The sequence below is a fragment of the Sparus aurata genome, chromosome 3 (assembly GCF_900880675.1).
Source record: "Sparus aurata chromosome 3, fSpaAur1.1, whole genome shotgun sequence".
NCBI lineage: Eukaryota > Metazoa > Chordata > Actinopteri > Spariformes > Sparidae > Sparus > Sparus aurata.
In genome coordinates, this window is record NC_044189.1 from 3,264,524 (window position 1) to 3,325,471 (window position 60,948).

A 60,948-nucleotide genomic window follows, 5' to 3' on the forward strand; every position below is an offset into this window, starting at 1 on the left:
TCAAAATGTGAATATAAACTCTAAATTACTACAATACAAATGGATAAGCAGACAGTATATAACCCCAAGTAAGCTGCACCTTTTTAATCTAAATATCCCAGATACTTGCATTAAATGTAAGCAACAAAAAGGTTCTTTATTACATTGCATGTGGGAATGTCCTCTGATACTCTCATTTTGGGAAAAAGTGTGGAACCTGGCCAGTCAAATCACTGAAAAAGAAGTACCTCTTGTACCAAAGTTATGTTTACTGAATATTTTCCCCGGACAACTTTGTGACCTCCAAAAATGAAAAATCCTTACTCAATATCTGCTTTCTGGAAGCTAAAAGATGTATAGCCTGTTCATGGAAAAGGGATAAACCTTGTACTACTTTGCAATGGTTAACAGGGATGTCTTTCTACTTGGCTTTGGAAAAGATAAGCTACACCGCGAAAAATAAGCTTGACAAGTTTTTGAATGTCTGGACGGTTTTCTGTAATTTCCTTGAGAAAAAGGATATCGAAGTAGATGGCTGGAATGATGAGCTGAACTGAAGATTTATTTATCTTTTTATTTTATCTGGGTTGGACTCTCTGGTACAACACTAAAGTGGTTTAAATCTTATCTAAATGAGAGAGATTACTTTGTGTCTATTGGTGACTACACATCTGAACGGATGAAAATGACAAGCGGAGTACCCCAGGGCTCCATTCTGGGGCCTCTACTATTCAACATTTACATGCTCCCTCTTGCTCAAATAATGGAAAACAATGACATTTGCTACCATAGTTATGCAGATGACACACAAATTTACATAACCATCTAACCAGGGGAATATAATCCCATACATACCCTGAGTAGATGCATTGAACAAATCAATGATTGGATGTGTCAGAGTTTTCTTCAGTTAAACAAAGATCAGACTGAAATAAATGTTTTTGGATCCAAGGAAGAACGACTTAAAGTCTCTGCTCAGCTTCAGTCTGTAATGTTGAAAACTACAGACCAAGCCAGAAACCTTGGTGTGACTATGGACTCAGACATGAATTTCAGCAGCCATATTAAGACAGTTACAAAGTCAGCCTACTATCACCTTAAGAATATATCCAGGATAAGAGGGCTTATGTCTCGGCAGGATTTGGAGAAACTTGTTCACGCATTTATCTTCAGCAGACTCGACTACTGTAATGGTGTCCTTACAGGACTCCCTAAAAACTCCTTCAGACAGCTGCAGCTGATTCAGAACGCTGCTGCTCGAGTCCTAACAAGAACCAAAAAAGTAGATCACATCACTCCAGTTCTTAGATCTTTACACTGGCTTCCTGTCTATCAAAGAATAGATTTCAAAGACCTGTTGTTGGTTTATAAAACATTGAATGGTTTCGGGCCAAAATACATTTCTGATCTGCTGCCGCGTTATGAACCATCCAGACCTCTGAGATCATCAGGTACTAGTCTGCTTTCAGTCCCCAGAGTCAGAAGTAAACATGGAGAAGCAGCTTTCAGTTACTATGCGCCACATATTTGGAACAAACTCCCTGAAAATTGCAGGTCTGCTCCAACACTCACCTCTTTTAAATCAAGACTTAAAACATTTCTTTTTGCCACTGCTTTAAACTGAAGCAATTCAAGTCTTTGAACTGCATTATTACTCTGACTCTACAGTCTTGTTTCTTCTAAAGCTTCTCTATTTTAGCCTACCTGTTTTGATGCTTGTCTCTTAATGTTTTTACTGGTCTTAAAATGCTATTTTTATTTATTTTTATTATTATTATTATTTTTATTTTTTTATTTATTTTTTTATTTTTTTAATGCAATTTTTAATGTCTTTTAAATGAAATGTTTATGTCTTTTAATGTAATTTGTGTGTGCCTGTAAAGCACTTTGAGTTGCCTTGTGTCTGAATTGTGCTATACAAATAAACTTGCCTTGCCTTGCCTTATCTTGATTTAGTTTACACATTTAGACCTTTACATACATATATGTATGTCCGTGTGTGTGTATGTATGTGTGTATATGTGTGTATGTGTGTATGTGTATATGTATGTGTGTGTGTGTATATGTGTATGTCAGTATGTATGTATGTATGTGTGTATGTGTATGCAGCGCCGTCGTATAGGGGGGAAAGGTGATGACAATTCTAAGGGCCCACAGCCCGCTATAGGGCCCACACACAGCCCCCAGTAGCCTCTATGACAAAATGGTTATGCATACACTGAACTAATATATATTCATACGAATGAATCCGAATTAAAACAAAGCCACAAGTCATACAATATTCTAATTTTAATCATTTCAATAACCCCCTTAGCCCCTTCTTAAAAAATGGTTTGGTCCACACCGCGGTTCGTTCTTCCCATGGTTCTTCCTCATCGGAATTAAGTGAGCGCGAGCAAACTCCAGCAGGGTTAGGATGCCCACCAAAAAGCACAAGTCCGGACACCAGAAGAGAGTTGAGAAGGAGGCCAGGAGTAGGAGCAGTAGAGCAGGGGCCCAGGACATCAACAACTTATTTTCTAAGAATGGTGAGAGTAAAACTACCGAGGGCGGCTGAAACAATTAGTCTACTTGTTCATTAATTTAATGTCTGTAACATTACCTTTGACGGGGCGCAGGCTGGAGCCTACGTTAGCTGTCATCTGGCCGCGCTACACTCTGGACAAGTCGCCAGTTCATTGTAGAGCAACGGTTCCTAGAGTAGCTATAACTGAGCGTGACTAATTTAGGGGCTACTACAGTCACTGTGTGTTTCACACATATCACTGTTGGACAGTGCTCCAGTATGCGCCCATTCAGAGGCTGCATTGAATTGTAATATGACGCATTCAAGTTCTACTCAGTAATTATGAGCATCTGACGAAGGTCAGTTACGTTATCATGATGTGTTCAATGTGGTCTTGTAAAATGTGTTATTAGTGGGACATTTGAATAGCCTAAATACAAAAAAGTTAAATGTTCAAAGATTCGTTTGTTTTCATAGCAGTATAAAGTAAAAGACACCATAATAGCTGACAACAACAAAGTAAACAAGACTATTTAGAATTCTGGACAGTTTACACTGACTTTTGAATGGTCTAAAAATATTTTTTGCCTGGGAAAGTGAAGCTGTCCACCTAGAGCTATGGTACTAAGAAGCCCATTTAGATTTTGTCCAAGAATAGGTTAGTTCTGCATCAGTTTTTCCATTAAAAATAACATATAATGTTTACAATATATATAATGGAACAATAAACCTTTATGCCCTGCTGCTCCAGAATCAGCAGTAGCTGCTTCATCTGAGTTTGACCCCACAGCAGACGCTCAGCCCAGCAGTCCAGTGATGCCTTTGATGGTGAGTGAGTGATGTACACACTGGTTGGCTGTTTTGGTTTATTAGTGACCATACCTATTTGTTGAGTGGTTAATTGAAAATGTATTTGCAATCAGAGGTGTAATAACGTGTTGCAAATCAGTGAAATGAGAATAAGACAACTAATAATACATCATTTACATAATCATACTCTGACTTGTTAAGTCGTTAATCGTAAAAAAGGAAACAAATTGGGTGTATTACACCAGGCACCGTCAAGAATACTGAAAAACAAGAAAATTGAAGGTGGCAATGAATGGGGTAGAGGGGCCCACACCGATATTCTTTCAGGGGGCCCAGAATTCCTAGCAACTGCCCTGTGTGTATGTATATGTATATATGGATGTACGCATTTATGTTTTTTTTCCCTTCTTCCAATTATTTATGTATTATTTTATTTTCATCATCATTATCATTGTCATTATTATTATTGCTGTTGTTGTTTTCTTGTATGTGCCTTCTTGTTCTGTGTTGTTCATTGTAAATTAACAAAATGTTCAATAAACATATGTTTAAAGAAAAAAAAAAAAGTAATGAAACAAGCCATGAATATTTGAACAGAAATGCCATAATCTGCTATGAGATGCAACATACTAGAAAGCATTTCACCAAAACTTTAAAATGCTTAACTTGAAAGTTTTAGTCAGCAATAGTGAATGGTCAGGAGTGACTTGGATAACTTCACCATCAATATCTAGAGGGCAGAAATGCCCTTCTTGAGATTTAAAGGCCTCAGACAGCAATGACAAATGGTCAGCAATCACTTAAATATCAATTAATTGGACATATGATGAATTCTATTCAACACATTGTAGACCTGGATTAGTTGTCCGATTTTAGACCTAATTCATGTAGTGTAGCTAGTCATAGAACAGGCAGATTTTTACATGCATCATGATGTATGAGAACTTACCAAGCAAAGGGGAGTAGATTTTAAAAAAAAGGTTTTGTGTTACATATTACCAAATAGCCTTATTGGATAGGGGAATTTAGGAGTACTGGCCCATCTCTAAAAGCCTGTTACCTGTCTACCTGAGCTAAATCGAGACGCAGCTGCTGTCATAGAATTACAGCAATGTCCCTCATTCTTTGAGTTGAGGTAAAGAATAACACACTCCCCACAAACAGTTCCTTGTTACAAGTATGCTAGATGAGGAAAATCAAGAGTAGATGCTATTTAAGAGTTTACAGGAAAAAAGTTCTCCTGGCACAGATAGACACTGGTACAATAAAGACAATGCTTCAGTATGGAGAGGCACTTTGGAAAATCTGAACCCAGAAGAAATGATGGATTGATGTGAACATAAAGGGATCAAGGTGGGAGACTGTGAACCTGATATTTGGGCAGTAGTGCAGGAAATGGTTTGGCAAAAGACACAACATGATGTGATGTGGACAGCTACAGTTCAAACTAAGGACACAGGAAATAAAATATTTCATTTGGTACTGAATCCTAATGCAAGTTATTTATTGAGAAATAAATCATCTGTTTCTCTGAATACCCATCTGTAGGTTTATCCTTAGATGCATTTGCCAAACTCATGGGGAGGGTCCAGGTTGACATAACTGAAGCATTTCCATAGAGAGCCACTTTGCATCAGCAGCACCATGCTCCAGTGCTCTGGGAGAGTTTATAGTCCTGAGAGTTGAACACTGGATGACTGACAGCTGTCCTTCATGACAACAGAAGACACAGAAATCCTCCTCATCAAAAACATGACTTTGATCTGCGTCCTCATCTGGACTCTCCTCTGCTGCTGCTTCACAGGTAAAGTCCAGAGAATCAAACTCCTCTCCTCTATCAACATCCGTCCCTCTGAAATGAAGCCCACAAAACCATGACGCTGCTTTATGTTTTTGTCTCTGTGTCCTCAGAGTCCAGAGGTCAGATCACAGTGACTCAGCCTGCAGCAGTGAGCTCTGCTCTGGGAGGCTCCGTCACCATCAACTGTCGGACCAGTCAGGATGTTTATAATGATTACTTTTTAGCCTGGTACCAACAGAGAGATGGAGAAACTCCTGAACTTCTCATTTACGCTGCTAGCACTCAAGAATCAGGGATTCCAGATCGTTTTACAGGCAGTGGATCAAACTCTGCCTTCACTCTGACCATCAGTGGAGTTCAGGCTGAAGATGCAGCAGTTTACTACTGTCAGAGTTATCATGAAATCAACAGCCAAGATGTGTTCACACAGTGAAAAACAGTCGTACAAAAACCTCCCTCAGTCAGACTGAACAGAAACTGAACTGACTGCTGCAGCTGGAAGCTACTGCAGAGACTGATACACTTCACTGAGGACACACACACACACACACACACACACACAACACACTCATCTCTCTCTCACACACACATGCCGGTAGTTGGCTAAAAGGCAAGATACACAAACCGCAGTAGCTTTTTTTGGGATTAAAAGTTGATCAAAAAATCCAGATGTATGCAGATGACATCCTGCTACATATCACAAAATCCTCCATGTGTTATTACAGACTGATGATGAAACAGATCATCAGGTGATATGTGCTGACTGAGTCTTCACAAAAACTCATTGGTCCATCAATTCTGCAGGGAGATTTTATAATAAAGGAACATCTGTCCTGAGCAGCAGCAGATAATTCCTCCACAAAATAAGAGGGCCAGGCATCCCAAAAACACAGGCAGTACTTCACTCAAGCAGGCTCACTAACCAAGCAGGAATGAAACAAGCCATGAATATTTGAACAGAAATGCCATAATCTACTATGTGATGAAACATAGTAGAAAGCATGACACCAAAAACTTTAAAACGCTTAACTAATTGGTTTTAGTCAGCAATAGTGAATGATCAGGAGTAACCTGAATTACTTCACCATCAATGGCTAGAGGACAGAAATACCCTGCTTGAGATTTAAAGGCCCCCACACAGCAATGGCAAATGGTCAGCAATGACTGGAATAGCAATAAATTGAAAAATATGACAAATTCTCATCAAAATGCTGTGGGTCTGGATTAGTTGTCCAATTTTAGACCTATTTAATGTAGTATAACTGATTGTAGAAGAGCAGATTTTTACATGCATCATGATGTATGAGAATTTACCAAGCAAAGATGAGTAGATTAAAACCACTTTAGAAATACTGGCCCATCTCTAAAAGCCTGTTACCCATCTGGCTGAGGTGAATCAGGACCCAGCTGGTATAGATTGACTGCAATGTTCCTCATCACTGTTGAGGTAAAGAAAAACAAACTTCCCACAAATAGCTCCTTGTTGCAAGCACACTAGATGAGGAAAATCAAGAGCAAAGGCTATTTCAGAATGTACAGGAAAATAGTTCTGCTGGCACAGGTAGACACTGGTACAATAAAGAGAAAGTTTCAGATGGAAAAATGCACCTTAGAAACTCTGAACCATGAAGAAATTATGGATCAATGTGAACATGGGGGAATTGGGATAAAAGCAGCTTAAGGCAGGTGAATGTTCATGAATGTTAAGTAAAGCCTATCCTTCGATTGAAAAGATATAATGGACACACTGTATTCTTCCTTTAATGTGGTTTTTAAGAATTGTAATTTATTTCTCTGAATACCATCCGTAAGTTTGTTCCTGGATGTATCAGAGAAAACTCATGGGGAGGGTCCAGGTTGACAGAACTGAAGCATTTCCATAGAGAGCCACTTTGCATCAGCAGCACCATGCTCCAGTGCTCTGGGAGAGTTTATAGTCCTGAGAGTTGAACACTGGATGACTGACAGCTGTCCTTCATGACAACAGAAGACACAGAAATCCTCCTCATCAAAAACATGACCTTGATCTGCGTCCTCATCTGGACTCTCCTCTGCTGCTGCTTCACAGGTAAAGTCCAGAGAATCAAACTCCTCTCCTCTATCAACATCCGTCCCTCTGAAATGAAGCCCACAAAACCATGACGCTGCTTTATGTTTTTGTCTCTGTGTCCTCAGAGTCCAGAGGTCAGATCACAGTGACTCAGCCTGGAGCAGTGAGCTCTGCTCTGGGAGGCTCCGTCACCATCAACTGTAGGACCAGTCGGGATGTTTATGGTGGGAGCTATTTAGCCTGGTACCAACAGAGAGATGGAGAAACTCCTAAACTTCTCATTTATGAAGCTAGCAGTCGAGCATCAGGGATTCCAGGTCGCTTTACAGGCAGTGGATCAAACTCTGAACTGACTGCTGCAGCTGGAAGCTACTGCAGAGACTGATACACTTCACTGAGGACACACACACACACACACACACACACGCACACACACACGTTTTTGTTGGAACCATCACTCCCATTTTAAATGACCAAGAAATTAAGAAATATGAGATCTCCTCAACAGCAAATTTGGGGGGCAACTCACAAAGGACCAGGTCTTATAGTGTATTCTGGCTGACCTCCCATAGAGGATAATTCAATCTCAGATGTGCAAATGGCAAAAGACTGCCTCATTTATATTTATCATATTCATCAATAACAAGAGAAATAAATGATAACAGGAATGTCTTCATTTTAGATTATTCTGAATACAAATAAACATGTCATGGTGATGTTCATTTCACAGAAGAAACAAAAGAACTAATAGAACTTCAAGGAGATCTTCATTTTCCCCGTTAGCTGCAGAGGACGGATTGGAGCCCTGGTGGAGCGTGGACATGTTTGCTTCACAGAGTTGAGCCGCCAGTCTCTGCACACGCACCACTCCTCTACTCAGCATGGGAATAGCACGGCTAGAAGACACAAGAAAAATGCTATCCACACCATTCATGAAGCATTTGCTCTTTCTGCATGTACATTTTGCTCTCAAGTTTTAATTTGGACATCTGAACTGCATATAATACATCTGTTCAGTAGGGCTGAACAGTACAGTTGCCAGATTACTATTGAAAAACAATTTTGAGAAATTGGCAACCAATTCTGTGCCCCTGGTTGTGATCAGCAGCAAATATTTTTTTACTTACAACAAAATGTGACACCCGAAAATAAATTTATTTTTCAAAATTGTTGCAACCGACCAATACACTCCACACTGAGAGGAGGCTTGTTGGATGTTTTAAGACAAAGAAGCTGCTGTTAGCTTCTTTCTGGCTAGCGGCCTTCGGCGGAGCGGGGGCCACGACACCGGGAGAGGAAAACAAGCGGCTACCACCACCAGGCCCAGGAGCAGCTACCATCACCGGGCCCCAGCAGCAGCCACCACCAGGCCCAGGAGCAGCTACCACCACCAGGCCCCGGCAGCAGCCACCACCAGGGCTAGGAGCAGCTACCACCACCAGGCCCAGGAGCAGCTGCCACCACCAGGCCCCGGCAGCAGCCACCACCAGGCCCAGGAGCAGCTACCACCACCAGGCCCAGGAGCAGCTACCACCACCAGGCCCAGGAGCAGCTACCACCACCAGGCCCAGGAGCAGCTACCACCACCAGGCCCAGCAGCAGCTACCACCGCCGGGACTGGGAGCGGCTACCGCCGCCGGGCCCGGGAGCAGCGACCACCACCAGGCCCAGGAGCGGTGACTACACCAGGCCCAGGAGCAGCCACCACCACCAGAACCAGAATGCCTCCAAAAAAGCCATCAGGCTTTAGTGAGGAAATGGAAGAGATTAAGCAATCTCTAAATTTCATGTCAGATGAAATTTCTAAAGTGGCAAAACAGCAAACACAACTACTTGGATTAATGAAGGAAATGCGTGAATTAAAGAACATGATTAGGGAAAAAGAAGAGAAAATAAGCTCCTTAGAAAGACGAGTGGATGATCTGGAACAATATACGAGGATGGATGACGTGATTGTGAGCGGGCTTAACACCAAACACCGCTCATATGCCAGAGTTACAGCTGGAGCCAGTGGCCACAGCGGCGAGGAAGACACACAGGGAGAAAAACACTCCTTGGAGCAACAGGTAAACAAGTTCTTTGCATCCAAAGACATTGATATTGATAGCAATGCTATTTCAGCCTGCCATGCACTTCCAAGAAAAGACAAGGCCAAACCAGCTATTGTTATCCGGTTCGTAAATAGGAAAGTTAAGAACAACTTGTTGCAACAGGCCAAAAAACTGAGAGGAACTGATGTATATCTTAATGAACATCTGACTAAGAAAAATTCTGATATTGCTAGGCAAGCCAGGGCTCTCAAGAAACAAAAGAAAATTCAAGCAACCTGGACGAGGAATTGTAAAGTGTGGATTAAAACAAATGGAACACCAGAGGAAGCAAAAGTCAGCATAGTAAGAGAGCTCGCAGATCTGGACAGGTTTGAGTGAGTGAGGGATGTTTACATCTACCCAAGTGAGTGAGGGATGTCCATATCTCAATGACACACAATATAACCACAACAACAGGGCTTGACAGTGACTATACCTTTCCTCTTAGCGACACAAGTGATGATGAATCAGTTGAAGTAACACCAATAGACTGTGTGAGTAGTGATCATCAGAACTTTGAACAATTGAACTTACAAACCTTTGAATACACGGAACATAAAATGTATGAAATGGAGAATGGCATTGACCCAGAAAATCACCACTATAACAACATCAACTGCAACTGTGAGTACTATACAGATGAACAATTTATAAGAAAGAAAATAATGGACAAAAGATTTTCAGTAATACATTTCAACAGCAGAAGTTTGAATAGAAATTTCTCTAAAATTAAGGACTATGTAAAAAAATTCCCCACCTTTAATGTGATTGCAATATCAGAAACTTGGTTGGACAATGAGAAGGAAGTTGATGTTAACCTGGAGGGCTATGAGCTATTTACCACCAACAGAGTGAATAAGAAAGGAGGAGGAGTGGCACTATTTGTAAATTGTGATTTAAACTGTAAAAAAATAGAGAGTATGTCAGTACAAATAGAAAATATTATGGAGTGTGTCACAGTAGAAATAGACATGGATAAAACCAAGAATATAATAATAAGTTGCATCTATAGAACACCAGGATCCTGTATTGAGTCATTTAAAGGTAAAATTATTGATATGTATGATAAGATGAATGATAAGAAAACGATTTTTGTTTGTGGAGATTTTAACATAGATCTGTTAAACTCACATGATCACAGTAAGACAAAGAATTTTATTGAGACATTGTACTGTGTAAACTTATTCCCTACCATCTTACAACCAACTAGAATAACAACTGACAGTGCAATGTTAATAGATAACATCTTCACCAATGCAATTGAGCAAAGAATAATAAGTGGACTGCTTCTAAATGATATAAGTGACCATCTTCCTGTTTTTACAACAGTGCAGTATTCATATGAGATTCAAACCCAGACAAATCCTGATTCTCACAAGAAGATTCGGTATAGAACACCTGAAGCCATTGAAGACGAAAGCACTATTAACATAAACCCAAATACCATCTTTCTTAAGAAGATAACTGAGAGGGCACTAATTGATGTGGTAAAAAAATTTAAGAATAAAAAATCCACTGACTGTATTGATGTTGATATGGCATTAGTAAAAGATATTATAGATAGTATAGCTAGACCTCTGACCCATATCTGCAACCAGTCATTCCAAACCGGTATATTCCCCAACCAAATGAAAATAGCAAAAGTCATTCCAATATACAAAAATGGAAATAAACATCAATTTTCAAACTACAGACCAATTTCTCTACTTCCACAGTTTTCAAAAATTTTAGAAAAATTATTCATCCATAGACTCGATCATTTCATAGAAACACAAAACTTATTATCCACCACAATGGCTGTTATGGAACTTACAGAAAAAATATCATCAGCAATAGACAAAAGGGAATACACATTAGGTGTTTTCATGGACTTACAAAAAGCATTTGACACCATTGGTCATAATTTATTAATGACGAAGCTGGAAAGATATGGGATCAGGGGCATAGCATATACATGGTTAAAAAATTATTTAGATAATAGAAAACAATATGTGCAATTAAATGATGAAAAATCTGACTTGAGGATAACATGTGGGGTCCCACAAGGTTCTGTGCTGGGTCCAAAATTATTTATTATGTACATTAATGATATCTGCAATGTGTCCAAGCTATTACATTTTGTTTTGTTTGCTGATGACACGAATTTACTTTGCTCTGGTAAAGATCTGAGGCACCTTCTGGACACAGTGGAGAGAGAACTTGGAACGATAAAAAGATGGTTTGACATTAATAAACTCTCACTTAACTTAAATAAAACTAAATATATAGTATTTGGAGACCGTAAAAATTTAGATCAAACACAAATTAGGATAAATAATATTGAAATACAAAGAGTTAATATAAATAACTTTTTAGGAGTTATTATGGATGACAAAATAAGCTGGAAACCACATATAAATCATATAAAGAGCAAAATATCAAAATCTATTGCAATATTAAATAAAACAAAATACATCCTCAACAAATACTCATTACATTTATTGTACCGAACATTTGTCGAGCCATAGATTACTTATTGCATAGAGGTCTGGGGGCATGCATACAAAACAATTACAAAACCAATTTTCATATTACAAAAGAGAGCAATAAGGATAATTAACAGGGCTGATTATCGAGACTCAACAAACAAATTTTTCATAAACCTACAGACCTTAAAATTCAATGATCTTGTGGACTATAAAACTGCTCAAATTATGTACAAAGTAAATAATAATATGCTTCCAGATGGTGTCCAGAGGATGTTTCAGACTTGAACCAGTCGATATGAACTAAGAGGGACTTATGTGTATACAAAAGCAAAGGTACGAACAAATGTGAAACAAAGATGTATATCTATTAAAGGAGTCAATCAATGGAATAATCTAGAATTAGAAATCAAACTGTGCAACACACTTAACAGATTCAAAAAGTTATTTAAAAATAATATTATTAATAAATATAAAACTGAATTATAAATACCACTGTGCTCATAAATTGCTGTATGTAGAATATGCAGGTTTTTTGTTTTTTTTTTCTCTTTTTTTTTTCAAGAGATTTTTTTTTTTAAATGAGCAAACGGAAAATGTTAATTTAAGAAGGGTAGGCAAAATAAGCTGATGCTTCAGCCTACACCTTTTCGGTCAAAGTGTATTGTATTGCTTGTTGTGTTTTTGTTTTGATTTGTTTTTGTTTTTGATTTATTTTGTTTTTGATTTGTTATGTTTTGTTTTGTTTTGTTTTGTATTTATACTTTTATATTTGTCTATTGTATTTTTTTTTTTTTCTTACAAGACCGAAATAAACACACTAAACTAAACTAAACTAAAATTTTAATTGTTTATCCTAGAAAACCTCCTCATCTTCATTGACCTTTGGTGGGACGACTCAATGGGTGAATGTCCCTTCAGTCTGGAGGGACGAGTCCTGCTCATGGACCACAGCAGGGAATGTGTGCAGCTTTCCATCTGATGGAGGTTCCTCCCAAAGCTCAACCGCATCTCAGGAACATACTGGAACATGAAAGCATGTGAGGACGTTGCTTTCTGTTCACCACCTTCCTCTTCCATCGCTGGTGGTCACGAAGCTGCCAGTAAAGCAGACTAGGACATTTGTTATTTTGTTGTATGATATCATCAACATAAAATTGTGAAATACAACATTTTGCGGAAACTCCATCAAGAAACTTCTCTGTGTCTCCACCTGGCCTACATCATGTCATTCCCCCTTTTTTCTTTCACCCAGTTTGGGGACTCACTCTCTGAAATCTCCACCTCCAGCAGCACTTCATCAGAGTTATTTTCTCCCACATGGTTCCTTGCCTGACATATATAAAGTCCAGTGTTGGACTGCTCCAGAGAGTGTAAAGACAGGACCTGTCCTGAGGCCACCTTGAGTAGGGAGCTGGAGGCAGTCCTCCTGTACAGGTGTATCTGCCTGCAGCTGGGTTGGCAGAACTGCTGCAGGTCAGGTTTACACTGCTGCCCTCTGCCAGGCTGCCAATGTGACTGACCTGTGCAAAAATCATAGAAAGTGTTATATATTAATGCTTGGATTACCATAGAAATGAAAAATACTCAAATGTTCACATTGTTTCTGGATTATGATCCTGTTTGGTCTGCACCTTTAAAACTTGTATGAAGGAAATGCAAGAAAATTAGTTAATTATTACACAAGTGGAATAGTGTCATATGGCATTGCTTCGTCTGTGGACCAGGGTTTTATCTCCATGATGTAAACTTGTCAACTTCAACAAATTTCAGTCTCATGAAGATGATGTCCATTGTCATTAAAAAGATACATGTGTTTAAGGTACTTTCACTCAGAAAATATATAAAAAATATATGTTATTAAGATCTGAACACATTTAATTGTAACACCTGGAGTTCAGGATTAACATGTATTTCAGATGTACTGGGTGCATCTCCTCTTGTCGCTGTTATTTTGAGTTTATGATGCATATCTCTGAATTATGACCAGGTGCAAATAATCAACTGCAGTTGGGTACAGGGCTTTAATGATCCATCACATGGAGGATGGGACATGTTACTCCAGCTTTAATGCTTCATATTGCCTTACAAATATTTGTCCACTGTAGTGCACACCATGCATAAAAAGGAATACATATTTGTATAGATGTCTATGTGTGTGTCATATTAAGGGGCTACAGTTTACATTTCATTGTGCACCTTGGATTGCAACATGTCAAATAAATTAACTTCATTACCTTGAATTAGTGCAGCAAAAACTCAAACTTCCTGTTGTTTTAATTGGAAATTTGTATAACTTTAAATAAAGTCTCAGACTGGAAACACAGGTGGTAGTTTGCATTTTTTACAGTGTGATCACATCTTCTACTGCAGACACAGATAATTCAAAACCACATATTTATTAGAAACACATATTCCATGAAACACTTTCTTTGATCTGCAGTTTAAACAGCAACGATAAAAAACTAAATCTACATGTGAATATGTAAATGTGTCGGTTAGTATCATGATATGTTGTGGACAGCTACAGTTGACTGACTCTGTGTGTTTGCATATGTGTCCTGCCTCTCTGCTCCCAGCCGTTAACAGGCCAGTGTTGATCAGTGGCTGTCCAGGCCTTTCACAGCCACTGACACAAAAACAGAAACAGAATAACGTGAAAATTAAGTTTTTTGATTTTTACTATTGTGATATTTGGAAAATTCGGATTTAGGAGTGGCAGCGCAGTAATTGTAATTCATGTAATTCACACAGAAAGCTGCGCTGCCGCTCCTAAAGAGACGTGACGGTAGACGTCATGATGATGACGTCGGGGTGTTTCCCCTGCGGTTATTTATCAAAATATACACCTGCACCAGAGGAGGCTCGTCTATAGAGGCAGAGGAGGTTGATCCTCTATTTTTGAGAGGCAAGAGGAAGATCTTTTTTTTTTTAAGAAAGAGTAACTGGTTGAAATAAATCATTACCAAATCTCAGTATCATTTATAAAATATTATATAAATATACACATTATATCATAAAAAAGTTTCTTCTTTGGAAGAAAATCCACTTAAAACGGTTGAACAGCGACAGCTGCAGCCGGAGGAGACAGAGCAGTCTGTGAGAGGAGCAGGGAGCAGGAAGGTGGGGGCTAGAGGAGGACGGAGGGCTTCTGTCCTCCGTGGGAGGGATCTCCTTCATTCACTCAATGCATTAAGGATTTTTTCATTCTGATCTATGATTGGTTAAGACACGTAAAATGACGCGCTAACGGAGGATGTCCTCCCTTACCAATCAGCAACCAGAATGCAAGATTGTCAGCAGGTTGGTCCAATAACAGTTCCTAAATTTCATTCTCACATTTATACACAAATCCGGGGCGAAATCTATGGGCGCCGCCATCTTGCCTGCCGCCATTACTGCGTGGCTGCGGACTGTGACTTGCCGGTGCCCTCGAATGGATTTTCAATGGAAGCATCCTGCTCGTGAAAACGTCAGGTAACTTTAAATGCCGGATTCAGGTGTATATTTTGATAAATAACCGCCGGTTCCAAATAAATGTCGGGTCTAATTATTATTATTATTTTTTTTTATTAAAGAAGGAGACGTGACCACTGACACTGCACGTTATTTCTTCTTCGCCTTTTTCACGTGTTGTGCTGCTTTCTGTCAGTCAGTATCACATTGATGATCACCATGACTCCGGTGCAGCAAAAAATAAAAAGTACAACTTCAAATTCAAACTTTCTGTCGTAAAATATGCAGAGGAAAACTCGGGAGAAGCAGCCGCTAGATGTTTCTCTGTCGACCCCAAGAGAGTGAGAGAAACGGAGCTTGAGCGTCTGTCCGAGGAGGACAGCAGCAGGGCCAGGCTGCCTGCTGGAGGGAGGAAGAAGGCTAGCGAGGAGCTTCAGATAAACATGCGGGGATGAGTTATCAGCAAACGGGCACAACGGGAGAGAGTGTCCCCCAAAATGATCAGGGCGATGGAGAAACAAATGTCCGCCACCGTGAGTGACAGCAGAGATGAGGAGTTTGCAGCGAGTGCTGGTCGGCTGAATCGTTTCTTCCGCCGCAACAACTTCACTTGCAGAAGACTACTATTGCCCAGCAGGATGCCGGAGAGTTCACCGAGAAGCTGGGTAAGTTTGTGACATTTTCATCCCGGATTTTTGAGAGGGAGGAATTAATCGCCTATCCCAAATTGCCGCCTGGTCTCACAACATGTTCTTCCCGGCATTATTGAACAGCATACGTTTAAAAAAAAAAAAGAAATAGAAGAACATTTTCGCATCTACAGCTAACGTCTTCAACAACCGCTATGGGACCAACACGCTACTTCCTTAGCAGCAAAACAGCGCAGTAATGGCGGCGCTGCTTTACTTCCGTGTTTCGACGGATTTATGTATACAACCGTAAACAAAAATACTTATATTTATTTTACAGCTTTCACTGCCCGCCATGCTCGGACAAGAAATATGGAGTTTTCAGCGATATTGGAATCGGTTTCAAAGGAAATATAATAATAATAATAATAATAATAATAATAATAATAATATATTTAATTTGTAAAGCACTTTACATTTAGATAAATCTCAAAGTGCTAAAATAAGCACATTTCTGAAAGAAAAAAAACAGTTCGGAGAAATCAGAGAGAAGCAGTCAGAAACATAATTCATAGTTTTTGTTTCTTTTGTTCGTCCTGCTGGAGGACATAACGTTAGCGGCACGACCAGGACAGCAACACAGTTACAGAGCACACAATACAGTATAGCAACAAAGCCACTGTCGTGAAATTTGAGTGTTGAGTGCTAAGGTAGTATACGGGGTAGCGCAGTTGCTTGCCATATAGGTGACTGGGGTTCGAATCCTGGAAAGGATACCAATTTGATTTATTTTTTTGTCTTGTATATTAGCCATTTAATGAAATGTTTTTTTAAAGAAGTCTTGTAAGTCATTGTTTTATTGCTTAATTTTCATTGAATATAAGAAAATAGGGTTAAGTAGTTGACTTGTATAAAATAACATGACACCGTGGACTGGTTTCCTCCTGTCCTCCCCAATTTTTTCAGTCACCAGCCGCCACTGACCTGCACCCAGCATTTAAAGGGACCCTGCGGTTAATTGAAACCCGGCTATTATTTGGTAATATACGGTACATTTACACCCCGCTATGTACGCCGGAGCGGCGGCGGCCATGCGCATCCGCGATTCATTTACAGCCTGGACGAGGAGTGGTGTGTGTCTCCTCTCTGCTCTGACTGCAGGCTGGACTGCTGCACGAGGCTACTGAGAGACTGACTGCCTGTGAGCGCTTTTGGACGGGGGAGGGACTCACGGCAGCATCCGCTGCTCGTTGAGCACAGTAACTGCAGAGTGATACGTGCTTCCAAGTCAGAGTCTCCAAACACCACAAAAGTCTCCAATAACACCAGTAAAAGTCGCTAGATTTGTCGGTAGTCGCTTTTGACAAAAAAAGTCAACAGAAGGATGATTTGTTTGTGTGTTATAATAGTCCAACCACTTGCATTTCGACATGGGGGGAATTTTAGTGATTTTATTTTAAATGTTTTAATCTTTTTTCCGAATTTTTTTTTTTTTCCCATCCTGTAGCCTACTTGTGCCACCCCCCCCACCCCCCGGAGAGTGTCCGCCCCACCGGTTGAGAACCAATGTATTAGTCCATTATTAGATTCCTTCTGATGCTGACTATCACATAAAAAGGTGTTTTAGAGGCTCAGACAGACCTCTTGTGTTCATTGACAGCTCATTATGAGAGAGATCACGTCCACCTTCGGTGTGTGACGCACATTTCCTAATATGGACTTCACTCCTTGAGAGGGTGACCCCTAATTTCCACTGGATCCGCTCCGTGTGTGTAGGTTACAACAGGTTGTGGAATTTGGTTAAAATTCCGCGTAGTCAAGCCAGCCGCTCCAACATTTTAAGTGCACCCTTATTACAGACTTTATGGCCATAAAGTAAGGGCGCACTTAAAATGTTGGAGCTGCTCCGTCTCTCCTTCTTTCTCTTCTGAGACGGGGGCGGACCGGACGAGTTAATGTTCCGGAGCAGAATGTCAATCAATATTTTATCAGTATATGCCTATAGGCTACATACACACATAGCCTACCCTGTTTATAGAAGTAATCACAGCCGTTTCCAGATCGGCGTCTGAAACAGTTCTTCTACAGCGAAGGTTGTGCTCCATGAAAAATAAAAAAAAATCGGAAAAAAGATCATAAATTTATTTTTTTTTTTTAATCACGAAAATTCCCCCAGTGTCGAAATGCAAGTGGTTGGACTAACACACAAACAAATCATCCTTCTGGCGACTTTTTTGTCAAAAGCGACTACCGACAAATCTAGCGACTTTTACTGGTGTTATTGGAGACTTTTGTGGTGTTTGGAGACTCTGACTTGAAAGCACGTATCACTCTGCAGTTACTGTGCTCAACGAGCAGCGGGTGCTGCCGTGAGTCCCTCCCCCGTCCAGAAGCACTCACAGGCAGTCAGTCTCTCAGTAGCCTCGTGCAGCAGACCAGCCTGCAGTCAGAGCAGAGAGGAGACACACACCACTCCTCGTCCAGGCTGTAAATGAATCGCGGATGCGCATGGCCGCCGCCGCTCCGGCGTACAGAGCGGGGTGTAAATGTACCGTAAATTACCAAATAATAGCCGGGTTTCACTTAACCGCAGGGTCCCTTTAAACGCCGGGTGCAGGTGTATATTTTGATAAATAACCGCAGGGGAAACACCCCGACGTCATCATCATGACGTCTACCTTCAGTCTCTTTAGGAGCGGCAGCGCAGCTTTCTGTGTGAATTACATGAATTACAATTACTGCGCTGCCGCTCCTAAATCCGAATTTTCCAAATATCACAATAACAAAACAGTAAAAATCAAAAAACTTAATTTTCACGTTATTTTGTTTTTGTTTTGAAACAGAATAACAGCTACAAAATGTGGGATTTTGTGTTATTCTGTTTTTCTGTTTTTCCGTTCTGGTTTTAAAACAAAACAACAGAAAAACAAAGTTGTTTTTCTGTTATTTTAATTTGGTTTTGAAACGGAAAAACCAAAGAACGAAGGGTACACGGATTGGAAATGTATGCAAATTAGCGCATATTTAATTAGATAATGCCTCATTTGCATATTTAAACATCCAATTTCCGAAAACTCATAATACAAAAAATAATTGTCTTAATGTAAGTAATCAACTGGGGAAGTTTCATGGTGATACGCATTAGTTAAAAAAAATGTCCCTATTCTTCACCTGTAGTGTATCCCATTCATTTGCTAATTATGCTGCTCAAATTGCCCAACGTGCAACTTTTAGCAACCAAGCTTTATCTCATCTGCTAGGCCTATAGATGACATTTCAATCATAAAAGTTTATAGAAAACACGATTTCTGGGTCCAAGAAATTTCCAGTAGACTATATGCATTGTTTGAATATGAAAACCTCACATATTTTTTGTTGGTAACATCTTTGTAGGTGGTTACATTGCTCCTTCTGACTTTAGACACCCATGCTGTTCTCCTGTCTCTGTGTTTGGTGAAGCCATACAGGCCTATCTCCAAGCGACTGAAACATCCCCATGCAGCATAGCACACCACGGTGAAGACTGTATTCATGGCAACATGGTGGAAAGGACACAAACAGCTTGACATGCTGATCTGTTTGACTTCATTAGATACTGTTTTTAATGAATTCATTGTAGTATTAAGTGCATTGGGAAAAACAAGACTGTGTGTGATTTATTATGCATCAATGAGTGGAGTAAGTTTGGGATAAGTAAGAATAGTCATCAAATAGTGATAGAATTCCATTTATTTCCAATGAATTCAAATCAAAATATAATTTATTTGCCATGGATTTCCTGTTGGAACACAGTTATCACCATAATGCTGCTCCGAGGCCAGACTTGTATGTCACCTGTTGGTCTGCCTCACTCAAGTCATGAAGTAAAAAAAAAACAACAGAGAAAATATTATGATTTTTTTTCTGTCAACAACTGTACAGGTTTAGTAAAGTTAACGGAGTTCAAACCAATTAACACAAACATATAAATGTTGCAAAGAAAAGCATTTATTGACCATTATTTACCGACTATCGTGGTTTTCCTGTTGTTTTCTATTGCCTGCTAAGCACTTCCTGGAACTTTGATCGTGATTAGCCAGCACTGTGAGGTTCGCCCATGAGAACTGGATCCAGAATTAAAGGTAATGAGGTGAATTCTGTACCTGGAGACGTCCTCCAGCCACGTTTGATGGAAATCTGTTCAGTTTTATTTAGAAATTAAAGACAAAACTTGAGACTTTAAAGCAAAAAGTGACTTTATTAAAACAGCTGTCACAATATTTGGATGAAAGATTGTAATTTTACAAAAGATTTGTTGTTGTAAGACACAGTGATTATTATTATTATTATTGACACAACAACAGTCACACACATATACACAATCACATTGAGGAGAATCATTTTGTACAAAGTTGATTATTATCATGACAAGAAGCTGAAAGATTGATGTGACTGTGATCCTGTACAGACTCAACTGTTCAGCACTGACAATGTTTCTGTGACAGGAGGAGACTCTGCACACTAAACATCACACAGACACACTGAGGAACCATAATTGAACCCAAAGAACCCAAATCCAGGATAAAGAGGTTCAGTGAATGTGGTGTTGAAGGTGCAGAGGTGGATCAGTGAGTTAGAGACTCTGTAGAAGGACAGAGTGCCAGCAAAAAAGTCCAAATACACTGCTACTCTACCAGAGGAGGAGGAGGAGGAGGAGGAGGAGGAGGAGGAGATGAGTGTTTCCTTGTTATTGTGCCAGACAGAGTAACCATCATCATTACAGATCAGACACCAGGACTGATCATTCAGTCCAACGACACAGTCTTCATCAAGCCCTTTCCTTCTGATTCTTCTGTAACTCACTGATATAGAAACATTTCCTCTCTGCTCGACCTCCCAGTAACAGCGACCAGTCAGACCAGTTCTACACAGCAGCTGAGGCCACTTGGACTCAAACCTCTCTGGATGATCAGGATATGACTGATCCTCCTCCACAAGTGTCATCTTCCTGTTGTTGTCAGACAGTTTGATGTTTCTGCTGACTGTGTTTGTGTCGACTGTGAGCTCACAGGAATCTGATGGAGAGAAAAAGACACAACACAGCTGCAGTTATTAATGTGTCATCAGTGTGATGATGACATCACAGATGTGAATGAGTGATGTCACAGTGTTTTAATGAATCAAAGTAAAAACACACTCACACTTCCTGAGTTCTTCTCTGGACTGCTGGACACCAGCAGGCGTCTCATCACACAGACACACTGACGAACCAGAACTGGACCTGAAGAGTGCAAATCCAGGATAAAGAGGTTCAGTGAATGTGGTGTTGAAGGTGTGGAGGTGGATCAGTGAGTCAGAGGAGACTCTGTAGAAGGACAGAGTGCCAGCAGGACAGTCCACATACACTGCTACTCTACCAGAGGAGTGAGGCAAGAAGGAGGAGATGAGTGTTTCTCTGTTATTGTGCCTGACAAAGTAACGACCATCATTACAGATCAGACTCCAGGACTGATCATTCAGTCCAAACGAACAGTCTTCAATGTTTCCTCTCCTTCTGATTCTTCTGTAACTCACTGATATGGAAACAGTTCCACTCCACTCGACCTCCCAGTAACAGCGACCAGTCAGACCAGTTCTAAACAGCAGCTGATACCAGGACTCAAACCTCTCTGGATGATCAGGATATGACTGATCCTCCTCCACAAGTGTCATCTTCCTGTTGTTGTCAGACAGTTTGATGTATCTGTTGACTGTGTTTGTGTTGACTGTGAGCTCACAGAAATCTGATGGAGAGAAAAAGACACAACACAGCTGCAGTTATTAATGTGTCATCAGTGTGATGATGACATCACAGATGTGAATGAGTGATGTCACAGTTTTTTCATGAATCACAGTAAAAACACACTCACACTTCATGAGTTCTCCTCTGGACTGTCGGACTCCAGCAGACGTCTCATCACACAGACACACTGACGAACCAGAACTGGGCCAGAACCCAAATCCAGGATAAAGAGGTTCAGTGAATGTGGTGTTGAAGGTGTGGAGGTGGATCAGTGAGTCAGAGGAGACTCTGTAGAAGGACAGAGTGCCAGCAGGACAGTCCACATACACTGCTACTCTACCAGAGGAGGAGGAGGAGGAGGAGGGAGAGGAGGAGGAGATGACTGTTCCTCTGTTATTGTGCCAGACAGAGTAACGACCATCATTACAGATCAGACTCCAGGACTGATCATTCAGTCCAAACTCACAGTCTTCAATGTTTCCTCTCCTTCTGATTCTTCTGTAACTCACTGATATACGAACCTCTCCACTCCACTCGACCTCCCAGTAACAGCAACCAGTCAGACCAGTTCTACACAGCAGCTGATACCAGGACTCAAACCTCTCCGGATGATCAGGATATGACTGATCCTCCTCCACAAGTGTCATCCTCCTGTTGTTGTCAGACAGTTTGATGTTTCTGCTGACTGTGTTTGTGTCGACTGTGAGCTCACAGGAATCTGATGGAGAGAAAAAGACACAACACAGCTGCAGTTATTAATGTGTCATCAGTGTGATGATGACATCACAGATGTGAATGAGTGATGAATCATGAGTTAAAGTAAAAACACACTCACAGTTCATCAGTTCTCCTCTGGACTGTCGAAATCCAGCAGACATCATATGGTCGGTCACATCCAGCCCTCTCAGATTGGAGCTCAGATCTGAGGTCAGAGAAGCACAGCCTCTTTAATCACTTCTCTGGTCTCAAATCTTCTCTGGTCTATTGTGGTAACGGACTCTGAGCAACTTGTCAACATTCACACATTCATCCTGAGCTGATGACTTCCTGACTGCTGTAACTGTGTTTGCTGCAGGAAATTTAGAACTTCTGTCCCGTCTGTGGCAGCCAGGACCAAATATTCAGACTTTAAACTCTGACAAGACTTTGAAATGTAACATTTACATTTAAATCATCTGCTTTGATGCACACATCACTAACATTTCTGGGCCTCAGACACAGTGAAACTACATTTGATCAACCTTACAAACTACACTTGGTCTTTCAGGGCTTCCATACAAACCAGAGGCAACAGCAGCTTTACCTTCAGTCTCAGAGGACGCTCCACTATCCTCTAGAGGTCCTCCATCATCTTCAAAATCCTCTGACAGAGAAAGAGACATTATGAGTTATTGTTTTAGTTTGACATCATATTTATATTTTAAATGTGCCTGTGTTACATACTGTAGGTTACAAAGTTTATTCTTGGATGGTTGATTAGTTAGAGTGTGATCTCCACCAATTCATCTTCATTTTTAGAAACAATTATTCTGGACTGTGGTTGTTAAAAAAAGTCTGTGAATAAAATCATTCAAACTATGAAACTATAAAGACTGAGATCAACTATAAAGACGAGTGAGTAGATCTGCAGCACAGTAACATTTCAACTCTTATTGATAAATCACAGAAATGTGACCGATCAGAAACATCTACTGCACTTTAACATAGAGTTAAATTTACTGACACACAGTTACTCCTCACAGTCGCTCATTAGTTTGTAAGCATCACTCTGCTAATTATCTGACACAGTTCTTTGGTCTCACTTGATGTCCCGCCTACAACAACATCTGATTGGCTGTTACTCGTGTGCAGTGTAACCAATCACCACTGAAGGCTTGGTGCCACTGCACAGAGGAGCAGCTCTGCAGACTGGAGCAGGGGTAGAAGCTCCGGTGAGGCAGCAGGTATTTACAAAGTTAGAAACATCATTATCCTCTACACCCAGTATTCCCACATAAATCAGGGAGCTCCATCATGTCTCTGTCCTCTTAGTAAACAACAATGGTTGATCACTTCAACCTTTTCTCATAAAAACAAGTTGTGGTCTTTAGTTTCATTCTCTGTTGAATTCAATGAGACTCTACTGAGACTCTGCTCTATCACAAGTATTGTGTTACCAGTTTCCACCGGCTGTCTTTTCTCTGGAAATACAGAGATATAAAACTGACTGACCTTCTGATTCTGAGCTGCTGGCTGACAGGTTCTGCAGCAGGTCCATCCTGGGTATCTCCATCAGAACATTGTTGGTCACATTCACAGCTCCATCAACTCCATAGGTGTTCACCATCAGGTCCACTGTTTTCAACCTGTCTGCATTATCCAGGTGGGCAGCTGCGATGGGTCTGTAGCAGTCCAGGGGTCCAGGCAGCTTCAGATGCCATTTGAACTCAATAAACTCTTCAACTGTTAATTGCTTTAGAATGATTAAAAGGCCCTCTGCTATCATCGTGGCTCACTGGTTAGGTCAGGCAGTATTATCAACCTGAAGGGAAAATGTGAGACAAGCATATCAGAGCATCAACAGGAGTTCTGATTGGCCGGCACAGTAGTAGATTCTGGCCAGTTAGAGCTCCTGCTGCTGCTGCGTGGGCCGGAATGAAAGTAACCAAAGTGATGCTCTGCTTAAACAGGAATCCACAACTTTCACATCAACACAAATAAAAGTGAAGAAAACTAAAGTTCTTAGATGTTAACCAATATTAACCTGTTACGTTCAGAATCAACAAGATTCTTGTACAAGAACAACTATGGTCAGAAATCCTTCTTTTAGCATTTGGAATGACGTACACCATCACATCAGAACTTTACCATCGACCACATATCTCAAAAAGACATACAATCTACACCTTCAACACTTACTCAACACTAATGTATTGTTTGCACTATCTGTACTGTTTATTTTCACGTGTCTGTATCTGTCTAGCCGATGCTAATGTCCTATAAATGTGTTTATGTCTTGATGTGACATGACGTGGTTTATGTTCCATGTTCTGCAGAACAGGAACCTGCTGGTTTTTAAACTGCTTAACTGTAACTTCGTGCTACTTCTAAACTTTCCTGTATGATAAATCTGTTTATTTTCACGTGTCTGTATCTGTCTAGCCGATGCTAATGTCCTATAAATGTGTTTATGTCTTGATGTGACATGACGTGGTTTATGTTCCATGTTCTGCAGAACAGGAACCTGCTGGTTTTTAAACTGCTTAACTGTAACTTCGTGCTACTTCTAAACTTTCCTGTATGATAAATGGATAAAAAAAAAAGTGTCCAATGTTCAACGGAGGAGGAAATGAGTCAGTTTTGTGCTGAAAACATCTTGGACATAGATGGACAGAGTACTCGACCCCAGTACTTGAGTAAGAGTACAAATACTACTGGTCAAAATTTACTACGTTACAAGTAAAAGTAGCTCAGTCGACATGTTACTTGAGTAAGAGTAAAAAAGTACTTGCTTTTAAAGGTACTTAAGTATCCAAAAGTACATGCTTTTAAATTTACTTTAAGTCAGGGGTTGGCAACCCAAAATGTTCAAAGAGCCATATTGGACCAAAAAAACAAATCTGTCTGGAGCCGCAAAAAATTAAAAGCCTTATATAAGCCTTATATGAAGGCAACACAGGCTGTAAGTGTATATTAGCTATATTAGCCTACTATCAAAATGACCAAGTAGGCTACAAATACATAATGAGCATTCATGATTAAATGTTTATTTTCCCTGCAGCGCATCCTGGAGAGAATGACACACCACGTGACTACTCTGCTGTACAATATTCGGTGCTTTAAGTTTAACTTCCATTACAATATTAATGTATTATGTTTTGTTGCATTGATGAAATTATAGAAATACAGTAAAGAAATACGTGTTTGGCCTTTCAGTGGTATTAATTCGATCATTTCTTCTTGCGGCCCATCAGAGTTCACATACCTGCATAACAGCGCTGTCTGTTCAATATCGATCACATCACACGACTCATTACAGGCAATTGAGTACGCTGGAGCTGAATTAATGTTCTTGATTTGCCGATTGGTGATGTCGCCTGCCATTTTAATGGCCCTTTCTTTCACCGTCTTTGCGGAGAGAGGCATGTCTTTAATTTTTTGGATTATCTCGGTTTTGTTTTTGAAGTCTGAAAATAGGTGCTCTGATATTTTGATGAATGAATCCTTCATGTAATCACCATCCGTGAACGGTTTTCCACGCTTTATTATCTCTCGGGTTGCAACAAAACTTGCAGCAGTAGTGGAGTTTGGAGATGCAATCCACTTCTTAAATCTACCTTTGCGCTCCTCTAATTTCTCCAGAAGTACTGCAATCGCACTTTTTCTCTCACTCCCAACTGGGTAGTCGGCTGCAAATTTAGCATGCCTTCCCTGGAAATGTCTTTCCAAATTACTCTTTTTGTTGTTCGACAACTTCTCATTACAAAGCAAACATGCAGGCAATCCCTCCGCGTTGGCAATGAAAGCACATGATTTGGTCCATTATTCCTTGAATCCTCTGTTCTCATCAGCTATCTTTCTCTTTTTCCCTTTGGGATCCATGGCCCTTGACACACCCGCCGGTTTGTTTACAACAGCCACCTGGCACGGCGCCGCGCTGAAACGTGTGTCGCAGGCTATGACGCAAATCTTCGTTGACAGAAATGTTGAAATTTAATATTTATTATGCACATTTTTACAGCATTGGAAAAAGTTAAGAATGTTTGTCCTCCTACAGAAACCATATTAAAACAAAAAATATATCCCCCCATCCATTTTCATACATTTTTGAAGAGGCTTCAGGGAGCCACGAGGGGGGCGCTAAAGAGCCGGATGCGGCTCTAGAGCCGCGGGTTGCCGACCCCTGCTTTAAGTGGAAGTAAGAGTAAGAGTAAGAGTAAATTTCTTATTTTTTACATCAATGAATTACTTAATTTTTTCTAAATGAATTTAAGGACCTTTTAACTCTTGTTTCAGAGAATTAACCTTTTGAAACCACCTGCACTGATGTGCTTGCTTTTAGAACCACAATGTTATATAAAGCCTGCAGAAACACCTATAAAAACAGATACAATGAATGGGATCACAGGAGGACAGCAGATGTTGCAGATGCAGATGTTTATTAACAATCATTAAAACTGTAACCAAATGAACCTGCACCGTCCAACTAACTCTCTATCATTTAGCTAAGTTGGGAACTGGAACCCCCTCAGAGACCAATGTTGTCCCCAGACCACTGGTTGAGAATCACTGTTTCACAAAAAACTACATCTGATGCAGCCATTGTCGCGGTTTTGTGTTAACAAACGCAGTCGAGAGCGTGGCTACTTTGGTGGTATCCTTATAGGGAGGGATGACGTATTTCCGCATTTATGTAGATCCCAGTGGAGAGCGTGCACTGTGATAAGTTTCCTTCTTTGACAAACACAGCTTCTGTCCAATAGTATTTTAGAAAAAAAAAAGAAGAAAAAAAGAGCAGACCTGAAAGTAATGAGTACTTTTCAGCCTTCCTAGAAATTAACTCGAGTAAAAGTAAAAATATTTGTCTTGGAAATGTATTCAAGTAAGAGTAATAAGTACCAAAGAAATCTAATACTCAAGTAAAGTACAAATCCTCTGCATATGTACTTAAGTACAGTACTCAAGTAAATTTACTCCGTTACTGTCCACCACTGGATGCTGCATTCTGACTATTCAAGCTGTGTTGGGCCCAGAAATGATGCAACACGTCTTCCCCTTGTGTGAATACAGGAGTGATTGTTTCAATCTTTAAGGGAGGTTTTGACAGGTGGAGACAACAGGTGGCTGTGATGTCACTCCTCTGCTTTTTTTTTTTTTAATCCATTTAACTTTACTCTTCCATATTTTGGAGGCAAATATCTTACTTTTTCTTCAACTACATCTGTTTGATAACTTTAGTTACATTACAGATTACATGCTGCATCAGAGCCGAGACTGATAACTGTTTTTTCTGCATTTCACAACTGAGGACAAGATAAAAAAAAACCTTCATGTGAACAAACAGGTCGACTTGGTTTGTTGGCACCCGTTCAGTTTTAACTTTGGTTGTTTTCACAGCGACAGGCGACTCAAAGCACACGAGGACAAACTGATGCAATCACATTAAACATGAAGAGACTCAGTTTATGGTGTGCCGACTGTAAAGTTGCACACGCTAAAATGAACAGAAACCTTTCACCATATTTAGCAGCAAACCATGTGAAAAAACATATGTGAATTTTGTTGTTACTTTTGACCACATTTACAGGAATATTTGTGAACTTTGGGATATTTACTTCTCTTATAAAAATATAATGTCAGTGTTAAATCTAAATATTAAATATAAATGTCACGGGTGAAACTAAATATTTAAATATTATAATATAAAATTAACACAGGAAGTACCAAAATAAAAGCTCATTGACGTGAACGAGCACTATCCCTCATCATCATCATCATCATTTCTTTAATCACATCAGTTAAAATCATATACAACACACTCTCTGTAAATCTGTTATAATCTTGCCTGCCCTAACCTAAGGCTAAACCTAACCTAAGCCCTACTCCTAACATGGTCCAAGAGGTCACGTCACCAACAACCTAAGAAGAATTATACCACAGTATAGGAAAAAGAAATTGCCATATCAAGATCATGACAGAGAATATTTCAGCAACAGGTGCCTCCTTAGTCTATTTTTAAAAACAGGTATAGATGGAGACATTTGCATGTCTCTATCAAGATTGTTCCATACCTGCGGACCTTTGCAGACAATACTGAGGCTGGTACATTTGAGTTTCCGATTTTTACCCTTAATAAGATGCTTCTTCCTAGTCTGATATGAATGCAGAGGGAAGGAAATTGGAATCAGGTCACAAAATCTTTCATTGAGCTTATTTACAACACAAAACATAGTACAAGCATTATGAAAAGTATTAAGTTCAGTAATTTTCAGGAGGCCATAGCGATGAAAGAGCGGGTCGGAAGGAGCGTCAAATTTAGCCCAGGACATAGCTCGAATGATTTTCTTTTGCAGAATTATCAAATTCCCTAAGTGGCTGGGGAATGTATTGCTCCAAATAATATTGCAGTAAGTAAGATGTGGTTCAAATAATGACCGATATAATGTTACAAGTGCTTCACCAGGTAAAACATGCCTTAACTTAAAAAATTGTCCAACATATTTTGATAATTTTTTGGTTAATACATCAATATGCCCCCTGAAATTTACAAACTCATCCATTTGAACTCCCAGGAATCTCGTGGTCTTCACTCTCTCAATAGGGCTGTCATTTATTTTAATACCAATAAGTTCAAGGTTGCTTCGATTTCTGTTAGAACGAAAAATTATAAAGTTTGTCTTATTTAAATTTAGTGACAATTTATTGCATTTTAACCATGTATCAACCTTGATAAATTCATCATTTAGATTCTTTTGCAGATCGTGTATGTTCTTGTGTGATAAGAATAAATTAGTATCATCTGCGAACAGAACTTTGTGTAGAATGTTAGAACAGTGTATAAAGTCATTTATATATGAAATAAAGAGGAGCGGTCCGAGGATAGATCCCTGGGGGACACCATACTCTACTGTTCTACATTCAGATTTGTGATTGGATATAGAGACAACTGAGAGCAGTACCTCTGACCGCATAATGTTGGAGCTTATTCAAAAGAATTTCAAAATCAATCGTGTCAAAAGCCTTTGACAATCAAGGAAAACTCCAATGCCTAATTCGCCTTTTTCAATACAATCATGAATTTTTTCCAAAAGATCCAACATCGCCATAGAGGTGGAGCTCTCTTTCCTAAAGCCATACTGTTGCGGAGATAAGATTTTACATTTTTCTAAAAAATCACTCAGTCTATTATAGATTACTCTCTCCAGAACCTTGGAGAAGACAGATAGAATAGATATGGGTCTGTAATTATGTAAGTCATTTTTATCCCCTGACTTAAACACTGGTACAATTCTTGCAATTTTTGACATATCAGGTACAACTCCGCGGAATAAGGAAAGATTGATAGTGTAGACCAGTGGCTCCAGAATTTCACTTATAACTTAGAATTTTACTGCAAATGTTATCTGCACCTTATCTGCACCTGCCTCTCTATCAGTAGGCCTAAGGAAAAGAGAGTTGAGATAGTTGCCTTTAAGATATTGTCTAAATGTGGCATTGTGTGGTTGATTGATCTTTTGAGAGAGATTTTTTCCGATAGCAACAAAGTGATCGTTAAATTTATTGGCGAGTTCATCATTGTTGGTGTCATTTCCATTGTTATTTTCAGCAATTTTTAAGTTTCCTTTAATTTTGGATGTTAGAGTAGTAGTTTTATGTTCACGACAGAGGATTTCATTTAGAACCTGCCAGGATTTCTTTTGATCACCCCGATAAACTGTGATGCAATCAGTGTAGTACCTTTGCTTACTCATGCGAATTACTTGAGTGAGCTTATTTCTATAGTTTATGTATGTTTTTTTTTATGTAAGGGTTTTTCCCTGGTATTGTTCAGGTATTAAGACGGAGTGATTGCGCTGCGTGTTAGTCACGTCTCCTCACCTGCTCTCATGTTGCTGCCAGCATGTCCAGTAACTTACCTGGAAACATTGGTCGGGCCGTTTTGGCGGCAATACAGAGTTTCAGCATGTCTGCAGTGACAGTGACAGCATCCCCCACTGAGCCACCACAGCACTTGGTAAGGTTTTATTTTGGTACCTCCGGTGACAGGCAGTCTGGATTTGCATATTAGCTAACTATTTAGTTTCACCCGCGACATTTAGATTTAACATTGACATTATATTTTTACAAGATAAGTAAATATCGCAAAGTACAGAAATATTGCTGTAAATCTGGTCAAAAGTAGCATAACAAAATTCACATGTTTTAACGTGGTTTGTTGCTATATGTCGCAAAAAGTTGCTGTTTATTTTAGCAACTTTACAATCGGCGCCTCGTATTACTCTGACCAAGAAGTCACAGATCATAGAAGAGTTAGTGAATTAACTCATGAACATACAGATGTACAAATAGGAAGTAACAGTGTGGAAAGATTGAATCACTGCTGTCATCGAGTATGAAATGGAGCTCTATGACAGCAGAGTTTCTTCATCAAAGGTGTGTCCTGTTACCTGTCAGGGTTCTGACCCGTTAAAGTCCAGATGAGCTGCAGTCCCTTCTACTGCAGTCACAGACAGACGCTGCTGGTATCTGTTGATCTGACTGAGAGCCGTCACATCCTCAGAACTTTATATCCAAATGAAGAAGCATCAGAATCAGGTGACAGCAGACAGAGAATGAAAACTGGTTTTCCTGCATTTCACAACTGAGGACAAGATAACAAACCCTCATGTAGACAAACAGGTCGACTTGGTTTGTTGGCACCAGTTCTTTAAGTACAAATGGAGACGGGTCAGAATCAGGTAACAGCAGACAGGCAGAGTGAGCTGGAGTCTAACTGGACAAACAGGTGTGCATCAATCCTGCTCTGGATCAATGATTGTGTCAGTGCAGTGATCATCTATGATCTATTCACAGTATTGTGTTACTGTACAACAAAAGTCTTTATACTGTACGTACCATCACAGTTAAACCCATTCAGAGACACAACAAACCTACAGTGACTGTGATAATAAAACAGCAGCTCAGTTTTTATACAGGTGATATTCTAGTGCTCATGCGCCGCGGTGCATGCAGCCTTTTCCAGTCGCTCCTGCCTACTTTAACTTTGTTTTCAACTTTTCTCCTTTTTTACTTTATCTTATTTTTTCAGTTTTTACGTAGTTATTTATTTAACTACTTCCTCTCTAAACATGTTTGTGTGGAGAGTTTTTGTTGTTGCGTTTGTGGTGGAATCGCTCTTTTTACTCTGCCACTCAACCGTCGCTCAGCAACACCGCATTGTTTGCTCCAGGGATCAGCTGATAGAGCTAAAGCCGGCCGGCTTGGCTACGGTGATGGTGGACATCCCTGCTGAACTTTGGAGGAAAACACACCGGGGATGCAGAGGTAAAGGATCGCTACAACGGAGGAAAAGAGCGGAACACCGGAGAGTTTTGGAATAGAAGACATTCAAGCCGTGTCTCCCTTCTCTTATCATGGGCAACGTGAGATCACTCGGGAATAAGATGGACGAGCTTACCTCGCTAACCTGGAGTCATCAGGAATCCCGGGAGTGTAGTCTGATGACTTTCACGGAGTCATGGCCACACACAGATGTTCCTGATCACAATGTTTCCACTGAGGGCTTCCACACTGTCCGGGCTGACAGGGACTGCACTACGAGCGGTAAGCGTAAAGGAGGAGGGCTTGCTGTTCATGTGAACAACAGGTGGTGCAATCCTGGTCACATTACCGTCAAAGACCAAATCTGCAGACCGGATATTGAACTGTTAGCTGTGGGCTTCCCTCCATACTATTCACCTCGTGAATTCTCACATGCTATTGCAGTGGCTGTGTATATTCCCCCGTCTGCTAACCCGACGTCGGCATGTGACATCATCCACACTACAATAGCCGGACTACAGACTGCACACCCGAGTGCTTATAATCTCGGGTGACTTCAACCATGTCTCCATTAAAAAAACAATCCCATAATTCACCCAGTATGTGACCTGTACAACCAGAGAGGACAAGACCCTGCACCTGCTGTATGCTAATGTAAAGGACGCATACACCTCCACGTCCCTTCCCCCGCTGGGAAGGTCAGATCACAACTCGGTGCTTCTCACCCCCTGCTATGTGCCTCTAGTGAAGAGGCTGCCTGTGACCACAAAGACTGTGAGGACATGGTCAGAGGACTGCTATGAGGCTCTGCAGGGCTGTTTTGAGGTGACTGACTGGGATGCACTCTGTGAGACGCATGGAGAGGACATTGATGGGCTTACTGAGTGCATCACAGACTACATAAATTTCTGTGTCGACGGCATTGTCCCAGCAAGGACTGTATGTTGTTACCCAAACAACAAGCCTTGGGTAACTAAATACATCAAAGCCATTCTCAACCGGAAGAAGAGGGCCTTCAGAGGTGGCAACAGGGAGGAGCTGAGGGACATATGAGGGACAACAGAACAACATGAGGGAGGTCTGGAGTGGTATGAGGACCATCACAGGCTTCAGACCAACTAGCGGTGGAGCTGATGGCAGTGTGGCTAGGGCCAATGAGTTAAATCTGTTCTTCAACAGGTTTGACACTGCAGCCCCAGCCCCTGCTGTCTGTCCTGCTGACTGTCTCCGGCCACCACTGCTTCTGAACCCCCCCCCCTCCTGATAGCACCTCATCCAACTCAATGAGCCCCTCACACCCATCCCCTACTCCTCACACCTCTCCTGGCTCCCTTGTTACCTGCCCTCCTCTCACTATGGACTCCAAATTTCCCCTTCCTCAACCTGCACTATTTACACTGCTTCATGTAAGGAGACAAATGAGCAAACTCCCTGCCGGTAATGCTGCAGGCCCCGATGATGTCAGCCCACGGGTTCTCAGAGCCTGCGCCAAACAGCTCTGTGGAGTGCTTCACTGTGTCTTCGACATGAGCCTGAGCCTCCAGAGGGTCCCTGTGATATGGAAGACGTTCTGCCTCGTTCCTGTGCCAAAGACGCCGCAGCCCAGCGGTCTCTCGGACTACCGACTGGTGGCGCTGACGTCTCATATCATGAAGACCCTGGAGAGACTCGTCCTGGATCAGCTCAGGCCTATGGTAAGGCCGCACCTGAACCGTGTCTACGCCCACCTGGACAAGCCGGGGAGCACTGTGAGGGTCACGTTCTTTGACTTCTCCAGTGCTTTCAACACCATCAGGCCTGCTCTACTGGGTGACAAGCTGACGGCGATACTGGTGGATCCTCCCCTTGTGTCCTGGATTGTGGATTACCTCACTGGCGGACCACAGTACGTGCGCCTGCGGCACTATGTGTCTGATACAGTGGTCAGCAACACCAGAGCCCCACAAGAGACTGTCCTCTCTCCTTTCCTCTTCACCCTTTACACCATGGACTTCAGGTACCAGACAGAGTCTTGCCATCTTCAGAAGTCTTCTGATGACTCTGCTGTAGTTGGATGTATCAGCAAGGGTGAGGAGGCTGTGATGGATAACTTTGTCTAATGGTGTGAACCACCTGCAGCTTAACACAACAAAAACCAAAGAGCTGGTGGGGGATCTGAGGAGAACCAGGACACCAGTGACTCCAGTTTCCATCCTGGGGCATAGCGTGGACATTGTTGAACATTACAAATATCTGGGGGTGTACATTGACAATAAACTGGACTGGATTAAGAACACTGAAGTCCTCTACAAGAAGGGACAGAGCCGCCTCTATTTTCTGAGGAGGCTCCGCTCTTTTAACATCTGCCAGACAATGCTGAGGATGTTTTATGAGTCTGTGGTGGCCAGTGCTATTCTGTTTGCTCTGACTCAGTAAACTGATCAGAAAGGCCAGTGACACTGTGGGGCTGGAGCTGGACTCTTTGTCAGCAGTGTCAGACAGGAGGATGCTGTGGAAGGTGCGGGCGATACTTCAGCACGTCTCTCACCCTCTCCACAACGCTCTGGTCGAACAGAGGAGCACCTTCAGTCAGAGACTGATTGCTTCCAAATGCACCACTGAGCGCCACAGTAAGTCATTCTTACCTGTGGCCATCAAACTGTACAACTCCTCCCTCTGATGATCGGACTCATTTGGCTATTTATAAAAGAAAACAAACAATATAACTATTCATTCTCATTTAACTTATAACGTTACAACCATTTCATTGTATATTGTATATATTTCAGTTTGTATACTATACTATACTTTACTATTTATTATTTATTTGTATTTTATTGACTACTTTGATATTTTATTTTATTTAATGTCTACTTTAATATTTTATTTACATCTTCATCTTATCGCTTGTTTCCATTCATGCTGTATTTCTATTTCTTCTTTGCATGGAGCATTGGAACAAAAACTATTTCCCCCCCGGGGATTAATAAAGTATTCTGAATCTGAATCTGAATATGTGACATGACCTCATGAAGACACAAGTATTTTGATGTTGCTGTTTAAATCCATCACACCAGAGTCAAAATTATGCTGTCACATATTAATATGACAGCTGTGTGTAAAGTTTGTATGGAAAGAATCACTTTTCATGACAAGTGATAGTTTCAGGAAGAGTTGAAACAAAAGAGAGAGGCTGGAATAGTTTCATGTTCTCTGCCCTCCACGTCTGATGACAAGATAACAAACAGGTTGACTTGGTTTGTTGGCACGACTTCAGTTCTCACTTTAGATGTTTTCACAGTGATGATCGACTCAAATACTCAAAAACAACACTGTTGTTTCTTCACTTGTTTCTTGGATTTTCATGAAAAACAAGTAGAAACTAGTATTAAACTGATGGACTGTGTAAAACCCTTCAGCTGTACCGCAAATACTTGTTAATAGTTGTGAGGTTTTGAGCTAAATGTCATCACTTAAGTGACTGTGTTGTCTGTAATGAGTCCGCACTTATTGTGAAAAAAAGTTATTTCAATTAACTAAACATATATGTATATCTTGTCCTATATGTATATAATATATTTAAAATAAGTGATTGCATAAGAATTAACCTCTTTTAAAGTGACTGACTAAATTCAACAGAGGTCCAGTTGGTGCCAGTAGTGTCACACTTAGTGAACCTGAGATCACCTGAGTGCAGTGAATGTGTCTCAGGTGATTGTAGTATAAAGACACCTGTGTCTGAAGGTCCAGTCACTGTTAATCAGTATTCATGGCTGTAATTACACCACGAAGACAAAACAACACTCCAAACACCTCTGTGAAAAGGTTATTGAAGAGTATGACCGTCCATGATCAGAGACTCTGCATACAAGAGCTGTTGCCAGGTTCTTCACCAGCCAAAAAGAGTAACAAAGAGAAAGCCGCTGTTGAAGCAAGCTCATTAAATCTCCACTAGAGTTCATCCAAAGGCATGTGAGAGACTCCAAGGTCAACTGGAAGAAGGATCACTAAAATCTGCACATCACCATAAACAGTTGGAGTTGTAGTATCTATCTATGGTCACATTATGCTATATAAGAAATGAGAACTTCTGTCATGAAATGCTCTACAGCACAACTTTAATAGCGCAATCTGCTACAGAATGAAAAAAGCAAGCCCTTAAAGAGAGTGATTTGACTAGATGAATATGGGTTTTGAAAAGGTTGCTGTCTCTCTGCTTCGAAGAAAAGTGCTGGCTACAAGCGACAAGTTTGCAGGTATGATCTTGATCATGATTCCATTGATAAAGGCAAGTCAAGTGGGAAACTTCCAGGAGGGTGAAACTTTGTAGAGGCTCTGTCGATCAAGGTGTTCATGACGTTAACCCTTAAACAGGCAGGAGTGGAAAAAAAGTTGCAAAAAATCATTTAATGTTATCACTCATCTCTTTAGGCCCTAAGAAAAATATTTCCATATTTAAAAAATATATATATTCAATATTTTGGATTTTATGAGTTGTATCTCCCAGGATACGTTGCCCTATTAAGGTCTAAATAGAGCCCAAATGATAAACATATTGTAGTGGCCGTTTGTCAAAAAATAAACTTAACTAAAACTTATCAAAATCAAAAGGGACCACTTTGGCACCATGGGGGTGAATCATACGCAGGTAAGTCATAATGTCCAGTCAAAGTCTTATTTTCTTCTTCATGATTTATTTTCCCAAAAACAAGCAAGCAAAACAATAAAACAAACAGATTTTGTTTCCTGCGTGCCTCTCCTGCACTGGTAAAAAACCATGTGCCCACCCAGGTGCATTCTGGTCCTCCACCTGCATTCATCCCTATATAATCTCTGGTGCCCAGTGCTACCCAATTTACAAAGCAGAAACAAAACAAAAAACTAAATAAGCTAGACAAAATAATAATATTTACCTCAAATTACTAGTAATAAAAAATAATGTCATGAATTGAATCAAAATAAAACTATACTAATCAAACATTATCAATAACAAACAAATAACCAAATAGCTCCAACACATATTAATGATCAGTTTGATGAAGATGAATTATACATTGTTGTATTCCTTGGTCATTAACATTACACATAGCACTTTTAAAGTTGATTTTATTCATTTTTACCAATCCATCCATCCATCCATCCATCCATCCATTTTCATCCGCTTATCCGGGTTCGGGTCGCAGGGGCAGCTGCCTGAGCAGGGACACCCGGACTTCCCTCTCCCCAGACACTTCCTCCAGCTCTTCCGGGAGGATCCCAAGGCGTTCCCAGGCCAGCTGGGTGACATAGTCACCCTAATGTGAACCAAGCTCCTGCTCCGGTCATACAGGGACCGCACAGCCCTTAGCAGAGGGCCTCCGACCTGGTACTCCCGGAACACCTCCCACAGAATGCCATGAGGGACACTATCGAATGCTTTCTCCAAGTCCACAAAACACATGTGGACTGGTTGGGCAAACTCCCATGAACCCTCCTGAATCCGAGGTTCGACTATCGGCCAAATTTTCCTCTCCAGTACCCTGGAATAGACTTTCCCAGGGAGGCTGAGGAGTGTGATCCCCCGATAGTTGGAACACACCCTCCGGTCCCCCTTTTTGAATAAGGGGCCCACCCTGACTGCCACGCGATGCTGCAGAGACGTGTCAACCAAGATAGCCACACAACATCCAGAGACTTGAGGTACTCAGGGCGGATCTCATCCACCCCTGGTGCTTTGCAGGCACCGGAGACCTTACAGCCACAGCTGTCCCCTGTTCCTCAGCAACCAAATCACGCGGTTTGCTATATAATTTTGTGATTGGTTGGTGTGGTGCCTTTTTCCACCAATAAGAAAAGGGAGTGTCACAGATTTCTTTTTTTGCTTGCAAACACTTCCTGCTTGCAGACAATTTCGTGAGAGAAACACGTTTTATCGTTTCTTCCTGACTGCAACGATAGCAAAAAAATGTGCCGTACATTATTTATAGTAAATACAGTTTTACTTGTCCTATCAACACAATTTAAAAACTGGTATATAGTTTGAAGGCTGCTCCAACACACAAGTCGGAACCGAGACTCACTGAGGCTCCGTCTCGCTGCTACGTCATCTTAAATCGGTCATGTGATTTTGACACGCCGGCGAGTCAATCCATTTCAGAGGGTTAGCTGATTATTGGCATGCTACTTTCGATAAATATCACAACCATAAGAAGTAGAAGGTTTCTTTTTTTTCACCTTACATCAACTACTACATACATACATTTGTATGGATTGCACATCAAGTGTCCCTAAATAAAACTACTGTCACCTGAATCCCTTAGCTCGTTTGGACTCTGTACTGCCATCCATCTCTTCATCCTCCTCATCAGAACATTCATCCTCCTCATCAGAACTGCCTTCATTCACTGCCTCCATCATGCTGGCTGAAAATTACCTCCTGATCTTCATCACTGTTTGACTCAGAGTCAGAAGAACTTGCAGGGATCTCCTCTATCACTCTCATCCCTGTGCTTTCCTTTCTTTTCCCATAAAAGGACCTAGCTGAGATGCCCTGCTTGAAAATAAATAGATATTTTTTTAGGTAAAATACAGTTATACTGTTGTAATGGGCACAGCTGCGCATGATAATATATGATACTGCAGTAATCATTAACATGCCTTCCAGTTTAAAGTGAACCCTTCTTTTTGAGACTGTTTTCTGTTCTGGTTATTGGTCCCTGATTCATTTTGGCTATTATCCGGGGCGTAGTGCAATGCAGCAATCTTTCTATCACCTTTACCTGTGAAGGGTAGAGTTCCTGAGAAATGGTTCCATTGTTATGAACAGAAGAATTTTTCCTGCAGAGTGAGTTTCTCTCTACACATTTGGAGTGATGTCTGGGAAGAGCCCTTTTACCTCCAGAACTAAATGGTGATTCCTGTCTCCTAAACCCTGCAGATACACGTTTGCATAACACCAACTAGTTAATCAAAGGATGTTTAGACCCGGTATAATCACAATGTTAAATGTGTGACACAATGGAGCAATCTTTCTGTAACCTTTAACTATGAAGGGTAGAGTTCCTGAGAAATGGTTCCATTGTTATGAACACAAGAATTTTTCCTGCAGAGTGAGTTTCTCTCTCTCTGAAACACGCACGCGCACGCACACACACACACACACACACACACACTTGCTTGAATTGTCTTGCTGTTTTATTTTCCTACTTGCTGTAGTTGAGTCATGGACTTTTGGTCAATTGAAGTATTATTGATCATTTATCCATTTTGCTAAAGTTAATGAATTCTATTTTATTGTATGGAGCAGTTTTCTGTGACTATTCATGCATGAGCTTTGTGATAATAGCTTGTTGTGATGGTCAGTGCTCAGATTAATTTCCTTCACTGTTCCTTTAATTTTAGATATTTACATTTAAAGTGAACCCTTCTTTTTGAGACTGTTTTCTGTTCTGGTTATTGGTCCCTGATTCATTTTGGCTGTTATCAGGGCGTAGTGCAATGCAGCAGTCTTTCTATCACCTTTACCTGTGAAGGGTAGAGTTCCTGAGAAATGGTTCCATTGTTATGAACGCAATAATTTTTCCTGCAGAGTGAGTTTCTCTCTCTCTGAAACACACACACGCACGCGCAGGCACACACACACACACACACACACACACACACACACTTGCTTGAATTGTCTTGCTGTTTTATTTTCCTACTTGCTGTAGTTGAGTCATGGACTTTTGGTCAATTGAAGTATTATTGATCATTTATCCATTTTGCTAAAGTTAATGAATTCTATTTTATTGTATGGAGCAGTTTTCTGTGACTATTCATGCATGAGCTTTGTGATAATAGCTTGTTGTGATGGTCAGTGCTCAGATTAATTTCCTTCACTGTTCCTTTAATTTTAGATATTTACATTTAAAGTGAACCCTTCTTTTTGAGACTGTTTTCTGTTCTGGTTATTGGTCCCTGATTCATTTTGGCTGTTATCAGGGCGTAGTGCAATGCAGCAGTCTTTCTATCACCTTTACCTGTGAAGGGTAGAGTTCCTGAGAAATGGTTCCATTGTTATAAACACAAGAATTTTTCCTGCAGAGTGAGTTTCTCTCTCTCTGAAACACACACACACATGCGCACGCACACACACACACACACGTGCGCACGCACACACACAAACACGCTATGGCGGTAGATTCGTTTCAAAAAGCGTGCGCAACTATCAACTGATCGTGTCACTTGCGCCTGCTTTGACGCCTGTGCAGCAAGCCGCGCCTGACGTGTAATGTAGTTTCCTCATTGACTTATAATGGCTCCCCGTTCACGCGCACGTTCACATATGATGACTGCTTCACGCCGGTAAGCACACGACGCGTAGTGACTACGCGTAACATTCATGCGTCTTTTTGCAAACGCACGTGTTAATGCTCGCATGAAGATGATTGAACATTTTTTTCACGCGCGTACGCGGAAATGACGTGCGCAAACTCTGTCACACGTAACAAGAAGCTGCGTACGTATGAAGCAGCGTGTGCACGTCTGTCTGTCACTGTTTGACAAATGTTGTTAGGCGTTCACACGTACGTGCGGTCGCAGATTCTGATGCTTCGCAGCCAGAAGTTGATCTGCACCGTGCGCACCAGTCCGCGTACATGAACGCCTCGCGTAGTTGTTCTGTGTTCCATTTTCATTCAGTAGATGGTGCAATCGATCCAATGCGAGATACAGACATATAGGGTTTTGCATGACATTATTCATTTTAACCCCAGAGTGAGGGGACACCCTTCCATTCCGACACACCCTTCCATTGCAAAACAGCCCCACTCCGAAACACCGCTGTTCCGAAATTGATTTTCAAGTTTACATTACTTCCTACATCAAAAACTGCCGTCCGCTCACCGGCCGCACTCACACAACTCATTGCTTTTTATTGCTTTTTAATAACGTCTTTCCAGCTGACCACAATGGCAACATAACACCGGAGGCTCCCGGTGTTGGTGACGGAGGCACCAGCGCTTCTCTCGGACTGTATTTCTTTACCTTTGTGGTCCTGGTAACTGCTGCTGTCAGGGGCAGGATGCTAATGTTACACAGTTGAGCCCGAGAGGAGGGGCCCAGTTTCAATGTTTTGTTTACAAACTGTAACAAGCAATACTCCAGACTCTACTTTTAAACTTACACAACACAAATGACCTATGTATTTATACGTAAATATTAACCATTTCCCAGTCACCTTTCTCATCCTCCGTCGTCTTCTTCTTCTTCTTCTTCTTCTTCTTCTGAATTTCCGGCAGGCAAAGTATGGCTCACTGCTGCCTCCCCTGGTTGGTTAAAATGAAAAGGCCAACTACGTGAGGCGTTCATGTACGCGTACTGGTGTGCGCGCTGCAGATCAACTTCCGGCTGCGAAGCATCAGAGTCTGCGAGTGCACGTACGTTAATGCCTAACAACATTTGTCAAACAGTGACAGACAGACGTGCACACACTGCTTCATACGTACGCAGCTTTTTGTTACGCGTGAAATACAATATGCACGTAACAACGCACGCACGCATAACAAAATAATCATGTGTGTGTGCGTGCGTTGCTGCGTGTCTCTCTAACTGTATTGACATCGATTTACCGCCATACACACGCACGCACACACACGCACGCACACTATGGCATTAGAAACGTTTCAAAAAGCGTGCGCACCTATCAACTGAACCTGTCACTCACGCCTCCTTTGACGCCTGTGCAGCAAGCCGCGCCTGACGTGTAATGTAGTTTCCTCATTGACTTATAATGGCCCCCTGTTCATGCGCACGTTCACGCGTGATGACTGCTGCACGCCGGTAATCACACGACGCGTAGTGACTACGCATAACATTCATGCATCTTTTGCAAATGCACGTGTTAACACTTGCATGAAGATGATTGAACATTTATGTTATGCACTTACGCGTACGCGGAAATGACGTGTGCAAACTCTATCACACGTAACAAAAAGCTACGTACGTATGAAGCAGCGTGTGCACGTCTGTCTGTCACTGTTTGACAAATGTTGTTAGGCGTTCACACGTACGTGCGGTTGCAGATTCTGATGCTTCGCAGCCAGAAGTTGATCTGCACCGTGCGCACCAGTCCGCGTACATGAACGCCTCGCGTAGTTGTTCTGTGTTCCATTTTCATCCAGTAGATGGTGCAATCGATCCAATGCGAGATACAGACATATAGGCTTTTGCATGACGATTCATTTTAACCCCAGAGTGAGGGGACAGCCTTCCATTTCGACACACCCTTCTATTGCGAAACAGCCCCACTCCGAAACACAGCTGTTCCGACCCTCCCCTCAAAACACCGCATTTCTGAAATTGATTTTCAAGTTTACATTACTTCCTACATCAAACACTGCAGTCCGCTCACCGGCCGCATTCACACAACTCATTGTTTTTATTGCTAATAGACCTTTGTCACTATCTTCATTTATTATGTAGTATATTTTCGTTTGCAGCAAACACATTTCAACATTTGTCAAATCTTTTTATACGCGCTATCCGTGGTGCTGGAATCCCCACTTCCAGCCGCACTCGCACAACTCTGAAATAAACTGTGGCCCATGGGTGCGATCTGCCGGGAAATGACCCCTCTGCTCGTTCGTTTTAACATAACTTGTCTTTGTGGAAGGTTAACAATGTATGAGTGGATTGAGCACTGCTGCTCAGTTTGTCTTTGAAAAAAACAAAGCAGAGGAAAAGACAATAGGCTACCTATGTATTTTTGATTCAATAAACATGAAATTGATTGTGTATCCATCTCTTAAAGCCATAGACGGATTATCATGACCACGGGCCTACACACGCAAACTGTGCACACGCAAAGGCGCTGTAAGGCAAGGGCGCAAAGGCTGTTACATAATTACATTTAATGTAACAATGTCCGCAAACGTAATAAACCTCAAACACCTACTAATAATACTGACCGCGCGTGCAAAATCCAACTGCTGACCCTCCGCTCTGCTGTCACACAACGGATCTCCCGTCTGCACTCCCTCTCTCTTGCCCGAAAAATAATTTCCATGAAGAAAACATCGCCTGACATTTAAATTTAAATTCCCCTTGACAGTACAAATCTCAAGAAATCTGGATGTATTGCTCATTTGTAAAACACAACGCTTGTCAGTCTATAGCAGGGCTCGACAGTGCGACTGTTTTGCTTGCATTGCAGTTGATAATTTCCAGTGCGAATAGTAAATTACATTCAGTCGCATCAGTGCGACTCCGACAGAAACTGTAGTACATGCACCATTTTGCATGCTGTTTAACGTGAGCAGTATTTTTTTCCCCCCTGCCTGTTTGGTGATTTTGGCCGCCGCCTTGATTAAAGCTTGTGTACATCGGGGCATTCAGATGCAGCGTCTTTTCCGCACATTACTTTCAACGTAGACGCGGTCATGCACGCCAAGGCGACGCTGTAGCAGTGCACATTCAGTGCGATGCGCTTTTTTTTCATGCACGTTCGACCTGCTTCTCCCTCCGGTACACGATCTCGGGCTTTGTCTCTCCTACTGTTTCACACGGAGCTCTGCTCAAGCGTCAAGCCCTGTATAGGCAAGAATCTAAAGGTTTATTAATTCAATTCATTTCAAATTCGCTTTATTGGCACGAATGCCACAACAACAATATTGCTCCAAGCACCAAGAACCACGAAAAGAATACCTAGCACAGTAAATAATAATAATAATAATAATAATAATGATAACTTTGAACATTATCACAATTAAGTTATCAATCTGCGAAGTAAACAAAATGCAAACATTACAGACTTCTAACCATTTTTCTAAAAGTGTCTGTATTTTAATTGAGAATATTTTTTATATAAATTACAGAAAAGGAAAAGAAAATATGTTTAGTTTTGCCTATTTCGGCCATAAGCGGTCATATTGACCGCACATCATTCTGCAGGATTTCATTCATTGTCTCTCTTGTCTCTGACTTGGCTCTCATCTACGCTGACGTATATGACGTGTGTTTCGATAAACAAGAAAGTGCTTGGAGACCGTAAAGGGCATTTAAAACAATGTTTATTCACAGAAATTATAGAATGGGGTCTGGGGGGAAGGGGTCCATTATTGTGGTGACTTGGTAACACCGATTCTCCACGACCACCACTGTCTTCCACTTGCACACTGTCCTCTGCCGGGCGCAGACTCGGGAGCTGTGGGGGAAACGAGATGGCAGTCACTGCACTTTTAAACCAAATACATGCACACCACTTCATTTACGTCCTAAGATCGTTGCTCACACGATGGGGCAGAGTATAGACTGTTCACCGTCACCTTGGGCCAACATCACTCTCGTCATTGGCACCACTGCTGTCACACCGTCCTTGGGCTCCGGCCTCTTACGCTGTCATGTAGGGAGGGGGGGGAGGACTTAGATAGATAGATAGATAGATAGATAGATAGATAGAATTACTTTAATGATCCCAGACTGGGAAATTATTTTGTTACAGCAGTAGTGGGTCCGCAAATAAAACATTTCATACATAACATAAATAGAATCCAATATATACATAGTGTATATATACAGTGCACAGTGTGCTATAAACAGTAAACAATAATAATATATACAACAAAACAAAATATGCAGAATATACTATAACAATAATAATATATACAACAAAACAGTAGAGAGACCAGAGTTCTCTGTCAGGCAGAGGTGAGAGAGTTATTGTATAAAGTGATGGATTGTGGCAGGAAAGATTTCCTGTATCTGTTGCTACGACAGCGAAGCTGAAGCAGTCTTCCGGAGAAGGTGCTCCGCTGTCTGACCAGTGTGAGTTGGAGAGGGTGGAGAGGATTATCCATGATGGATAACAGTTTTTTCAGTGTCCTCCTCTCCACCACAGCCTCCAGAGTGTCCTGTTTGCAGCCAATCACAGAGCCAGCCTTCCTGATCAGTTTGTTGAGTCTGTTGGTGTCGCTGGCTCCAATGCTGCTTCCCCAACAAACCACAGCAAAGAAAAGTACACTGGCCACCACAGACTGATAAAAGATCTCCAACATCTTGCTGCACACGTTGAAGGATCTCAGCTTCCTCAGGAAGTAAAGTCTGCTCATCCCCTTCTTGTAAACAGCTTCAGTGTTACATCTCCAGTCCAGTCTGTGGTTGATGGTAACACCCAGGTACTTGTAATCCTCGACCACCTCCACATCCTTTGCCAGAATGCACAGAGGTTGGAAAGCCGTCTTCCTCTTCTTCCTGAAATCTATCACCATCTCTCTGGTCTTGTTGATGTTCAGCCGCAGGTGAATCTGTCCAGTCCACGCCACAAAGTTGTCCACCAGTGCCCTGTACTCCTCCTCCTGTCCCTCACTTATACACCCAACAACAGCCGAGTCGTCAGAAAACTTTTGCAGGTGACACGACCCGGTGTTGTACTGAAAGTCAGTGGTGTATAAGGTGAACAGGAAAGGAGACAGTACAGTCCCCTGTGGAGCTCCTGTATCACTGACCACCGCATCAGACAGAACACTGCCCATACGGACAAACTGTGGCCTGCCTGTCAGGTAGTCAGTAATCCAGGAGATCATTGTGTCGTCTACACCCATCACCCGCAGCTTCTCCCCCAGTAGCAGTGGCTGAATGGTGTTAAAAGCACTAGAGAAATCAAAGAATGTGATTCTCACAGTGCCTCCTCCACCATCCAGGTGCGAATGGGCTCGTTGCAGCAGGTAGATGACAGCGTCATCAACTCCCAAGTGGGGCTGGTAAGCAAATTGCAGAGGGTCTAGCAGGGCTCTCACCTGCGGCCTCAGGTTGGCCAAAACCAGTCTCTCCAGCACCTTCATGACGTAAGATGTGAGGGCCACTGGTCGATAGTCATTGAGGTCTGGTGGTGTCGACTTCTTTGGAACAGGAACCAGGCAGGAAGTCTTCCAAAGCAATGGTATTCTCTCCTGACCCAGGCTCAGGTTGTAGAGGTGTTGTAGGACAGGAGACAGCTGGCTGGCACATGTCTTCAGGATCCTGGGGCTGATACCGTCAGGGCCTGCAGCCTTCTGCTGGTGGAGTCTCTCCAGCTGTCTCCTAACCTGGCCTGCAGTCACAGTCATGCGGGGGAGGCTGCTGGTGTCTTCAGTGGAGGACGAGGAGGTGGAGGAGGAGGTGAAGGTGGAGGAGGAGGAGGTGGAGGAGGAGAGGTGCTGCACAGGAGAGCTCACAGCAGGGGAGTGAGGGGGGAGGGGAGGAAGCATTTGGGGCAGTGAGGGTGTGTGGGGGTCTGGAGGTGTCAGGGAGACGACAGAAGGCTGTGAGCTGAACCTATTGAAGAATCTGTTCAGCTCGTTTGCCCTCTCCAGGCTGCCCGATGACTGTCTGCCGCTCACCTTACACCCAGTGATCTGCTTCATACCAGTCCACACATCCCTCACATTGTTCTGCTGGAGTTTGGCCTCCAGCTTCCTCCTGTAGGCATCTTTACAGGCCCTCAGCATATCCCTGAGTTCATGCTGCACTCTCCTCAGTTCTTCCCTGTCTCCAGACCTGAACGCCCTCTTCTTCTTGTTAAGAAGGGCTTTCAGGTCATTGGTGATCCACGGCTTATTATTAGGGAAGCAGCGTACAGTCCGGGTTGGCATGGTGGTGTGATGTATTCTGTGATGCAGTCGGTCATGCTGTCGAGATCCTCTCCATGTGGCTCAACAAGTGCATCCCAGTCTGTCGACTCAAAGCAGTCCTGTAGTGCGTCAGCAGCCTCCTGAGTCCACCTCCTCACGCTCCTAGTTTGGACAGGCTGCCGCTGAACAAGGGGGATATACTTAGGGGTCAGCAGAACCAGGTTGTGGTCAGATCTTCCAAGCGGGGGGAGGGCTGTGGGACTGTATGCATCCTTAGCATTTGCATACAACAGATCTAGTGTGTTACAGTCTCTGGTGGGGCAGTCAACATACTGGTGAAATGTTGGAAGGGTTTTGTCCAGTAAGACGTGATTAAAATCCCCAGTGATGACAATAAATGCATTAGGATGCTGCGTCTGTATCTGGGCAACAGCGGAGTGGATGACGTCACAGGCCAGCGCTGCATCAGCTGAAGGAGGAACGTACACACCGATAATGATGGCGGACGTGAATTCCCGGGGCAAATAATAAGGCCTCATCCCCACAGTCAACAGTTCAATGTCCGGGGTACAGAGACGTTTCTTCACGTGAACATGTCCGGGATTACACCACTTCTCACTCACGTACAGTGCAATCCCTCCTCCTTTTTTCTTTCCGCTGCTTGTCACGTCCCTGTCTGCCCGAACAGTGCTGAAGCCGGGAATTGCCACGCTGTGGTCCGGGATGTTTGAGTGAAGCCATGTCTCCGTGAAACACAACACACTGCACTCACGATATTCACTCTGAGCCTTTATCAGCGCGGCGAGCTCGTCCGTCTTGTTCCCCAGAGACCTCACGTTTCCCATGACGATCGCCGGTACAGCCGGTCTGTGTCTCCTCCTCTTCACCCTCCGTTTGACTCCAGCTCTGCAGCCACGGCGTCTCCTCCGCAGCTCAGGCCTGGTTCCGGGCAGCAGTGCAGGTTCACACAGCGCAATCAGCTGGTCGCGTGTGTAAACAATGCGCTCAGTGATGCACTCCTGACCCTCCGTTGCTAGGGCTAGCAAAACCATCACAAAAAAAGTGCCGTAAAAGTTTAAAAAAGAAAGGTGTTCGTCTTCTCTCAGTCTCTGGAGAAGAGTTGCCAAAAGTTCAGCGAAAATCAGTACAGAAATACAACAAAAACTACGAAAAAACTTAAAAACCCACGGGAGCTGCTGTTACAGGCTGCCACCTAGTACGGCGCCATAGCAACCCAGTCACTGTACTTCTACACACATTCGCAATAACTTTCCACGACCAGGGATCACTACTCGCACAATGGAGGCAGAGTAGGGATGTAACGTATCGGTAATACCACGATATCGTGATAACAATACTGTCTCAATATTATTGTGAACATGTATGGTATGAAATGACGGGAAATACTGTAGATTTTGATCTCATTACATCCCTAGGGCAGAGTATAAACTCACATTTCAATTAGTCCGACAGTCAATGCCCGTCTGCTGGCGACAGCTGTCGTTCTCTTTCTCCTGCTCCTTTACCCGTGGATCTCACACTCCTCTTCCTCTGTCTGCTCGCTGCAGGTGTAACTGGGTCGGTCTGCAGGCCCCGACCACTCTGCTGTGTTCGGGTGTAGAATCAGACACTGGCAACTCTTGTCAAACCCTGGTTTAGCCCTGTATCAACAATACACCTGACATGAAAAAGGACAAGCTTAGTGTAGGTATATAAAATGGTGAAAACCAGACACAACGTTACAGGCAACACTATTTTTTTAAGCTCTCAAAACTCAGTTCTACAGGTGCTTTTCACCAGTGTGACATGTGTCTGAGTGGATCTGCTGTTAAACTATAATGTTAGAAGTTAACAATCATGATTTGGGTTCAAAGATCACATAGATACTGCTTACCTGATTCAGAATTGATGTGCAGTCTGATAGCTGGTCTTCCCACAATGTCATGATCCCCCGGTGGGTTTAACTGGTGACTGTGTTATCTGGTGGCCTTCTCTCATTGTAAGACATGTTACGAATGTGTTGTGGAGATTTATTCTAAGCACTGTATGGTAAACTGGACTGAATCACTTATGGCCGCTGGGTTAGAATTAGTTCCTTTTAGTCCTTTTAGTTTTAGTTCCTTTTAGTTTCTCAATTGCTGATTAGGAATGGTTGATGGTGTGAGTGTGACAGATGAGTATGTGTGTGTGGAAGGTATATGAAAGTTGTGTGGTTCTGTAACAGAGAATAAAAAGCAGTTATCAGAACAGCAGGTACATGGTTAACTATACAGTACCAGGAATGGTAAACAACCAATAGAAATAAGAATGAATCATTCAGCTTAATTAACAACAGCCAATATACAACAATGATACAAGCACATGTAGAAGAGTTCTTACTATTAGCAACTAATAAGCATTAGCGAGCTAACTGATTAGCAGCACTAACTATAAATTTTACACCTGCTGCATCAACCCACTCTGCGGAGGCTCTTTTCGACAGCAGGGGGCGCAGTTCTGGTGCTTAAAACCTTATTATCTTGTCTAAGGCACATAATGAGTTTTATGAACCCTGTTAAAAGGTTGAGTCTTGAGTTTTTTGCCCAAAATAAACGCTAGACTTTTAAAAATGAAACCCGTCTTAATCATCACCTGGCTTCTAGTCCTGTGTGGTGGTGGCTGTGTGTAGCCCTCCCGTTAGCCCCACTAGCTGTTTCTGATGCTGCTGAGTGCTAGGCATGGATCTATTATAACAATACATCCATGGTGCTAGCACGTCTCTCTCTCTCAGCAGCAGCAGTCAGGACGGCAATGAAAAAGAAATATAGCCTGAGTGAAGCGCTGAAGCCGCGGGCCGATTCCCGTCACTGACAACTAAAGCCTAGACTGTAGACTGTTGTGAAGGTGAGCTAACTCGATGCTAACTTTGGCTAGCGGTAGCGGTTAGCATCCGCCGCTAACACCGTCTCTCCAGCTGACCACAACGGCAACATAACACCAGAGGCTCCCGGTGTTGGTGACGGAGGCACCAGCGCTTCTCTCGGACTATATTTCCTTACCTTTGTGGTCCTGGTAACTGCTGCTGTCAGGGGCAGGAGGCTAACGTTACACAGTTGAGCCCGAGAGGAGGGGCCCAGTTTCAATGTTTTGTTTACAAACTGTAAAAAGCAATACTCCAGACTCTATTTTTAAACTTACACAACACAAATGACCTATGTATTTATAAGTAAATATTACCCCAGTCACCTTTCTCATCCTCCGTCTTCTTCTTCTTCTTCTTGTTTAAAAGAAAAAAAAAAATCTTCTTCTTCTTCTTCTTCTTTTGAATTTCTGGCAGGCAAAGTATGGCTCACTGCTGCCTCCCCTGGCTGATTAAAATGAAAAAGCCAACTACGTGAGGCGTTCGGGTACGTGGACTGGTGTGCGCGCTGCAGATCAACTTCCGGTTGCGTAGCATCAGATTTGGCGACCGCACGTGCGTGTGAACGCCTAACAACATTTCTCAAACAGTGACAGACCGACGTGCACACGCTGCTTCAAACGTAAGCTGCTTTTTGTTACGCGTGAAATACAATCTGCACGTAACAACGCACGCACGCACACACGAACGCATGCATAACAAAATAATCATGCGTGCGTTGCTGCGTGTCTCTCTGGTTGTTTTGACATCGATTTAACGCCATACACACGCACACACACACACACACACACACACACACACGCACACACACACTTGCTTGAATTGTCTTGCTGTTTTATTTTCCTACTTGCTGTAGTTGAGTCATGGACTTTTGGTCAGTTGAAGTATTATTGATCATTTATCCATTTTGCTAAAGTTAATGAATTCTATTTTATTGTATGGAGCAGTTTTCTGTGACTATTCATGCATGAGCTTTGTGATAATAGCTTGTTGTGATGGTCAGTGCTCAGATTAATTTCCTTCACTGTTCCTTTAATTTCAGATATTTACATTTAAAGTGAACCCTTCTTTTTGAGACTGTTTTCTGTTCTGGTTATTGGTCCCTGATTCATTTTGGCTGTTATCAGGGCGTAGTGCAATGCAGCAATCTTTCTATCACCTTTACCTGTGAAGGGTAGAGTTCCTGAGAAATGGCTCCATTGTTATGAACAGAAGAATTTTTCCTGCAGAGTGAGTTTCTCTCTCTCTGAAAGACAAATATACACACTAATAAAGGAAATACACATTTGGAGTGATGTCTGGGAAGAGCCCTTTGACCTCCAGAACTAAATGGTGATTCCTGTCTCCTAAACCCTGCAGATACACGTTTGCATAACACCAACTAGTTAATCAAAGGATGTTTAGACCCGGCATGATCACAATGTGAAATGTGTGACACAATGGAGCAATCTTTCTATCACCTTTAAACTGTGAAGGGTAGAGTTCCTAAGAAGTGATTCCATTGTTATGAACGCAATAATTTTTCCTGCAGAGTGAGTTTTTCTCTCTCTGAAACACACACACACACACACACACACACACGTACACATACACACACACACACACACACACACAAACTTGCTTGAATTGTCTTGCTGTTTTAATTTGATACTTGCTGTAGTTGAGGCATGGACTTTTGGTCAATTGAAGTATTATTGATTATCTATTAATTTTGCTAAAATTAATGAATTCTATTTTATTGTATGGAGCAGTTTTCTGTGACTATTCATGCATGAGCTTTGTGATAATAGCTTGTTGTGATGGTCAGTGCTCAGATTAATTTCCTTCACTGTTCCTTTAATTTTAGATATTTACATTTAAAGTGAACCCTTCTTTTTGAGACTGTTTTCTGTTCTGGTTATTAGTCCCTGATTCATTTTGGCTGTTATCAGGGCGTAGTGCAATGCAGCAGTCTTTCTATCACCTTTACCTGTGAAGGGTAGAGTTCCTGAGAAATGGTTCCATTGTTATGAACAGAAGAATTTTTCCTGCAGAGTGAGTTTCTCTCTCTCTGAAAGACAAATATACACAGTAATAAAGAAAATACACATCTGGAGTGATGTCTGTCATGGCCAAGAAAGCTTGCCTTCCCCACCCTGATTGTCTCCACATGTTCCCTGTTACCGTGTCTATATCTGGTCTGCGTCTCCCTTTGTCTGTGCCAGTTCGTCTTGTCTTGCGTGTCAGAGAACCAGCTCCAAGCCCTCATCTTGCCAAGGATTGCAAAGCCCTTTGTTTCATGCCCCTGTCTTGCCAGGTTTTGTATTTTCTTTGTTACTTTGTCTAGCCATTGCCTTTTTGTAGATTTCTCCCTCTTTAGAGTGGTTTTTGGTTATTAGCTGTCGCTGTGTTTTTTTACCTCCTAGTGAGTGATTTTCTGTTTTACTTTGTAATAAAGATTTGTTTATTTGTTCACTTTGTCTCCTGAGTTGTGCGTTTGGGTTCAAGTTTTAGTTCAGTCGTAACAATGTCTGGGAAGAGCCCTTTGACCTCCAGAACTAAAAGGTGATTCCTGTCTCCTAAACCCTGCAGATACACGTTTGCATAACACCAACTAGTTAATCAAAGGATGTTTAGACCCGGTATGATCACAATGTTAAATGTGTGACACAATGGAGCAATCTTTCTATAACCTTTAACTGTGAAGGGTAGAGTTCCTGAGAAATGGTTCCATTGTTATGAACGCAATAATTCTTCCTGCAGAGTAAGTTTCTCTCTTTCTGAAACACACACACGCACATCTTACCACTAATGAACATAACTCAAAACAAGTGCTAAAAAAATGTCTTAGGAGAAATCTAAATACTTTCTGCCTAATCCTCAATAGTACCATACCAAACTTTGGATGATTAATGAGAGATGTCTTGGTCATGACCTTTGACAACAGCTTACAGGAACACATTTATTTTAACTATATTCAATAAAAAAGAAAAAACAGTGCAAAACAGATCTGCTTTAGAAACCTAAATCATCAATCATGAACCCAGTTCAACATGTGCATACGTAAAGTCACATCACATTAAGACAGGTGCATTGAGTAAAGTTAAAAGTTATTACAGATTCAGGATGAATCTTCATAAATCTTGTTCACAGAAGAACAAATTATATTTCATGATCAGTCTTGATTAAAGTGTTTGGTGCAGCTTCCATATAGGGAGATTTTGTAATTGTGGAATGTCCGCCTTGACCAGAAACAAGATAATGCCTCCTAAAATAAATGGGGCAAGCCGTTGTCACGGCCGGCTCAAAACCATGACAAATAATAGGAGACAACACTAGAAGTTAAAGCAAGTAAATCATAATTTATTGAAACTAACTCAAAAAACCCATTTATCAATGTGAAAACAAAACAATAACGAGCATGGAGAGCGGAAAGCAGGATTTCTCCCTTGTCCTCCCTCTCTCTCCCAGAGTGTAGTGAGGTGCGCTCTTATAGTACTGGGAACACCGGGCCCAGGTGTTCCCAGCACCTAACGACGCCTGAACCCCTCCTGCTGGGCATCTGCAACACAAGGAATATCAAACACACCAACAGCACCAGAGGCATGGCCGTCACATCCCCCCCCTTAAAAACGGGGTGCCTTTTGGAACCACGACAATCCACTCAAATAAATACAAGAATACAACCTGCACGCAGCACTCCTCATCGACCTCAGCATCAGGATCCTGTTAGTACACTGCATAAGGGATGAGAAGTTAACACAACACAGGCTGCTTTACATCACAGGGGCACGTGACAGCGCGTCCGCCACCAGATTCTCCGAACCCTTAATGTGATGCATGTCCAAATAATATGACTGCAACATAAGAGACCATCTGATTAACCTCTGATTTGGACACTTCAGAGAGTTCAAAAAAAGTCAATGGATTATGGTCAGTAAAGACAACAACTGGCATTCCTGAGCCAACATACACTCCAAAGTGACTCAAGGCCCAGACTAAAGCCAACGTCTCCTTTTCGATGACCGAGTAGTTCAATTGGTGCTTGTTAAATTTCTTAGAAAAGAAACTTACAGGCCTATCCATCCCCTGGCCATCAGACTGCATAAGTACTGCACCTGCCCCAACATGGCTGGCATCTACCTGCAGCTTGAATGGCTTGTCAACTCTGGGGGCGGCTAGCACCGGAGCACTACACAGAAGGGCCTTTACGTTCTGGAAAGCCTGCTGACAGATAGGAGACCACACATATTTGACACTGGTCTTTAACAAATCAGTGAGGGGGGCAACCACAGAAGAAAAATTCTTACAAAACCTGCGGTAATACCCTACCATTGCTAAGAACCGCATTAGCTCCTTTTTTGTTGTTGGTGTGGGAAATTGCTCCACAGCCAACACCTTTGCCTGCACTGGTCTAACCTGGCCCTGTCCCACAACATGGCCGAGGTATGTTACGGTTGCATGAGCAAATTCGCATTTTGCTAGATTAACTGTCAGACGGGCCGCAGCCAAACGTTCAAATAACTGGCGAATGTGCAGGACATGACTGCTCCAGCTGTCACTGTAAACAACCACATCGTCTAGATAGACCACACAGTTGTCCAAATCACCAACCACCATGTTCATTAAACGCTGGAACGTAGCTGGAGCATTCCGAAGGCCAAAAGGCATCACCTTATACGAATACAGGCCAGATGCAGTGACAAATGCAGAAATTTCCTGCGCTCTTTTAGACAACGGCACCTGCCAAAAGCCTTTCAGAAGGTCGAATCTACTCACAAACTTTGCAGACCCAACCTCATCGATGCAATCATCCATCCTTGGAAGTGGATCGCGTCCGGCTTGGTGACATTGTTGACCTTCCGAAAATCAGAGCAAAACCTGAGGGTGTTATCAGACTTTGGAACAAGCAGACATGGGGAAGCCCAGCTAGAAGATGATGGTTCAGCAATATTGTTTTCAAGCATGTACTTAATCTCTGCATCTAAATACTTGCGTTTATCCGCAGATACACGATAAAAACGCTGCTTGATTGGTTTTGCCTCCCCCACCTCTATGTCATGCTCTAAAAGATGAGTCTGCGAAGGTGTATCACCAAACAAACTTGGAAACCTGCCAATTAGTTCAGTCAACTCTACACGCTTTGACTCATGCAAATGGCCTAACAAATTGTCCAAGTTGCTAAGCGTCTCAGTGTTCCTTAGTCGACCACACAATAACCCCTGACCAAAACTCTGAGTCTCTTCCATCTCTGTCCCTGCCACGGACGGAGACGAGGAGTACACCATTGTGTTTGCAAAAGCTGCTGACTGAACATGCTCACAACTACTCACATTTACCAATCCTGGCTCAATGACACGCGAGTAGTAGGGCTTCAGCAAATTAACATGACAAAGCTGTGACTTCTTCCTGCGCTTTGGAGTAGAGATCAGATAGTTCTCCTCTGAGATCTGCTTCAGCACTGTGTGAGGACCTGTGAACCTGTCCTGAAATGGTGAACCAACAATCGGCAGAAGTGCCAGCACTTGATCGCCAGGACTGAATTGGCGCCGCTCAGCCCGTTGATCATAAATATGCTTCATCTTCCCTTGAGCTTTAGCCAGTTTCTCTCTTGCCAGTTCCCATGAAACATACAACCTATGCCTAAACCCGTTCACATAGTTAATCATGTTTTGTGGAGGATCACTATTCTTGAAATTGTCTCTCAACACTGCCAAAGGACCACGAACAGAGTTTGCAAACACCAAGTCATTGGGACTAAACCCGGTACTCTCCTGGGTTACCTCCCTGGCTGCCAACATCAGCCACGGCAAGCCTTCCTCCCAATCCTTGCCCAACTCAGTGCAAAAGGCACGCAGCAGTGACTTCAGCGTCTGATGGAAACGCTCCAGCGCCCCCTGGCTTTGTGCGTGATACGCTGATGACTGAGAGTGCTGCACTCGAAGTTGTTTTAACACTTGAGCAAACAGATGGGAAGAAAAGTTTGACCCTTGATCACTTTGGACAACCCTGGGGATGCCAAAGATGGAAATAAATTGTGAAAGTGCTTTAACCACCGACCTGGTCGTGATTGATCGTAGGGGATATGCAGCTGGATATCTGGTGGCTTGACACATGACAGTAAGCAGATATTTAGCTCCAGACCTAGAAGGAGGCAGAGGACCAACACAGTCAATAATAATGTGCTCAAAAGGCTCACCAATGGCAGGTATTGGGTGCAGTGGGGCAGGCTTGATAACCTGGTTTGGTTTGCCAGTTATTTGACATGTGTGGCAAGATTTGATGTACTCCGACACATCCTTCTTTAGCCGAGGCCAAAAGAAGTACCGTAAAATGCGGTCATATGTCTTCCTGACTCCCTGGTGCCCTGATTGGTCATGGGATACCTGCAGAACTAATTTACGGAACTTAGCTGGCACCACAACCTGAAAAAGTGGGTGTCCCACACCAACCTCATTACAAGGCACCCATTTCCTCACCAGCACACCATTTTCCAGGAAATAGCCATGTGCCTTGTCCTTCACGTCTGCCACAGTGCTTGCAACCTCCCACAGCTCCCTAATGGAAGGATCTGACTGCTGTTCTGCCACCAACTCTGCACGCGAAACAGACAATGGGAAGTCAGACAAGTTCATACATGGTGCCTCCATCACACTTACTTTGTCAGAATCACCACCAGCACGAGCACCAGCACGTGTCACTACACATGCTGGAAACGCGTCTGGAAACGTGCGCTCACATTCATCTGGACCATCACTAGTAGAGACTGGATTAACCACCGGAAGTGGAGGAACATTAGGCCACACACGTCCACCAGCCAGCCCATTCCCAAGAATGATATGGACTCCCTTCACTGGCAAAGCCGGGCGCACCCCAATGGTCACCTCCCCCTGCACTAAGTCTGAAAAAAGATCGAGTCTGTGAAGTGGAGCAGACAAAACAACCAATCCCATTCCCAGAACTAACACTGAATCTCCAGTATCAGTCTCCCCTGAAAAAGGGAGAACAGACGCCAGGATGAATGAATCCAATGCACCAGTGTCTCTTAGAATTGTAACAGGGACCTTCTCACTGGATCCAGACAGGGAAACATATCCGCTTGATACAAAAGGCAAATAAGCAACATCAACAGGAACCTCCTTATGTACGCCAGGCACGTCTGAAACACACATCGCTGAAGCAGCAAATGCAGCGGGCTTCACACTCATTTGCTTGTTTCTTTTCTGTAGAGCATAGCAGTCTGCTTTCACATGCCCTTTTTTATGACAGAAGTGACATACCTTTTCCATGTCATTCCAACCAGACATCCTTGCCCCTACCTCAGGCTTGGCTGCTCCTGCAGAAAACAAAACCTGACCAGTAGCACTATCCCTAAAGCCACCAGCACCACGCGCACTTCCCCAACCACTGTTGTGTGTCAAATCATATTGATCTGCTAATGCAGCTGCCTCACCAACTGTTTTCACCTGTTGTTCTGTTACATATGTGGAAATTCGGTTAGGAACAGCATTTTTGAATTGTTCCAAAAGCAAAAGATCACACAACTCTTCAAATGTTTTAACCCCAGAGGCCGTTTTCCAGCGATTAAAAGCATTCACTATATCACGTGAAAACTCCAGGTAGGACTGTTTATCCTCCTTTTTACCCTTCCTAAATCGCTGGCGATAAGCCTCAGGAACCATCTCATAGGCTTTAAGAACAGCAGCTTTTACTGAATCATAGCACAAACTGTTAGTCACAGACAAAGCCGAGTATGCCTCCTGTGCCTTCCCAGTCAACACACACTGCAACATGGTTGTGCGATCAACATCAGGCCAGCCCCTAGCATCAGCCACTCTTTCAAACAAAGAAAAAAAATGTCTCAGGATCCCTTTCATTGAACTTTGGAACAAGACGCAGGTTACCAACCAGATCAAAATGTGAATAAGAGGAGCGAACACCTGAAGAAACATCTTCAGCTAGCCCTTGACCAGCTTCCATGTTCAACTTACCCTCTCTGAACAAACTTAACTTCTCATGTTCCAACTTGATCCTGGCTTGCTCTGTGGCAGCATCACACCTCAATTTCTCCAAAGCCAATTCTTGGTCAACCTCAGACCTCCTTTTCTCTGACTTCTCAACTTCCATTTTATGCTTTAACCTCTCATGCTCCATTTGTAACAGCAGCAGCTCCTTCTGCTGTTCAAAGGACAAAGCAGTGCTCTGAGCCATCTCTGAAGACGAACCAGCAGTCTCAGCAACATCTCCTATTTTATCAGGCAAAATCTCCATTTCATACAAGTTAGCCTTTAAAATTGACTTAACTGTATCCTTGAGTCTTTTGTCACTGATTTCAACCTTGTAATGGTCTGCAATTTTTAATAATTGCTCTTTTGTGCAGCCATCCAAAAAACCCTCTGATGGAGTCTCAAAAAAACCTTCAACTAGAGTCATTTTAGCCCCAAAGGAGAACAAGCAACACACTGGTTGTAACAAAAAGCAAACAGGAGTGTCCCCTCTATCTGCCTAACCAAAACTAAAGTAACTCATCCCTAGTCTTCATGTGGTTAATTGCAGCGGGTATTTATGCACTTAAGACCACTGACCAGAAGAAGCGACCAGAATCTGGCAACCCCCCCACAGCCATGGACATGCTCCCGAGACAAAGTCTCTAACCGCGTTCACCCCAACACTACAAAAAAACAACAAATTCAGCAAAGCTCAAAGGAACAATGCTGCTATGCCTACCAGGGGAAATCAGCTTTAGCTCCAACAAAATTACACACCAGCATGTCAGTACTCACCCTCCTTTGGACAAACGGGTCTCCAAATCCAACTCACATCATGCTCTTCTGCATGTTCAAAGAGACAAAGGCCAATCACTCACCCAGGTGTTAACTCTCAAGCCCTGCAACACTGCCTGAGAAACCCCAGCAATCAAGTGCACCTGGAGGCCTTCAACACAAAAGAGAACAGGTGATTAAATGTTCACAAAGAAAACACCTAACCAAAACTTCGACGAGCCCCCAATTTGTCACGGCCGGCTCAAAACCATGACAAATAATAGGAGACAACACTAGAAGTTAAAGCAAGTAAATCATAATTTATTGAAACTAACTCAAAAAACCCATTTATCAATGTGAAAACAAAACAATAACGAGCATGGAGAGCGGAGAGCAGGATTTCTCCCTTGTCCTCCCTCTCTCTCCCAGAGTGTAGTGAGGTGCGCTCTTATAGTACTGGGAACACCGGGCCCAGGTGTTCCCAGCACCTAACGACGCCTGAACCCCTCCTGCTGGGCATCTGCAACACAAGGAATATCAAACACACCAACAGCACCAGAGGCATGGCCGTCACACCGTCCAAAGAAAACAGCCAAATATTACCACCAAGGAAGCTCACTGACCAAGCAGGAATGAAACAAGCAATGGTTATTTAAATGCCATAATCTGTTATGAGACGAAACATAGCAACAAAGCCTGACATCAAATAAACTGAATACTTAACTATCAAGGGAAATGTGAAATGCCTCAATTAAAAAAAGGTGCCTGAAATCTTTTTTAGAGTTGGACATAAAATAAGAGAGTGAAACAGAAGAAATACATAATCAACAGTGTACCATAAATGCTTTTTTCACCTGAATAGGCTTCGACCAGCAATGGTGAATGGTCAGCAGTGACATGAGGTACTAGAAGAGAGAAATGCCCTGCTTTATATTTAAAGACTTCAACGACTAATGTATAATGGTCATCTGTCACCTGAATATCATAGTCAGCAATACCTTGAGGACAACAATGCCAAAGTTGAGTTTTAAAAGCTGTAGACAGCAATGACAAACAGTCAGCAGTGACCTAACAAAAAGCCAAAAAAAAAATTGAACAATATGATACATTCAGATCAACACATTCTAGTTCTGGATTACTCAACAAACTTTAGGCTTATTTATATCTATATCTAGGATGGAAGTGCAGATTCTTACATACATCATCAAGCAAAGGGGAGTTGATTGAAAACAGTCTGCAAGGTTTTAGAACGTACCCATCTTGTACAGAGGAGTTTAGAAAAACAGGCCCATCCTTAAAAGCCTGTTACTCATGTAGTCGTAGTAAATCAAGACCTAGTTGCTACTTTAGAATTACAGCAATCTTCCTCATTCCTTGAGTTGAGCTAAAGAATGTCTGGGCAACTGTGACAGACTATGACCACAAATAGTTCCTTTTTGCAAATATGGTAGTTGAGGAAAATCAACATCTGACGCTTTTCTAGACTTCACAATGAACACTTTCCCCTGGCACAGGTAGACCCTAGTACTATGTAGACAATGTTTTAATTTGGAAAAGTGCCTCTGAGAACTGATAAGTATGCAGCCTATCCCAGTATTTGTGAGACATGTGACTGTAATCACAGAACACAGAAGAAAAGACTATGACATGATACTCTTCAGCTGAGTTAGTTGCCCAGTGGCCAAAATGTTACTTCATGGACTTGAGACAAAGAAATCTGTCCAACTGTAACTGATGAAAACTTCTATGTTTTCTGGAACTGCCTAAATGTCCAAAACTTCTGGTAGGAGTTCCATTGGCAAGAAAGAGATTTGAGATCTTCAACAACTTTCCCAATCTCTCCTGCAGGAGTGTATCAAACTCTGTCACTCTGACCTCACCGCTGAGAAAACCACTGTCCCGGGTGATGCCCACCTGCCACCTCTCCCTCCATCAGGCCCTGAGCCCCTGGATGCCTTGTCGCTTCTATCTTCCTCCTCCTCTCCTCAGGCCAAGCGCTCCACTGGGTGGAAGTCTATGCCGTGGAGGAAGAGTCAGCCGAGAGTTTCCAAGATGAGATGAGGAGTTAGTAATTCAGATGTTCCTGACCTCTTTGAATTTGAATTTGTTTCTCTGAATACCTCCCACATGTAAGTTTATTTTTGGATGTATCAGACAAAACTCATGGGGAGGGTCCAGGTTGACATAACTGAAGCATTTCCATAGAGAGTCACTTTGCATCAGCAGCAGCATGCTCCAGTGCTCTGGGAGAGTTTATAGTCCTGAGAGTTGAACACTGGATGACTGACAGCTGTCCTTCATGACAACAGAAGACACAGAAATCCTCCTCATCAAAAACATGATTTTGATCTGCGTCCTCATCTGGACTCTCCTCTGCTGCTGCTTCACAGGTAAAGTCCAGAGAATCAAACTCCTCTCCTCTATCAACATCCGTCCCTCTGAAATGAAGCCCACAAAACCATGACGCTGCTTTATGTTTTTGTCTCTGTGTCCTCAGAGTCCAGAGGTCAGATCACAGTGACTCAGCCTGGAGCAGTGAGCTCTGCTCTGGGAGGCTCCGTCACCATCAACTGTCGGACCAGTCAGAATGTTCGCGTTTGGAACAGCTACCACATTTTAGCCTGGTACCAACAGAGAGATGGAGAAACTCCAAAACTTCTAATTTACTGGGCTAGCACTCGAGCATCAGGGATTCCAGGTCGTTTTACAGGCAGTGGATCAAACTTTGCCTTCACTCTGACCATCAGTGGAGTTCAGGCTGAAGATGCAGCAGTTTACTACTGTCAGCAGGGTTACAGCTACCCGCTCACACAGTGAAAAAGCGTTGTACAAAAACCTCCCTCAGCTAGAGAGGAACTGATCTGACTCAACAGCTGCACTGACACTAAACAAAAGAGGTTTCACGATAAGAATATCTTCAATAATAATCACTTTGAACATTTTAACACTAAATATAATGTATTTAATCCAAAAAGTTCTGCTTATTTTACTTTTAGTAAAACAGGGATTGAAACATTCTTCTGTCTGTAGATGCTAACCTCTGCTGAAATACTTCAGTTCTACAGTTTAATAACATGTGGAAACTAAAATTATTAATGTGTTTTTAATCTTCTACCATTTTCATAGAAACCCCAAAAATAACTACATAAAGTATAAACTGAATCTGTAAAACACCTGGTTTCATTCAAGTTATAACAT

The 60,948-nt window shown here is 42.2% G+C and overlaps 2 long non-coding RNA genes and 2 gene segments (V, D, J or C); 2 read left to right on the forward strand and 2 right to left on the reverse strand.

Moving 5' to 3' along the window:
• Positions 1-5,047: 5,047 nt before the first annotated feature.
• On the forward strand, positions 5,048-5,529 carry LOC115579308 (Ig kappa chain V region 3381-like). The segment is given in 2 exon segments: positions 5,048-5,099; positions 5,207-5,529. Coding segments are annotated over 2 exon segments (375 nt in total).
• Positions 5,530-43,554: 38,025 nt separating this feature from the next.
• On the reverse strand, positions 43,555-47,628 carry LOC115579184 (uncharacterized). The gene is made up of 2 exons (XR_003983624.1): positions 47,565-47,628; positions 43,555-43,706 (listed from the first exon to the last, which is right to left on the reverse strand). It is a non-coding gene; the product is annotated as an uncharacterized LOC115579184 (long non-coding RNA).
• A 101-nt stretch (positions 47,629-47,729) lies between these two features.
• LOC115579183 (uncharacterized) lies at positions 47,730-49,385 on the reverse strand. Of its 2 annotated transcripts, none has more exons than XR_003983622.1 (3): positions 49,336-49,385; positions 48,005-48,325; positions 47,730-47,788 (listed from the first exon to the last, which is right to left on the reverse strand). It is a non-coding gene; the product is annotated as an uncharacterized LOC115579183 (long non-coding RNA). The 2 variants fall into 2 exon arrangements; XR_003983623.1 differs by lacking the exon at positions 49,336-49,385 and adding an exon at positions 48,742-48,902.
• A 10,655-nt stretch (positions 49,386-60,040) lies between these two features.
• LOC115579194 (Ig kappa chain V region 3381-like) lies at positions 60,041-60,598 on the forward strand. The segment is given in 2 exon segments: positions 60,041-60,140; positions 60,248-60,598. Coding segments are annotated over 2 exon segments (411 nt in total).
• Positions 60,599-60,948: the final 350 nt, after the last annotated feature.